The sequence below is a fragment of the Apium graveolens genome, chromosome 2, assembly GCF_009905375.1.
Source record: "Apium graveolens cultivar Ventura chromosome 2, ASM990537v1, whole genome shotgun sequence".
NCBI lineage: Eukaryota > Viridiplantae > Streptophyta > Magnoliopsida > Apiales > Apiaceae > Apium > Apium graveolens.
The window spans coordinates 51946262-52010352 of NC_133648.1; the positions used below are offsets into that span (position 1 = coordinate 51946262).

General features: G+C 35.9%; 4 protein-coding genes and 1 long non-coding RNA gene across 7 annotated transcripts in view; 2 read left to right on the forward strand and 3 right to left on the reverse strand.

The window, feature by feature from the left end:
- Nucleotides 1–776, reverse strand: part of LOC141705936 (uncharacterized) — a 5143-nt gene extending 4367 nt beyond the window's left edge. Inside the window, exons 1-2 of the long non-coding RNA XR_012568537.1 lie at nucleotides 574–776; nucleotides 368–463 (exon numbers count right to left, since the gene is read on the reverse strand). This is a non-coding gene — a long non-coding RNA (uncharacterized LOC141705936). The remainder of the gene's footprint in view (nucleotides 1–367; nucleotides 464–573) is intronic.
- Nucleotides 777–16840: 16064 nt separating this feature from the next.
- LOC141707415 (histone H2B-like) lies at nucleotides 16841–17529 on the forward strand. The gene has a single exon (XM_074510570.1). It carries the CDS (start codon nucleotides 16908–16910, stop codon nucleotides 17337–17339), a length of 432 nt encoding a protein of 143 aa, XP_074366671.1. The 5' UTR covers nucleotides 16841–16907; the 3' UTR covers nucleotides 17340–17529.
- A 2131-nt stretch (nucleotides 17530–19660) lies between these two features.
- LOC141705937 (cyclin-dependent kinase C-2 C-like) lies at nucleotides 19661–22065 on the reverse strand. Of its 3 annotated transcripts, none has more exons than XR_012568538.1 (5): nucleotides 21650–22065; nucleotides 21127–21345; nucleotides 20366–20450; nucleotides 20045–20196; nucleotides 19661–19951 (listed from the first exon to the last, which is right to left on the reverse strand). XR_012568538.1 is itself a non-coding variant. In XM_074508795.1 (5 exons), the coding sequence occupies exons 1-4, from the start codon at nucleotides 21767–21769 to the stop codon at nucleotides 20132–20134; spliced, it is 489 nt and encodes a 162-aa protein (XP_074364896.1). In that variant the 5' UTR covers nucleotides 21770–22065; the 3' UTR covers nucleotides 19661–19951; nucleotides 20083–20131. The 3 variants fall into 3 exon arrangements, 2 of the variants coding, with proteins under 2 accessions (XP_074364896.1, XP_074364897.1); XM_074508795.1 differs by having other exon boundaries at nucleotides 20083–20196; XM_074508796.1 differs by having other exon boundaries at nucleotides 20152–20196; nucleotides 21650–22044.
- A 5838-nt stretch (nucleotides 22066–27903) lies between these two features.
- Nucleotides 27904–29064, reverse strand: LOC141707416 (cyclin-dependent kinases regulatory subunit 1-like). Its single transcript, XM_074510571.1, has 3 exons — nucleotides 28908–29064; nucleotides 28753–28813; nucleotides 27904–28343 (listed from the first exon to the last, which is right to left on the reverse strand). Exons 1-3 carry the CDS (start codon nucleotides 28958–28960, stop codon nucleotides 28191–28193), a joined length of 267 nt encoding a protein of 88 aa, XP_074366672.1. The 5' UTR covers nucleotides 28961–29064; the 3' UTR covers nucleotides 27904–28190.
- A 25835-nt stretch (nucleotides 29065–54899) lies between these two features.
- On the forward strand, nucleotides 54900–56661 carry LOC141689636 (uncharacterized). Its single transcript, XM_074493989.1, has 2 exons — nucleotides 54900–55520; nucleotides 55693–56661. Exons 1-2 carry the CDS (start codon nucleotides 54900–54902, stop codon nucleotides 56659–56661), a joined length of 1590 nt encoding a protein of 529 aa, XP_074350090.1.
- The last annotated feature ends 7430 nt before the right edge of the window (nucleotides 56662–64091 follow it).

Consider the following 64091-nt stretch of genomic DNA (forward strand, 5'->3'; position numbering starts at 1 on the left):
CAACAATGTCCAAAGCTAACAAAGAGCAAGACATGCTAAAACATGAGCATGATAAATATATCAAGTCACCTTCCTTCCTTTTAATCTAGAAATTCTTCTCATCCTACCACCTAAAGAACCTTAAGATTTTTAAAAAGTTGGTAAATGGTAAATTATCATGGTAACCGCACCTTCTGATCCAACAGTCTTGACTCTCAACTTCGATGAGGGGATGTATCAGCATATAAGCATAAAACATGATTAAATGTATGTTATACATATTAAGCGTCTACTCAAAAAGACACAAAAAAAGCCCAAACAGGAATAAAAGCAAAATTAACAAAAATCAACAACCCCAACAAAGAGATAGAACTTGAAAATGCATTACTTAGTAGTAGTGACAATTTGGGCAGAAAATTCCTGTAAAACTAGCTTTAACATCCAAAAGCTGCCCTTTCTTTCCCACATCCTCCTTGAATATAATCTGACTCGCCAAACAATAATTATATCAAGAAAACATATACAACTATTTAATGACATAATTTAAATTCTAAAGATTACTAAAATGTTTCAAAGAATGTTTAAAAATCAAACCTTTCGGGTCTTTTTAGCTTTCTTTTGAGCAACAATTACAAAGAGTGAGCCTTTGTCTGAGAAAGTTGCGATTTTTTAGACAAAAACGAAGAACCCCGCGAAAGAGTAGGTGCTGCGAATGCCATTTTATATTAAATAATAAAATTTTATAAAACCTGTGGAGTTGGGATCACTAAAGCGGTGTTGGACTTGTTTCGTGTGAATGTCTAATTCAAATCCCAACTGAACATTTGTTTTGTTTGATTTGGCGTTCATATACGTTCCGTATCGTGTTTCGTTTAATTTAAAATTAAAAATAATTTAATTTATATTTAAATATTTTATTTTTAGTAAGAGAGTCTTAAGTCAATCAGTGATACAAATTCAAGTACATTCAAGTCTTGTAAAATTCAAATTTGAATTTATTTTGTATCTATTTTTTGTAAAAAACAGATTTAAAATATTATTATAAAATATATGTACTCATATAATTATGATAAATATATTTATTTATTTATTTCATATACTTTCATTTCGTGTCGTGTACCTGAGAATAAATCTAAAACCGACATTAAATTTCAGCATGTATTTTCTTCAATTTTGCGATGATAAACAATGATCTTATAGATATGTATGGAAAATGTAGAAGAATGGATATGGCACGTAAGGTGATTGACAGAATGCTAGATAGGAATGTGGTTTTTTGGACTTGTTTAATGTATGGGTTTTTACAGCAAGGTAATGCCAAAGGATCATTGGATGTTTTTAAAGAAATGGGTTCTTCGGAAGTGAATCCGAATGAGTTCACTTTGTCCACGAATGTAAAAGCGTGTGGGATTTTAGAGGTTGTGGATACGGGGATGCAGATTCATGGGTTGTGTTGTAGAAAAGGGTTTGAATGATATCCTGTTATTGGGAACTCTTTGGTAGATATGTATGCAAGGTGTGATAGAATATATGAAGCAGCTCGGGTGTTCGATAAGATGTTGTATAGAAGTTTAATAAGCTGGAATGTTATGATCGCAGGATATGAAATGGCTATCCGTGAAGGATCCCAAAAACATTCTATAAAAAATTTTGGCCCCTGCGTCCGCCCCTGAGCCCAAGTTTATGTTATTCTAAGTTCTAAACTCATATCCATTCATGATTATTACTAAAGGGTCAAAAGCCCATGAGATTTGATTAGCAAAAAATGGGTCAACGCATTCTGACTGTTACAATACTAATCCAGTTATGTGTTTAGCTTTTATTTGTTGCATGTTTTAAAGCTTGAAATTTATAAAACTTTAAAAATTGTTGAACTTTGTTTAAGAACAAAATTTGGCCCCTTTGTGCTGGCTCCGCCGCTGTGTGTATATGCACGGATGTGTGTGTATATTAACCTCGTGATCATGAAATCCGAAGTTGAATATACTGGGGTGGCTTAGTTCAAGAATTAGTATGGGGTGGGTCCGGTTGGAGGGGTTAACTCTCATTTATAATATTCATTTAATTATTATTTATGTATATTTTAATTTATTAATCATTTTGTATATTTTAATTTATTAATCATTTATATTAATGCATATTTTAATTTATTAATTCATTTAATCATTTTATATTAATCATTTATTCCCACACTCCATTTTGAATAATAAAAGCCGTAACTTGAGGTTACGAGAAATGGGTTTAAAGAAATAAACAAATGGGTTTAAAGAAATAAACATTATGTATAAAGTTGGATTAAACGAAATTAGAAACCAAACGACCCTTATTTTTATCTATCCACCTATTTAGGTCATAATAAAATTATTGATTTTACTATAACATTTCATAAATAATTTCAAATCTTGCTTTAAGAAATAAACAATTTGATATTAAAGAAAAACATTAATCATATATAAAAAATTTAGAAATGTAGAACTTCCAATTTTTTTTAAAAATTTGATTTTTAATTTCATTCTATTATAAGTTATTTTAGATAAATTTGATTGAACTATTATGAGTTCATGATTCCTTTTACAAAATCTAACATAATTTTATTTCATTAATTTTTATTAATTAAACTTGTGATCTTGTATCGTAGATAGACCTGGAAATTCGTTTGTGTCATATACTTTCGTGTACTTTCGTGTCGTATATTTTCGTGTTTCGTATACTTTAAGGCAAATACAAAACCGATATGTTAAGGGTTCGTGTACTTTCGTGTTCGTATACTTTCGTTTCGTGTTGTTTCGTGTCGTTTCGTGTCGTAATTTTCGTAAAATATTGAATAATATTATTGATTAAAATAAATAAATAAAAATATAAGATTTTTAGGTAAAATTATACAAAATATATTAAAAAGTATATTTAGATCACATTTATATACATATTATAAAATTAAGTAATTATTTTAAAAATAAATATGCATACATATATTATAAATATACATATATTAATTAAAATTATTACTATTTATTTATATCGTATACTTCGTGCCGTGTCATGTACTCGAAGAGAAAACATAAAAGAGATACTAAATCTCGGTCGTGTACTTTCGTGTTCGTGTATTTTCGTGTCGTGTACTAAAAAGGCAAACAAACACTAAATTTTTTTGTCGTTTCGTATCGTGCAAGTCGTGTCGTGTACAAAACTGTCGGGTCTAATCGTAGACTGAAGGTCATGTTTCTTGATCGTCACTCGTAATAATTTTTTCATGATAAATTCTTGCCATAGAATTTAACACGAAAAATTGATGTCAGACATGATAAAGTTATTTTATAAGTAAAATTGATGTCACGAAAAAATGCTTATAATTATGTTGGTAATTCTTACTAGTTGCTTAAGAATAGTGCTAAAATTCATTATGAACTTTTTATAAGATAAAAATAAACGTACATAAAGATGTTAAATAAAATGTGGCACTCTGATATAAAAGGATTTGGTAATGTTAAAATCCTCTTGTTAATGGGGAAAGAGTATAGAGTAAGCATTTGTTGCACAATGAAACCCACACGTTATTTTTTATTGTGCTCTTTCATTTAAATGTTGGAGGACGTGAGATATGGAGTTGGCCATTTGTGCGGTTTATGCGGTTCGGGCCGGATCGATCATGAATTGGACATTATAAACATGAACAGTGAACCGGCACGGAGGAGTAACGAGTACGGCTCAGGCCAAATTTGGACCAGGAGATGGTGATTCGTAACCAGCATTGAGACTTGTGAGTCAATGAGCTCATACGAGCTGTGCGGGTTTAACCAAGCTGTTGAAATATAGAAGTATAAAAAGTAAAGTGTACAATAAGGTTATTTCAGTAATTGTACATTGAAAATTAGTTAGAACCTCAGTTGTATATAAACTTGTACTCTTCTCATTGATTAATATGAAAGTTTAGTTGACTTTTTCTCATTTTTATATTTCTACATGGTATCAGAGCAATTTATCTCTATATAACAAACTCATCCTTGTGATTGAGTTTGTTACATTATTTTCCGCCATTAAAGCTTCAAGATCGAAGCTCATACATAGCTAAATTTCATAATTTCTTAATATAGGTCATAGATTTTGTTAGACAAATCTTCAAACAACTACAAGACATTAAACTCTAATCAATCTTTCAACCAAAACCTTCAAAATCTGCAGATAATTATGGTGATTCTTTGATGATACGCCTCATACATAAGAAAATATAGGTCATAACTCACAACAACAACAACAACAATAACATGGAGCTGATATAGAAAGCGAGTATCACTCAGTATCATTTGAAGCCAGTCATCCTATGTACTTACATTCATACAAACATCATGTTTAATTCTTGTTACTGCACCTTTTAATGGTGAAAACTTCAATGAATGGAGACGATCCATGTCACTAACACTATCTGCTAGGAATAAACTAGGATTTGTGAATGGAAAATTTAAGATATCGAATTAAACTTCTGCTTATTTTGATCATTAGAAAAGATGTAATGATATGATCATTACTTGGATACTCAATTCGATTATAGCTGAAATTAGATCAAGTCGTGTGCTTATACCTCTTGTTGTTGATGTGTGGAATGACATTCATGTGCGATATACACAGAGTAATGATCCTAGAATTTTTGAACTGAAGAGAGCCTTAAGTGCATTAAATCAAGAAACTCTATATGTATATGTCTATTACACAAAGTTCAAGATGTTGGATGACTTTGTGAATGCTCAAATGTGCCTAAATGTACCTGTGTATGTATCTGCAAAGCAAAGTCTCAGTTAGAGGAATATGATGAGGTGATGAAAGTCACATAGTTCTTAATGAGATTGAATGAACTTTATACTAATATCAGAGGACAACTGCTCATGATGAATCATGTGCCTAAGTTGACATAAGTTTTAGATCTTCTTTAACAAGAGGAAAGGCAGAGAAACCACATAAATATGGTGCAAAGTGCTATTGAATCTGCAGTGTTAATGACCAAATATGTATAGAACATGAATTTTAAGCCTAATCTTATGAAAGGGGAAAGAAAGCCTAAGTTTAGGAGAGGTGAAACTATAAGAGGTACTATGGAATATTCATACTGCCATGGTACAAATCATACATGGGATAGGTGTTTCCATCTTATTGGTTTCCCTGATAGAACAAGGGTTGTGACAAATACTGATAAAGTAATAGCTAAGTAATAGCTCAACTTACTGCAACAGCTTCATGTTCAAACATTGAATCAAAGATTGCTTCTACTGATAACACTGGAGGAAATCAGAACAGTCAGGACTCTGATGCATCTGCATCCACTGCTACAAATGCTACTCTCTTTCATTCTCGGTATCAATAGTTACTGAATCTACTGAATCAAGGAGTTAATTCTACTCTAAACTCTGAAGTACCTCAGTCAGGTACATCATCTCACTCCTGCTATTACATGTCTTCTGTGTGTTTAGTCAATAGTCACTCTTCTACTGGTTGGATAATAGATACAGGGGCTACATACCATATAACATGTTATTGTCATAATTTGTTAAGCAATATTACTCCATGTAATATTGATATCTATCTTCCAAATGGTTTCCAAACAAAAGTTAAACTGAAAGGTTTTATTCATTTAAATTTTGACCTGATTCTGTATGATGTGCTACTTGTTCCGGCATTTCATTTTATCCTAAATTCTGTCAGCAAACTGAATTTTACACTCAAATATGGTGTCTAATTTTTGTCAAATAAGCATATATAAGTCAGGAGTTTATGTGCATCAAAGAAAAATATGCTTTGAATCTATTGACTAATACTGGAATGTTAACTGCAAGACCAAGTACTATTACAATGGAGGCTCAACATAATCTTAGATCATATATTACAATGACATTATCTATTGGAGAAGCATCATCTTATAGAAGGTTAGTTGGACAACTCATATACTTAACTATTACCAGGCCATATATTATATATCCAATGAAAGTGTTTGTCCTAAATCCAATCATGTATGATGAGTTAGGAAGAACTTTCTTGTATTCCTATTTGATTTCATTTTGAATTAATAAAAGACTTGTTATATTTTTATGGGCTTTATCTATTTAAAGTGTATTAAATAAGATGTTCCATAGTTTAGAGTAAAGCTTCTAGAATTATAATGAGATTATAATAGTGAGATCTAGAAGATGATAACTCTGGACTTAAACAGTTCCTGATCATAGGATAACTAATCGGATGTTAGTGGATCCGCAAAGATTGGTACATACTATGCTTGCTCCCTTCAGGAGGATGTCTGTTCTCATAGGCATTTGTGTGGTGACACTATAGCTGGTATGTAGGTGCTTATTAGGGAATAAGTTCACTGAACATGACTTGATAAGTTGAACAACTAATGGAGATTACTCACGTGTCAATAGTTATTCACTGAGTGATAGTTGTACAAGTGTCCTTAGACTTGAGATCGTTAAAGGTATCTTATATATAATGAACTGTGCTTTGGTTTAGTCCTTAGTCTCAAGGACATCCATTAGGTCTATTATGGGCATAGGGATTTGTGTATAGAGATAGTTAACATCAATAGATGATCTACCCCTTCCAGTATAGGAAGAGAATATCCTATGTTATTCTTAGTATGCGAGTTCTGGAATCTCTGGCCAGAGTGTATGAAATTATAAAGGAGTTTCTAATTTGCATTAATATGAACTTTGCATTATGAATAAGAAATCATATGATTAAATTCGATAGGCTTGACACAAGATCCATGCCTTGTATTTAATCGGGATATTATAAGGGTAGAAGGAATTCATTGTACGGTAACTATTCACTGACAGGTTCTTGGTATTCTAAGCAGTGAATTAATATTATCCGGATAGTCGCGATATATTGAGAAGCATCACTCACGATGTAGAATAAATATAATTAATCAGTTAATTATATTTAGTGAATTTTAATATTCATATAAATAATTAATAAAAAGTTTATTATTATTTATTTCTACTACCGGCATAATATTGAACCTACAGGGTCACACCATAAAAGAATGTTTCCTTTGACGAATAATGAGAGAGAGAATTATTTTTATAAATAGTTAAGAAAAAGAAATAATGATTAAAATAGTTTTAATTATTATTAAAGCATTTTATGAAGATAAAATGTGGGGGTTAAAATATATAAAGATATATTATAAAATCCTAGGAGAGTCCTATAAATAGAATGAGATGGATGGCTCATTTGGACAAGATACACAATTTTGGTTTTGTGAAAACCCTAGCCTCCATCTTCTTCTTCTCTCTCTCTCCCAAAAACTCCATTTTATAAAAGCTTAGTTTTATAAAAAGGTTCATCGAAGCGGATCGTTCTTGGTGGATACCGGTAGAGTGCTTCACACACTGAGGAGCAACTGCTAGCACTCCAATTTTATAAAGCTTCGATTCACGAGGTATGGTTTTGATTCCTCAGTTTTTCCCTTTTATACGTATTTCTATATGTGCGGTATATGGTTTTTACGGAATAATTATTATTTCACGCTTCCGCACATCCGTAAATTCCTTCATTGGCATCAGAGCTAGGTTCTGCATATAGAGATTCATATAAAAAAATTCAGATTTTTTTATGCATGTATGGATTTATTATGATTTTTGCAAGTTTATTTGGATTTAATTATGAATTAATTCGAAATAATTTTTGCATGAGATTTTGACTACTGATCTGGGTTCTACAAGTGTTGTAGATTGTCTAGGTATTTTTTTCATAATTTTGTGATGTGTAGATTATTTGTTATGAATTTTTAAAAATTATTTTAATTAAAATTCATGAAATAATTATGCATGTGAATAATTATGATTAAAATTTTCACAAGGACTCATGGCTGATTTGGTATTTTTCTGCTACTCCCTGATTTGAGAAATCATATTATTTTGATTTTTGTTAATTTATTAATTAAATGTTAATTAATTTATTAATAATAAAATTAAAATAATAAATTAATAAGGAGTTATTAAGGGAGGGAGTAAAAGGAAAGGGGTTACAATTTTTTTTTTGTAACAGCCGGATGGAAGCAGACAATCACGGCAGGGAGTAAAAACAAAAAAAAAAAAATTGAAAACCTGTTATCGCCTGCTGCAGGCGCGTGCAGCGCACGCGGGGCGGGGGGGGGGGGGGTGTGTTGCGCATTCCGTGAATGCGTTACACACTGTTGCGCATTTACGGAATGCGTTACACCCGTAAATGGCTCAACAGTGTTGTAACGCATTACGTACATGCGTTATAGCCCGTATGTCCACATTAAATTTGATTTTTTGGGAGTTTCGTAACTCCGTTTTGGGCGTGCAATATATCGTTGGATTCGTTTTTCCGAGACGGATCTAATGGAGTGGTCAAATATTTTTTATATAAAAGTTTTGAACTGTTTATATTCCCGAAAGTGTTTTAAAGCATGTTTTAATTGTTTTAATTGCTTTTAAATGCTATAATAAATCTATACATCATTATATCAATGTGTGACATGATATTACTAGCATTCTTACTTGTTTATTTATTTTTATATATGAGATATATGCCTATATTTACCATGTGATGATAGATTTAGGTGAATTTAAATCAATATAAGGCGTGCTCTAGAAAATCTAGAATAGGAATCGTTTCTTGCCTTGACAATAATATTATGAATACAATCATGAGATTCTTGTGTTTATGAAACACGCAATTAAATATGAATTTTTAATTTTGAAAGAAAGGATGATTCTGTCAACAACAGATTTCTATCTGTAAGAAAGGATTATTAAGTGACGCCTCTTGACAATGCTCCACCCGATCTGAGAATCATTTGATTATCGATTATTGATTTGAAATATTTAATTTAAAAGGAAGAATCTCTTTATAATATGATTATGATTGTAACGTAATATAATCCCTCTAAAATTAAAAAATATCAAGTAGTTATTGGCCAATGACACAACGGGCTTGTGTCGGTCATAGCCTTCCAACATGATAGAAAGTGGTTCTTATTTTTTAAATCATTGTCGTTTCGTGCTACAGCCGAGGGCTTTGTTTTCGAAATAAGAAATACTTGTCTATTACATAGAGATGTGTACATTGAATTAGAATCTAAAGGTCGTTACGTGCCACAGCCGTGGGCCGTTGGAGACTGATTCAATTGTACGGAATGTTGGGTTAGACTTGACTTAGAATATTGAGTTTGTCGTGCCACAGTCGTGACTCAATTATTCAAGAGGCTAAAATTATATTAGGGAATAACATAAGATGTAATTGACAAGAGTTGTCTGCCTATTGAACATCACATGACGTTTCGTGCTACAGCCGAGGTTGTGTAATGGAATGTAGGATCCCTATTCCCACTAGCATTATGAATGCCTAATTTTCACTTAGGGGGTGTATAAATTAGATAAACTAGTGGGAGTCACTTATGAATAAAGACCCAATTCATATAGTGTTTTTGAAATAAAATTGAATATTTGCTAAGTGTTGTTATGTGTTTATCATTTACAGATTTACTATATTCGTTATGTCTTCTGCACTATCACTCCGGAGTATACTAGATGCTCACAAGTTGACTGGTCCTAATTTCCCTGACTGGCTTCGAAACTTGAGAATTGTTCTCAGGGTGGAGAAGCTGGAATATGTGTTTGACTCACCTAAGCCTACTGAACCTGCTAACGATGCACATAATGATGAACATGTTGTGTATCGTAAGTGGATAGATGATGCAAATGTTGCTCAATGCATCATGCTAGCTTCCATGAACATTGAGCTACAGAAGCAACATGAGCATATGGATGTTCACACTATCCTTATGCATCTACAAGAGTTGTATGATGTGGCAGGGAGGACAGCTCGATATGAGATATCGAAGGAGCTGTTTGGTTGTAGGATGTCTAAGGGATCATCCGTGAATGACCATGTACTTAAGATGATCAATTTGATTGAACGTCTTGGACAACTTGGTTTTGCCATGGATGGGGAGCTGAGCCAAGACTTGGTCTTGCAATCACTTCCGGGTTCGTTTTCGCAGTTTGTTGTGAACTTTCACATGAATAAGTTGGATGTCAGCCTGGATGAACTCCACAACATGTTGAAGACTGCGGGATCGAATTCCCCCCCTAAGAAGGGCTCTGTTCTTCTAATTGGTGAAGGTTCCAATCCTAATAAAAGGAAGAAGAACCCTTCCAAGAAGAAGAAAGTAGGTGAGAAAAAGCCTGTTCCACCAAAAGCTGAAGACCCCAAGAGCAAAGCTGTTTGCTTTCACTGTAACAAGGTGGGGCACTGGAAGAGGAACTGCAAGGTTTACCTTGCAGAATTGAAGAAGAAGAAGGGTAGTGAGACTATCACTTCTGCTTCAGGTATGTTCATGATTGAAGTGAATATGTCATTAAATCAAATTTTTACTTGGGTATTAGATACCGCCTGTGGTTCTCATATTTGCAATTCGTTGCAGGGACTAAAGAGAAGTAGGACTCTTGAGGAAGAGGAGGTGATTCTACGGATGGGAAATGGAGCAAGAGTTGCTGCTGAAGCTGTAGGATCATTTCATTTACATATGCCTACGGGCAAGACCATTGTTTTAAATAATTGTTATTTTGTTCCTTCGATTGTGAGGAATATTATTTCTATTCCCATGTTAGACTTGGATGGATTTTCGTTTGTTATTCAGAATAATAAATGTTCAATTCTTAGAGATAACGTTTTTTATGGAAGTGGTATTTTAAATAATGGTTTGTATGTATGTGACGTAGAGCATGATTTGCTACAAATTGAACATACTAATAAAAGAAAAAGGGATGATGAAAATATCACTTTTTTGTGGCACTGCAGACTTGGTCATATTAGTGAAAATAGACTGCGGACATTGCATAAGGAAGGGTTACTTGACCCCTTTGATTTTGAATCATATCCTACATGCGAGTCTTGTCTATTGGGTAAAATGACCAAATCTCCATTTAGTGGACATGGAGAGAGAGCTGCAGATTTGCTAGGATTGGTACACACAGATGTATGTGGACCAATTTCTACGCAAGCCATGGGTGGATTTTCATACTTCATTACTTTCATAGATGATCGATCTAGATTCGGATATGTGTATTTGATGAAATACAAATCTGAAGCCTTTGAAAAGTTCAAAGAATATAAGTATGAAGTGGAGAAACAAACCAAACATAGTATTATAACTCTTCGATCAGATCGAGGCGGTGAATACTTGAATGGAGAGTTTCTAGATTATCTCAAAGAAAATGGTATAGTCTCCCAGTGGACTCCTCCATATACTCCACAGTTGAATGGGGTATTTGAAAGGAGAAATCGAACTTTGTTAGACATGGTTCGGTCCATGATGAGCTATGCGAATCTTCCAGTATTTCTGTGGGGTTATGCATTGGAAACCTCAGCATATTTACTGAATAAGGTGCCTTCCAAATCTGTCCCTAAAACTCCATATGAGATATGGAAAGAAAGGAAACCGAGTCTTAAACATGTTAAGATTTGGGGATGTCCAGCTTATGTCAAGAAAGTTGACCCAGATAAGCTGGAATCTCGATCCGTAAAATGTAGTTTTGTGGGATATCCTAAAGAGACTTTAGGGTATTACTTTTACACCGATCATAAGGTGTTTGTCTCCAGACATGCTACCTTCTTGGAAAAGCAGTTTATCCTTGAAGAAAACAGTGGGAGCAAAATTGAACTTGATGAAGTTCAAGAAACACAAACTACTACGAATCAAGTGGAAACACCTGTTCAGACTGAACAACCTTCTTTGGAACAACCCATTCGTAGGTCAGGGAGAGTGTCTCGCCAACCTGAGAGGTATTATGGCCTTGTCATTGAGAATGACAATGAGTTGTCAATCATTGATGATGACGACCCTATGACCGATAATGAGGCTATGAGTAGTGTTGACTAAGAGAAATGGCAAAGTGCCATGAAATCCGAAATGGAATCTATGTATACCAACCAAGTATGGACTTTGGTTGAAGCACCTGAGGGTGTGAAGCCTATTGAGTGCAAATGGGTATACAAAAGAAAGATTGGAGCAGATGGCCAGATAGAGACCTATAAGGCCAGGCTCGTGGCAAAAGGATTCAAACAAAGACAAGGGATTGACTTTAATGAAACTTTTTCGCCTGTAGCCCTGTTAAAGTCAATTCGGATTTTGCTTGCGATTGCTGCTTACTACGACTATGAGATCTGGCAAATGGACGTGAAAACGGCCTTCCTCAATGGGAAACTTGAAGAGGAAGTGTATATGACACAGCCAGAGGGTTTTCTTTCTAAGGGAAATGAACACCTAGTGTGTAAGCTGTTGCAAACCATATATGGTTTAAAGCAAGCTTCTCGTAGATGAAACATCTGTTTTGATGAGGCAATCAAAGAGTTTGGTTTTATCAAAAACAGAGATGAACCATGTGTCTACAAGAAGGTTAGTGGGAGCGCGGTAACATTTCTTGTATTATATGTGGATGACATACTTTTTATAGGAAATGATATACCGATGCTGCAATCAGTCAAAGTGTGGCTATCGAAGAACTTCACTATGAAGGACTTGGGAGAAGCATCCTACATTCTCGGTATGAAGATCTATAGAGATAGATCTAGAAGAATGATAGGTCTTACCCAAGGTACATACATCCAGAAAGTGCTTAAAAGGTTTAGCATGGAAAACTCCAAAAGAGGTCTCATACTGATGAGCCATGGAGTGTCCCTTTCCGAAAAGATGTCTCCTAAGACACCTGAGGAAAGAGAGCGTATGAGTAAGATTCCTTATGCTTCAGCAATAGGATCTATCATGTACGCGATGTTATGTACTAGGCCTGATGTTGCTTATTCAATCAGTGTGACGAGCAGATATTAGTCCAATTCAGGTGAAGACCACTGGAAAGCAGTGAAGAACATCCTTAAGTACTTGCGAAGGACTAAGGATATTTTTCTTATTTTTGGTGGCGAATCTGAGTTGAAAATAGAGGGTTATACTGACTCTAGTTTTTAATCAGAAAGTGATGATAGCAAATCCATGTCAGGGTACGTGCTTACTCTGAACGGTGGTGCGATTAGTTGGAAGAGTTCCAAACAGTCTACAACGGCTGACTCCACAGCGGAAGCAGAATATATAGTTGCAAGTGAGGCTGCAAAAGAAGCCGTTTGGATGAGGAAATTTGTTTCTGAGTTGGGAGTTGTTCCTAGCATTGAGGAGCCTATTGTGTTGTATTGTGATAACAACGCAGCAATAGCACAAGCCAAGGAACCTAGGTCTCATAAAAATTCCAAACATGTTTTGCGACGCTTTCATTTGATTAGGGAAATAATTGAAAGAGGAGATGTCAAGATTGAGAGAGTTGACACACATAACAACGTAGCAGACCCACTCACAAAGTCATTGTCTCAGATTCACTTTGATCGTCATAAAGAAAAAATGGGTATTAGATACCAGGGTGATTGGCTTTAGTTCAAGTGGGAGATTGAAAGTGTTTGTCATGTATGATGAGTTAGGAAGAACTTTCTTGTATTCCTATTTGATTTCATTTTGAATTAATAAAAGACTTGTTATATTTTTATGGGCTTTATCTATTTAATGTGTATTAAATAAGACGTTCCATAGTTTAGAGTAAAGCTTCTAGAATTATAATGAGATTATAATAGTGAGATCTAGAAGATGATAACTCTGGACTTAAACAGTTCATGATCATAGGATAACTAATCGGATGTTAGTGGATCCGCAAAGATTGGTACATACTATGCTTGCTCCCTTCAGGAGGATGTCTGTTCTCATAGGCATTTGTGTGGTGACACTATAGCTGGTATGTAGGTGCTTATTAGGGAATAAGTTCACTGAACATGACTTGATAAGTTGAACAACTAATGGAGATTACTCACGTGTCAATAGTTATTCACTGAGTGATAGTTGTACAAGTGTCCTTAGACTTGAGATCGTTAAAGGTATCTTATATATAATGAACTGTGCTTTGGTTTAGTCCTTAGTCTCAAGGACATCCATTAGGTCTATTATGGGCATAGGGATTTGTGTATAGAGATAGTTAACATCAATAGATGATCTACCCCTTCCAGTATAGGAAGAGAATATCCTATGTTATTCTTAGTATGCGAGTTCTGGAATCTCTGGCCAGAGTGTATGAAATTATAAAGGAGTTTCTAATTTGCATTAATATGAACTTTGCATTATGAATAAGAAATCATATGATTAAATTCGATAGGCTTGACACAAGATCCATGCCTTGTATTTAATCGGGATATTATAAGGGTAGAAGGAATTCATTGTACGGTAACTATTCACTGACAGGTTCTTGGTATTCTAAGCAGTGAATTAATATTATCCGGATAGTCGCGATATATTGAGAAGCATCACTCACGATGTAGAATAAATATAATTAATCAGTTAATTATATTTAGTGAATTTTAATATTCATATAAATAATTAATAAAAAGTTTATTATTATTTATTTCTACTACCGGCATAATATTGAACCTACAGGGTCACACCATAAAAGAATGTTTCCTTTGACGAATAATGAGAGAGATAATTATTTTTATAAATAGTTAAGAAAAAGAAATAATGATTAAAATAGTTTTAATTATTATTAAAGCATTTTATGAAGATAAAATGTGGGGGTTAAAATATATAAAGATATATTATAAAATCCTAGGAGGGTCCTATAAATAGAATGAGATGGATGGCTCATTTGGACAAGATACACAATTTTGGTTTTGTGAAAACCCTAGCCTCCATCTTCTTCTTCTCTTTCTCTCTCCCAAAAACTCCATTTTATAAAAGCTTAGTTTTATAAAAAGGTTCATCGAAGCGGATCGTTCTTGGTGGATACCGGTAGAGTGCTTCACACACTGAGGAGCAACTGCTAGCACTCCAATTCTGTTTTCCAAAAAAAACTGTTTTCTCATCCTCACGCCGGAGGTGCCACGAGGACGCCACCTCCCTCCAGTTCTGTTTTGCAGGAGCCCAACCAACAGCTTAACCACTCATACTCTCATTTATGCACAAACGTAAGCCGAATCAGGATAGGAAAAAGAGATGAGCCTAGGGAAGGATCGAGATTATCATTGGCGATAGAAGGAGGGGTTGAACCTCCGTTCAGTGGTGTTGTAAGATCTCAGTCACGTCACTCTGTCCAAGAGACCAGAATCTCGTACCTCAGTAAGAGTATTACTTTGATTTCCGCATATTTACTTTGTTTAACATTCATACTTTAAAGACATCATTAGTAAATCTAGTTTGGCAGCATTTATATTTTGTGAGCATATATTTGGCTATTATTGTGATAACCACAAATTTAGATCTATTGTCATTTGGTGTTGAGTATAATGACTACAAGAAAAAGCAAGGTTACCGTCTCTGGACCAGTTATGGTCGCAACCGTCCCACCAGGGACGGATATGTTGAGGAGACTGAAAACGAGCTCCTCATAACCTGTACTTCATCTCAGGCCCTCCAACCAGGATCAAAGATTGACTATTGAAAAGGCAGCTCACAAATACGTTGAAACCTCTGTAAACCCCTAGGGTAACATGACCTCATAACAAATTCAAGCCGCTATGAGCAGGTGGAAGGAGAAAAATCACCCAGAACTGGAAACCCGTTCTGGAGATCAAGAAGAATGCTCTGGAGAAATCCCTGGCTTGGCCCTGGACCGAATTGCTAAGAACCTGAAAAGGCCAACCGATGACGCCCGAGAAGAGATTCAAATGACAATACTCTAGGACCGAATCCGTAGAAAAGAAGCAAAAACTAAGGCAGCAATTGAGAGAATAATCCTGGAAGAAAAAGCAAAGTTGAAGAGAAAAGCCCACAAAATCCATGTCTCTTCTTCAGATTCTGACCCCGAAAAGGAAACAAAGCAGGAGCAGATGGGCCGGGACCTGCGTGATTTAAAGAGAAAAAGTTGAAGGCGATATGGAAGTAGGGGCGACAGCCACCCCTTTCACTAAAAAGCTAAAATCCACTATCTGGGAATCAGGGCTTAACATTTCAATTTTGACTCTTTTGATGGGTTGGCTTACCCCGATGAACACCTTAACTACTTCGAGCAAATCTCAAACATCTACGATTATAGCGACCTAACAAGGTGCCGGTTCTTTGCATCAACATTGAAAAACTGAGCTAAAAAATGGTTTAGCAGAATTCCATTTGGGGTATAGATTCATGGAAAGACTTCTGGGATATCTTCTTATAGAGATTCCAGGCTAACCGCATGAACGAATTGCATATGTGCCATCTGAAAATAATTCAACAGAAGGGCAAAAAATCGCTCACTGAATTCATCAAGAGTTTCCAAGAAGCTGTCAATCAACTCTCGGACCTAGAAGAAAAATCGGCCGTCAACATTTTCAGTAAATAAATTTATGGATAATGATGTCATGATGATACATCCCATGCAAGACGAGCTGATCTACTTCTCTTACTATGTGTTAGTCCCTTAATCAACTGTAGATGGGGTGAATACAGTTAATATAATCAACTCGACAAAATTTCAACATAATCAACAGTTTTTATGTTAATTTTATAAAAAACTTATTACACAAGTACTCTTTCGAATATTTTCAACTCACCTTTAAAAAAACAACAATTATGAATTTTTAAATCACCGAAGAGTTGACACTGGTTCATGTAAAAAGCCATTTTCATCCGTTGATACATTTACTCATCCAACGGCCACGCCTACTAATCCGCACCATCACAAACCAACCAATCAGAACACTCCTTTTCTTTCTCCCAAAACCCCATCCCAGCCGTCCATCTCCAAATAATCCCCCGGCCCAAATCCATAATCCGCGCCTCTCGAAACCCACCAATCAAATCACACCCCCAACTCATATAAAACCCCCGCACTCCCCTCACTATTTCTCACACAATCAAACTCAATTCAATTCTCACACACAAAAACACACTCAATTTTTACACAGCAATGGCACCAAAAGGAGAGAAGAAGCCTGCAGAGAAGAAGCCCGCCGCCACCGCCGAGAAAGCTCCGGCAGAGAAGAAGCCAAAGGCCGGAAAGAAGCTCCCGAAAGACGCCACAGCGAGCGGAGCCGATAAGAAGAAGAAGAAGAACAAGAAGAGTGTTGAGACCTACAAGATCTACATCTTCAAGGTGTTGAAGCAAGTGCATCCTGATATCGGGATATCGAGCAAGGCGATGGGGATAATGAACAGTTTCATTAATGACATTTTTGAGAAATTGGCTGCGGAGTCTTCGAAATTGGCTAGGTATAATAAGAAGCCTACTATTACTTCCAGGGAAATTCAGACTGCAGTGAGATTGGTTTTGCCTGGTGAGTTGGCTAAGCATGCTGTGTCGGAGGGGACTAAGGCTGTTACCAAGTTTACGAGTTCTTAGATGTATGTTGGGGGTTTGTGAATTAAGACTGTCTGTTGGTTGATGTAAAGCTCTAATTGCTGTGTTTGAGATGTTGGTAGGATCATGTAGTTTAATGGCCTTTATGTAAGGTTGATGAATGAATGAAGTGCTTGGTTTAATCTGCAATGTTTTGTATTAGTATGAAATGGTATTGTGTTGTTTTGTATCATGATTTGTGTTTCTACTTAAAATATGCGTTGCCAAGGGGTAATTGAAGCATTGTAGACATTATTAGTAAACTGAAACATTGTGAATGGGGTTTCGATGTACTGGTTTGCTGATTCTGTGATAAATTAAGAAAATAATTAAAATTATCTAAAAGAAAACATAGTATGGGGTAATAGGAAAATGTGGTACTACGTGAGAATGCAGTTGCAGATTGTCAATTTTGAAGCGGAAATCGTTGTTCACAAGATAACTGAACGTACATACATTTTTTTTTTTTTGGGTAAATGAGGCAAAGCCGCGTAAAATATATTAAAAGAGGGAGAATATACATAGAAACCCTTATAAGTTTAACTCTTAAAACAAACCTTCAAGAGAAAACAATTAAGGCTACAAAAAAGAAAAATAAAACTAAACCACCAACAAAAATAAACAAATACAATCTAAAAATTAATTGTCTCAGAAGAACCAAATCACCAAGGAAATCCTAGTTTACTGGAGTCTGGAACTAGCTCTGAATTTTGATTTTAGAGCTAGAACTCACTTTAAACTTCAAAACAACTACCATTTGAAACAGATTTTTAAATTCTTTTGTCATCCAGTTGAGGTTATTAGCTGATCTACTCTGTTGATTATATTAGCCAACTCAACCCTTACTTCACACTTCTTACCACGATTGTTTATGTTCTTAATTGCATTCCTTCTCATATACTTTCACTGCAGCTGCAGAATCCATTACATCACTTCTTAACCTTCTTTTGCTAACTAAGTCTTCAACTTTGTGGCTTTATTGTTGGAGTAAGTCTTCCCATTTTTTGTGCTTATTTACGCAACCACAAACTTTAAAAAAAACAATAACATAGATGAAAACAATATACTGACTAGTTCTCCTTTATTTGATTAAAGTGAACAATTCAACCCCTGCAGCTGAAGTCTCCCCTGGATCACCTTTTTTGACTCAATTGGCCCTCTTTTTCGCGTGCTTGTCACGTTCACCTCTTCACTGCCAACAATTCCCATTTCTGTACGTGGTCGTGTATACAGGCTGACAACAGCCTTGTACACAGTACTCAAGGGGTTGCTGGCTACAATGTACACTGCTCATTTTCTAAACAAACAACTCCGTACAGAAAGAACCAGAAAAAGAACTCGTATATCAAATTCTAAACTTGATTTTTACTATCCTGATCCTTTCTTCTCTTGATCATTTATTATGTGAAAATCTCATTTACTAATGAGTAAAGCATTGGTTGATAGTGGAATCACTTCACCCTGGAGTCCTGGATTCTTGGTTTGTTGCGCCTTGATAGCAAATAAACGCCTAACTGCTTCCTAACCATAGGATCCTGGCCTATAATTTGCATCTAATGTGATGGAGAAAAACAAATGACTGCCCTATGATGTTTAATGCATAAATTGATGAAACTCTGCAGGAATCAAAACTTAAAGGTACTGGATCTTTGTATCCGGTTCTCACATTCTCATTTGCAAAGCCTGAAATACCCTGCTTATGCTTGTTGTCATTCTAATTTGGCAAACAATCATAGGCTTGATCGTTTAATGCTTTTAATACTATTTGTTGTGCAGATGCATACTTCTTTTAGGCCCAACTAATAATCTGGACATTGTGGATTAGTCAGCTCAAGCCGATATTTTCAGAACACCCTCCATATCTTTACTAAACCTTCTCTAACAGCTCGGTGAGCCAACGGTCCACAATGTGATGCTCATTTGTGATGACATGTTCTACTTGAAAAGGCTTGAATTTTTCGCTTCAAGAATTGTGCTTTATTTTAATTTGGGAGTGGATGTATTATTATTTCATGATTTGTGTTGGTATTTAATTACATTTTTAAAGAATTATCGTACTAATTGAAACATTGTGAACAACTCAAGCACTCAAGCGTAATTGAAGCATCATAAAAACTTGAGTACTGGATGAGGTTTGTTGTACTGGTTCTGCAGACTGTCGATGTTGAAGCAGAAAGTATTGACACTAGCATTTGTTAGTGCTAGTTCTCCTGAGATTGCTTTAGTTGAAACCCATAAAAGATGGTAAAAGATAAAAGGTATATGTAATTTAGAAAAATGATATTTGAGCGTATATTTAAGTCTGTACATAATACATTTAAAGCTTTAGACAATAAGCCTCGGCTTGTGTATATAGATTGACAACAGCCTTGTACACCAGTAATAGTAAAGGTTGCTGGTTACAATGTACACTTCTCCTGTTTTTTTCTAAACAAACAACTTCACACAGATTGGTATATCATTTTACACCTAATTTTGCGTAATCCTTTCTTCGCTAAATCATTGTTCATTGATTGAGAAGCTCAGTTACTAAAGAATAAAAATTGCTCGGTAACGGTCCAGAATGTGATGCTCATTCGTGAAGACATCTGATTTGCTTCCTCAGCTCTCCTCTTCTGCATACAAATACAATTATTACCCACTCAAATACTCGTAGAATATGGATGCCAAAAGAGCATCAAATGTAAAGACCGGATCAATGCACGAACCAGTTACAAATGATATGTTATTAATAAACAGAACTTGCCAGCATTGAGAGGTATAATTATGCATTGAGACGAAGTGCTGGAATGGCTCTATAATTTTTGGCCCTTACCCTTTGACATCATATATGTTACCCTTGCTTCCCCCAGCCGCTTGTCTACAAGTTCCAAGAGAGAGTATTGTACATTATAACTACATAAAACATTTCTATAGACAAGATAAATTAGCTCACACCTAATGACATAACAAGAATTTAATGGATACAACAGCAGTGGAAACATATAATGCTCGAGAAAGATGAATACAGATAATATCACATTATGAACCTTCTTGCTTCATCTCGAACTTGAGCATTAAGCTCTTTGCTTGGATGATACTTTGGCAACTCTTCAGGTTCGCAAGGAAGTGGTTCTGAGTAAACACCAAGACGTACATCAGTAGGTAGTTCAACAAGAAAAAACATTTAGTTCTAATGAAAATATTACGAGGAAGAGTAAAATAACTGGCAGAAAATTGTAGAGCTAAAATCAATGTTCTGGTATCAGTTAAAAGTTTTGTATGAATAATATACTGTCACCGGAAAAAGGTTTATTAATTAGTACTCAAGTTACTGCGTTATTCTCTCATTATTTTTGAAATTGTGAATTACTTCAATAAGAATGAATTTGGCCGCCACATTACCTTACTTCCCAACACATATAAAGATGAAAACTCTTACAATTACATCTCAATGAATCATAATCCCAAATACACCTCCAGTAAGGTACATCGCTATCTTAATTGTGTGTCAACCAGCATGACGACATTTGAGAAAATCTGATTTCACATTAAGAGAAAAATTGTAGTATGACTTTTTTTCCTAAATACCAGTTGCATCTAAAAGTATAAAATACTATCAAGGATCAATCATGAGATATACTATATCTGGATGTGTAACCAAAAACATCAGTGTACACAACTGATTTTAAGCCACCACCTTCAAACTTAATTGTTATGTATGTACTCAATTGCTGAACACAGTTCCACAGTCCTCAGACACACAAGTATTTTGCATGTACAGTTTATGACACAAACTTTGCATAAGTACCTGAGGTTCTGCAAACTTCAGACCAGGGTGGGAAGCGAGGCCTGCAAGATCATGTTCTATGTACTCGCATGACATCCTTGATGTAACTACACCTTCCAATTTGATTATTTTAATATGTTTGGATGGTGTAGCCTGCGTAGAATGTCTTTTTAGAGTAACAAGGTCATTCTGCTCCAGATCAAGAACCCGATAAACATGGCTGTTAGTACTTACAACGATCTGCAAAGGTAAATAAAGTCAATCAGCCAAAATGTTAAATAAGTCACTCAAGAAAATCAAAATAAATCATCCAAATACCAATTTGTGCACAACATGATCATCCCTAATGACAGTAAAGCATTACTAATTATGAGGGACAAGTTAATGATGTACTAAATTACATATATTCACATATAGCTGATTGCTAATTAACAGTTTTACCAGTGAAGGACATCAAGATGACAAGATAAATTGCTAGGGATTACATAAAAATATTACAAGATGACAAAATAACCTAAATAGAAAAAAAGAATAAGGATTATACCTTTTCTAATTTCTGAAAAGACTTCACTCCTTTCAAAGCTTCACGAGCATCTTCAACCATCCATGGAGGCCATCCTGCTGCAATCAGCTCAGCCTCACTACCTTTAAAACGATTTCCCATACGCGCACCTTAAAACAATCAGGATATATGAGTTATAAGCAAGAATTCAGAGTTCTTGAACTCGGGTTGGAAAAGAAAGCAAGGATTCGGGGTGAGTAAAATTATGTAGTGATAAACTCTATCCCACAGATATCAATACTTGTACTAATATTATTTGTGCATGTAGGGCTGTATGCACTTATGAAATTTTGGCTAAATTAGGCTGTGCAAAGGTGTATGCACTTATGAAATTTTGGCTAAATTAGGCTGTGCAAAGGTGTATGCACTTATGAAATTTTGGCTAAATTAGGCTATGCAGAGGTGTTGCATTCACTAAATTTTGGTAGTTGGTGAGTAACAGGTGCATTAAACAGGGAGAAGATAAGTATTTGTTCCTGGGTATGTTCCTCGTGTAATCTCACTTCAGGCACGTGAACTTACATTCCTAATGTTCCTCGTGTAATCTCACTTCAGGCACGTGAACTTACATTCCTAATGTTCCTCGTGTAATCTCACTTCAGGCACGTGAACTTACATTCCTAATTAGATTGATCTCATGAATAAGTGTTCGTGTATGCCACGCGGCGGATGAGGCACTGAGATCTTCATCAGATTTCGGTTACATTTTGTAAACGTTTTCTTACCTAAGACATCTTTTGTTACACTTGCACATTATTTTTCTTTTGAACTCTACTTTCTACATTTGAAGTTAATTAATAAAATTTTGCATTTTCTTTCTTTTGGACTCTGATTTCTATATTTGAAGTTTATTAGTGAAATCACCGAGACTCACTGACAACTTTGAACCACACAATAAAAAAATTGTTTACAGACTTGCTCACCACAAATAATTTTTGGCAAGGATATATTTTTAGTGTTTTGCAGGTTGTTAATATTTAAGCTGAAGAATGAATATAACTTCTTACTTGGGATTGTAGAAGTGTTCGAATTTGAATTAGTATAAAACTGATGATAAAGATGGCAATACATCTGACATTCTTTTACTTGCTTGAAATTTTTTGCAGCTTAAAACTGGAGCATAAGTCGAATTATGTAGCTCTCACAAGAAAGCAGAACATGTTAGTTTACTTAGGTCTCAGAGCAGACCTTAATTTTGATTTAAGAGTTACATCTCTCTTCTAATTTAAAAAAAGTACCATTTGAAACAATTCTTTTTGTGAACATTCCCTTGTCATCCAAGTTGAACTTCAGAAACTGATTTACTCTGTTGATTAAATACACCAACTCATCCCTTACTTCACAAGTATTCTCCCACGACTATCTATATTTTTAACTGCAATCCTTCTCATATAGTTTCACCACAGCTGCAAACTCCAGTGGATCACTTCTTAACCTCTCTCTTTTTTCTGCCAATTAACTTGACCATTATTGTTAATGTAAGCCCCTCGTATTCTCCTCATCGTCATCATGTTCAATAACAGATGACTCTCTCATGTTATTTATTCATCTAAAGTATATTTCATCTTCAGTATATTAATAGTAGGAGTTTTTCGCATGTTTCAAGTTTTGGAGATAACCAATGGAGGGGGGGGGGGGAGTATTTGGGTAGTTCTATGTTTTTATCAAGAGAGTTGAATATAACTTGTTTTCAGAGAAAGCTGTTGAATTTAGGAACATTGAAAATACTGTAATACCAAGGATCTCATGAACTGGAGATTGCCTCCTCTAATGGGAAAGGATAGAAAAACAATTTACAATCAGAACTTCAGTTGCTAAAGCTTCCGTTTGCAACCTAGACTTAGATCATGTACCAATATATATAGTTGTCTACTAGAGATGGTCTCCTCAACTGGGAAAGGATAGCAGACAATTAGAAATTCAGTTGCTAAAAATTTGCAACCAAAAAATTCTCGTATCTATAATGTTCTGAACATAGTAGATCCTTATTGACAGATAGTTCATGTGCAATGTTTGCAACCAATCATTAGAACTAATCTAATGAAGTATCTAATATTAGCAGACAATCAGATCATGTGTCAAAACATATCATTGTTGCCAAAATACAGAACAGTTCAGTTGAATAAAGACTAAGATCCGAAAAATATACATTGAAGCACACCAAATTGTCACAGATATCTCAACTACCTAAGTCAATACTTTCTCAATAGGACCAAGTTAATGACAAATAAATGTAACCAGAAATGCGTTTACCAAGTAGTATAAATGTGAACAAGGTCTTCATTAATTTCATTTTTTTAGACCGTACCCTACATCAGAGTGAGACATAGTGAGTAAGTTTGGTTTAGTTCAAATCTGCAACAAAAAACCATTATTTTTTGGTGCTGATTAATACAACCAAAAACTTGAAGGAACGATAACATAGATGAAAACATACAGAACAACCAAAAACCTACATAAGGCCATTTATAAAATAATTTATTTCATTTTGCAATATTTCCTAGACAATTCCAAGTGAATGAAGATAATGATTCTGTAAATGAAAAGGACTCAGCTAAATTCAACTTGAAATAAAATACCATTTGGGCACTCTTTGTCATGCACAGTGCACATCGAACTATACTAATTAGATCTTCTGATAATGAAAGCTAAATGCAAAGAAAAAGAAAAAAGGAGTCTTTGATTAAAGTGACCAACTCAAACCCTAATTTTTACTTCTTCCTACTATGATTACCTCTATAGCCAATGGCACATAGTTCCGTTGCAGCTGTAGGCTCCCCTGGATCACCTCTTGACCTTTTTAATTGGCGGAAGTCCTTCATATTCTCCTCCATCTCATCGTCTTCTACGGTCTGGTCCCGTGTTGATTTCTTGTTAAATGTTAGTAACTCGACTATCCCTCTTTTGCTTGTGCTTGCCACGTTCACCTCTTCATTACCAACAGTTTCCATTTCTCTACCTGGTTGTTTCCGATTTACAAAATGATCAGGCGGTTCAAACCAAAAATTTAACTCCTTACCAACGGATAGTTCACGTGCAATCTTCCAATTCCCTAAAGCCAATTCATTGATACATCTAACTGATCCACCATTCTCCACTGTGTATAAATTACAGCTGGGATCAACTAGCACATTGATCATGTTAGGTAATACTCCACAATTTGTTGCATTCTCTTTAACTGCTATAACAGAAAAGGAGTTGAGACCAACACATATCGCTCTTTCCCCTAAGCTGCTTACTGGTACCCAAACCTTTCTAGACCAATCAAACTTTCTCACACAGACACGAAAGCTGTCACCATAAGATCCTAAACAAACAACCATCAGCTGTCCATTTAACTCAAAGGCATACCTGAAATCATATCTGACATTACTTCTAATAATACTATGGTTAATGGAAACAGTTTCCTGCTTCCAGACTCCAGCAGCAATATTGTATGATACCACATGTCCATATTGATTGACAAAGTAGAAAATTCCTCGAATGAACACAACAATGCAACCATAACACAAGAAAGGCACTCCCACAAACATTGTAGTACTCCATCTATTTTCTCTACGGCTAAATGTACTAATCGAATGTTCCCGTGACCCGCGAGGTTTCAGAACTATAAACACAAAATCTTGAGAGCTTGGATCGGCAGAAAATGCAGTAATGTAAGAGGAATTCCAACTTCTATTATGGCCTAAACGAGGGAGTGTCACAACTCTTTTTGACAAAAGAGAGAAAAATACAAACGTGGTGCTGCACCAATCAATTCTTGGTATTTGAAACAGTAACCAACCATGTTTGCATGTAATATTAATCTGTCTTACCAGATGAGTGCCAAGAAATTGAGAAAAGTCTATTTTGTGAAACGCGGTTGGCTTAAAATTAGTTAATGGTTCAGTAAGTTGAAATTCAAACCTATGAATCGAAGGCCGCATAAGCTTTAAAATCCATGGCAATGATTTGATTAAGGTTGTTTTATGTAGAGCACCTTGACAATGCCAGTTCTTGCAAACTGCACGAAAACGAACCTCGTCCAAAAAATAAAGTCTGTCAGCAATTGTTCCCAGTAAATCGAAAGGAAGATTAGACCACCGCGAAGATGCAAGTATGTTTTTCTGCTTCATGTGATCATCATCCTTCTTGTTGGAGTTTTTTTCATTCTCAACATCTTCTTCACTTTTAGGTAATAAAAACCTGAACATCTCGCTCTGCTCTTTGGTTAAGTTGCGACTCTTGATATGTACTGTGTGTTTTTATAGGGGGCGGGTAGTTTGCGAAAATTTATTAATAATCTTACTTCCTGTTTTACCCTCGGCTATTACTTTCTGGTATTTGTCCGGGTACTGAACGTCTGAGGTTATTTATGTCCTTTAGTTCTCTTTCACCCCCTCCGTTGTGTCAATCTCGGATTTGTCCTTGTTGTTAACAGGTATTCCCAGTAATACCCTTGGGTTTACCCTTTATTTTAGAGAAAATCAGGGCACAAAAATAGGGATCTAAACGCTTTAATATACACGATATAGAAATATAACTGGTACATTGTACTATTATATAGACTTACATAATTACATTACAGTCCCCGCCCCTCTGTTTTTCTCTTACCAAATTGCCCTTTGTTATTCTGTTAATATCTATCTAATTGCCCTCTGTTAACATTCTTTTACTAATTTGCTCTTGCAGCTAACCTTCAATCCGGTTATACCCTTGCAGTTTATCCTATAAAAAATATGGCAATGTCCAATTGTCCATGTAAAACCGAATAATCACACGCTTGCAAAAAACTTGTCACACAAAAAAGAATAGGCTTTAAAATGGGGTGGGAAAACGTCTCAATAAAACGATGAATGGCGTATATATGAGACATGCTTGGTATATATGTCAATTTCGCGGGGAAAATCCGCCCCGCCCCACGATAATATATATAAGTTCATATATTTGCAAGTACGGATGAAACAGGAATGGGAGAAATTTTATAAGTCTACAACACAACAGATTGCTAATATTATGTGCGAAAAATCAATATTAATTGGGATCAAGACCTCTTCCATACTGCATACATTACAAAATATTCTGTTACTTTATTAACTCCAAAATTCAGTAGAAGTGATAGCTGACATTGTATTTTCTGCACTAAAAGGTTCATGAAATATTACTAGTGAAGATCTTGATTTAAACGATCTCAACACATTATCCATAGAGTTTGTTTCCACTGTGAACGTAGAGTAAATAATGTTAAGACTCTGCAAAGCCCAAAATGAGGGACTGGCAAGATTTATTCTTAAAAGGAGAAAAATATGAAGGTCGTTCTCGTGCCACATCAATGATAAATGGTAGTATCTGGGTATATAGAAAACCAGCAAACCAAATTTGCAGATAATTTAGACACACACATATATATAAATAAGTGCTAAAGAATTTAACATCGAAAATGTGAACTGCAGTTGGCTTAAGTATTAGATAATTGTTCATAGAGTTGGATTCCAAACATATGAAATGAAGGTTACCCACTAGTTTTTTTTAACTTTTGTCTGAGTTCTGCAATCTATGGCAGTGTAGGAAATATGTTTTACAGAATTAATCTGCGAATAAACGAGTTCCTAAGCAACTTATGCTATTGGAAAAATCAAATCAATGCATAGACCACAATTAAGTAAAGGACCAGATCTCTGGGATACATATGCTGCATTTGTTGTGTTTTCTGCAACATACTTCTATGGAGGACCTGACTCTGTGAGGTGCTCAAGGGGTATTTGAAAATACATATTCATTCTAGCTCTTTCTAGTATACACTGAGTGTTTTAGCAAATACGAAACACTATCCATTCTTCTGCATGATTTCAACATATCAACCAGGGAGATCTCAACATATAAATTAACCCTGAACCAAGACCACCCGACAAATCGATAAAGTTATGGAGAGCAGTGACATGTTATCATATGCAGATTCCAGAAGAAGACATGATTGGATAAGATCACAATACCTCTCATATATGTAAAACATATGGACTAAATAATAGAACTTGGATATAATCTATATGAGTTATGGAACTCATTAATCTGACCAAGTTAAGAAGCTTTTAGCATTTGACTAGAACAGGTACTGCACACAGCCTATGAGCCTCAACTTCCTTTCACAGAACCTCAAAGAATCCAACTTCAAATGTGAGATAATGCAACAGGAGCAAGAGACCTAACACCCAGTCCTAACCTAAACATGTTAGGTTTTGCACTGGGTACAGGAGCAATTACAATTACCAAAGTTCAGATTACAAAACAGATATAGAGCAAGCCAAACAAGGCGAACGGGAAAATGTAAATGTAAGGTTTTTTACAGTCACATAATCACATTCAGCAAACAAATGACTAAGGAAATAATAAACATAAATCTTTAACATTTCCAACCATTTCAAACTACCCAAAAGTTCCTCAAAGAACATAATTCATAAACATGAGTTCTCCATATAGCATAATCTTCATTTCTATAAGAAATGAAATGACTAAACTCTAAGCACTGCAGTAAAATTCAAGAATTTCACTTGACCATGGCAGCTTGCTGAGCAGCAGCATCCTGCTGTTGCTGGTAGTTGAGGGGCCTCCTAAAGAGCATAATGTGTGGCTCAGGTCGATGAATTGCATAATGAACCCACCCTCTACTCTGCTGTACCCCAATCGCACGCCACTCATTCTATTCAACACAAAAATCAATAAATTACACATCAATTACACTTCACATCTTCATATCGCAAATCAAATTTATATTTTTCAGTAAACACATACCCATAACAAGGGCGACATATACTTACAAGAATCACACACACACACACACATGTTATTACTGCTTCTATGTAACATGACTGTTTTAAAAGCAAACATGAATTTCAAAATTTGAGCAGGAAAAAAAAACTAACTTTCTTCTGAATTTAAAATCAACAAATTACGAATCACGCTAGACCGTAAGATCAGATTCACTTCTATGTCTAATTACACAATCATGAGCTCTCTCTCTCTCTCTCTCATACAATTAATAAGAGATAACTAATTACAGAAATGAATAAAACCCTAATTAAACAGAAATGAAATTCAGGAACACCAACCTCAGAGAGAAGGCGACTCTTAGGGAGCAATTTAGCAACCTCCGGAGGAAGAACAACATGCCTATAAACACACAGAAATGAATCAAAACAACAAAAATCTTTCAGATCAACAAAGAAATGAACAAAAAACAAAGATAAAAGGAGAAATCAAAGACCTGTACTCATAGGTATCATCAAAGTACTTCTCAGAATACTGGATCTGACCCATTTTTCACTGCGATTGCAACTGCTCGCCTCAAAATTATAAGATTTGTGTGTTATTAAGTTTAGTCGATTGTGTTTGGGGGTTATATATATATAAGGTGCGGCGATTATAATATTAACGGTACTGAGGGGTCAAAACGGAATTAAAATATTTTATAGGGGAGTAAACTGTAAAAATAAATGATTAGATGGAATGTAGAGCGCTTTTAGTGATATTTCGAATTTCAAATTCTTTTGGGTTTAATCCTTTTCGCGCTTGTTTTGGCATAACGATCATATTGTTTGGTTTTTGATTTAATTTATTTTTATTTTCAAGCCTAAATACTTCCAATTAATTTTCATTATGATTTTGTTCTAAGTTAGTTATCAGTTGATGTATTTATTAAACTTTAAAATATTTTATATGAAGTAATATATATTATTATATTTGCAAATAAAATATACTATAGAGTGATTTTAAAGAAGTCATAATTTGAATATACAAATGAACAATTGCAAACATAAAAGTCTATTGCAATTTTGATATAACTATATTCTATTAGTATATAATAGGAGTAGGATTGATGATTTTTAAAGTATCGTCAAAGATCGAGCTTCAAACTCATCAAGCACTTTAAGTTTAATTTAAAATATTAATTATTTTGTATATACAATTATTTTGAAAATAATTATTAACATTCACTTTTAAAAAATATAATAATTTAAAAAATGACCAAATTATCTTATTTTTTAAACCTAAACACGACCTCTAATTTCAAACAGTGTAGTATTGATATATTTCTCGTATTGTATATTTAAAATCTGTACTTATCAATTCTTATATTATAATAGACGAAATATTAAAAGTTTGGTAGTCGGTCGGTCAGTACCTGCTGAAATTACTTAATTAGCCTTACTTAATTGTTCTAATTCTAATTATTGGGTCGATCAATTCCAATTCTAATTGATATTGAAATCAACTTTCTCTCATAATTTACCCATTTCAATTCTATTTTATATCGAACTCAATATCACTATAATTTATGTTAAATTCAACTTTTTCTACCAATTTAAATTTTAATTCATATTGAGTTCTAAATCATTCTGATTTGTTACTTCGGGCTAAATTAAATTTAAACAAACTAAATATAATTCTTAAGATTTGGTTGATATATAATGTGACTCGAGTTAAGATAAAATAATAATACTATCAATACTCGTAAAAAAATTATACTAATGAACTTGAATAAACAAAATAATATATTTTATTTATCCAGGATAAAAAATACATTATATAATTGATTCAGACTAACACAAAATAAAAATAAAATACAATTCGGCCAACAAAAAAACATATATACTAATTATTCAGTCTAAAATAAAATTATCTTATTGAACCGGAATTTAAAAAAAATAAATTTAAACTTGATAAGTTATAAAAATAACCCTAATTGCGGAATTAATGTCGCATTAATTAGACATGATTTGGTCAAAGGGAAAAGTCCAATTAATGAGGCCCAAAACCCTAATTATTTATTATTTTCATAATTAATAAATGGGCTAATTAAACATCCCAATGAATGTGTTCAAATAAGTAACTACTTCTACAAGAAGTAGCCTCCAAGTAATCTAAATTCAGAAGGAAACTAATTCCTGCTTTCTAGGACTCCAAATTCCAATCAAAGAAGGAGACTTGCCCACCAAGTCATCCAATTCTACCCTAATTCCTAGACTCTTAACATCTATATAAATGGTCTTACCCCTTCAACTTCAAAAGAACGTCTTTCTGGACAAGAGCTCCACACGTCACAAAGCCGTGATGGCATCCTACAAGCCACGAGCCCATTACCTGGAACGACGTTTTAGACTTAGTCCTTGGAGGACATGAAAGTCACTGCGTCCTTGGTGAGCTCTCGCTGCCATAGCCCTGAGGGCAAGCATCACCAAGAACTACGTTTTGGCTTGATCCTTGGAATACGCCAAGGTACGTAGGCATCTTGTGAGGGCCGATTCAAGCCACGAAACGCAAGCGCAACCATTAAAGCTCAAAGCTTATCAAACCCTCACATTAAATACACGCAATAAATAAATACATGTTTTTTATCCACAACATTTGGCGCCGTCTGTGGGAAGAAGACGACAACCACGAATACACGAAGAAGTACCGATAAACCACCTGCTAAGATGCGCAACGTCGCATCCAACGTTGAGATTCCACCGCAGTCAAACCTCAATATTTAAGGGACTAATCTCTCAGGGACGAAGATCCCCATTACCCAACCGTTGATTAAAAAAACAACGGTCTCCAACCTCAATGGATCCATAATTAAGAAAAGTGTCTGATGTTCTCACTAATGAACATCCGAATTTCAGATGTTAATAATTGTGCTGCCTTCAAGGGTGAATGATCGCCCACCTAATGGGATGTGAAACTTTAAGTAGGAATGCAACATCGAGTACATGAGGAGTACGAACCTGGCTATTTGTAAAGGCCAAACCTCACTGAAGGGAGAAGTTACGATTTTAATGATCCCTGTATCGAGGATAGTGATTATTCATATGAAGAGAAGATCGCCCCGAGATGGGAGCGGCCGAATAAGGAACCTATTGTCAAAGGGCGTTCTTAGCCCCGATGACGTGAAATGATGAATCCCCAAATAATAAAGAAGAGGATCCGTGCTCACGAAGTACACATCCGGGAACCCCAAAAAATCTTGAATCACAGAGAAATCACGATCTACCAGCCACAACTCAAGTTATCGCTTCCATCATATCGCAACTTTCAATCACAAAATCAAGAAGCCAGTCCCGTAATTATGGGATCCTTGTGACCAGAACGTTGATTCAAGGGACCGATACCCAATCTCAAGGAGTGGAAGACCAAAGGGTGAATCCCAATCATATTTCAGATGTTAACAAATTATGTTTTCATCTAGGAGGAGCGCTAAACTACATGATTAAAGTAAACTTCAGAGTCGACCGCATTAGAATTATGAATTCCGGTATTTGCAAAGCCTGAGCCCCATTCGTAAAAGAGTCTGAGACTTTTTTATCCCAAAACCTCAGAAAGTGATAGTCCATCTGGTAAGGAGACCGAGCTAAGAAGGAGACGACCAAACATAGAGCCCATGGTCAGAATACGTTCACAGTCTCGAGGGCACGAATGGATGATTTCTCAAATCATTGCGAAAAATAATTCGAGCTCATGAGGAGCACATCAACAAGATTTAACAAGTTTGGAGATGCGTTAGAAAAAAACCCGATCTTAACCCGAAAGGACAATTTAAGATCCCCAAATTCAAAAGATAGAATCCTCAAGTTTAAGGGTCGAATCCCCAATTTCAGATGGTTTTTATTATCTTAGCTTTACCAATATTCTTCTCTCCCAAACTTTTGATGATCTGAGATATGAATTCAAAGATTATGACCAAGGAATCGGAATTCAACATCAACCGTGCAAAGGATATACACCACTTTATATTCAAGGATTGAAACCCATCAATGATCAAAGTTGTGATTATTCTAGTCCCTATACAGAGGATGATAAAATCTGAAGTGATAAGAATGCCACTTCAAGAAGGTGACGTCCAGGAAGTAACCGACCGAATGAGGATGTCCCAAGTCTCGAGGGGCTCAAGGACCGCAATCTTAGGATGATGAAGAGCGGATCTTCATCTCATAAAACTCACGATTTAATAGAGAAAAAGAAACCTGAAAAGGGAACAACAAGCTCGACTACTTACAAAATTTGGAAAGCTTGGAGCCCCGAGGGTCTATTCCCCGGTATAGTTGGTTCGAACGCCCTTTCATGGAGAAGGAATACAGAAATTCGAGGGGTTGATCCCAAAGATATGATGCCCCTTAAAGGTCTGAATGATCCAACGTATCTCTATACCAGAGAAACTATGAATACCTATATTTCAAGGAAGCTGAAGGTATCCCAATTTGGTCACATGATGTATTCGGTAATCCGGATAGCCACATAAGAAAGTTTTCAACCTCTCTACTACAACAATAAATGCATGAATGATAAGGAGCATGGCATTTTCTTAAACCCCAGGGGCATGACTCGGTTATGGTGCAAAAGTGCATGAGCCACACTGCATCCCCAAGAACATGAAACGAGGATAAAAAGAATCATTGTATGACCTAGACCAATTCAAAGAAAACCCATGATCAACATATACTTGAGTAATAGGATGTCAGTGATAGTCCAACAAGGAGCCTGGGAAGTTAACTATAAGTTATCGTTGGCCGAAACCAATATGAAAAGCATACATAAATTTTAACAATGGGAAGACAAAAATAAAACAACATGAAGAAGAATTTGACTCTTGATAGGAGGCGATGAAAATAACGATTAGAAACAAAAGAAGGATCAAAAGTGTGATGCTAAGGGTAGGTATCCCTGATGGAGACTCTTCCCCGAGAAAGAACAACAGAGAACCAAAGTTCATCAAGTATGTAAGTTTTAATGCTCCAAGAAGCCGAATCTTGATAAACATGAAAGCAGATGGTCGATGGCTAAAGCTACTACATGTAAATCCTGAAAAGAGGACCACAAATTTGTAGTCAAGATTTCACGAAGAGGACATCGATGATTGCCGTCAGCTAAGGAATAAAATTGAGTTTCTAGTCCAGAGAGAAATACCGAACAGGTTCACCAAGATAGTGAAAAAAGCAATAAAGTGAAAGATTATAAAGAATAAGAGGGGAGAACAAGATACTCCAGAGAAACACGCATCCCTAAGTTCTAGTTACCAAAATGATTTTTAGAAGACTAACGACCGATGTGACTTCAAGTAGCTCAATGAAAGCTTGTGCCCGAAAGGTAGTACACCATAAGAAGCGACAGTGGAAATTTCCATTAACTTTGATGATTCTGATTTAGAAGGGATGAAATTCCTTTATGAAGACTCGATGATCATCAAACTATGATACAAAACTCTGAAAGATTCTTGGCAAATGAGACTCGTTGATTCCCAACTTGCATTTTATGATATGTTGCCACGATTAAAGGCCTGATGAAATCGGGGGCAGGTCCTCCCAATAGAAGACATGGAATTCTGAAAGGCCGACGTTCAAGGAGGAAATCCAACAACGGATCTGGAGAACGAAGAGGAATTATTTACCCTTGGCAGGCGAGAAACCATAAAATAATAAGATGATTATAAGGTCGAAATTACTAAGGTACCACTCCTCACCAACTTTTTAATATTATGTATCTTTTTGCTGCTTTTATTTTGAGAAATCAGAGGCTACCTACCAAAGGTTAGAAAGTAAAAATTTTTGAGCATCTCTATTGAAAGACCATGAGAGTCTATGGTATAATAAAATTAAGAGACTAGACAAGGAAGAATACATAAAACACCTATGAGAGGTATTTGAAATGCCGAGGCACCACAAGATGATGTTAAAACCTACAAGATGTGCCTTTGAGGTACGATCTGGAAATTTTTGGGCCACATCTCCGAGTGGGGAATCAAGGCCAATGTTGATAAGAATCCTGGTTATAGAACCTGCATCTTTCATTAAGAACATGGAGAAACTAAAAAGTGCAATTTAGGAGAGGTTCATCTCTGAATCCAGTGACAAGTGTTTGCCCTTCTTCACGACATGGAAGAAAGTAAAGGATTCTTCATGGCTGATAAAAGCCTCGTAATATTTGAGAAATTGAAGAAGTAGATGACCGAAACACCCGAAGAAGTACTGAATCCATACATGGAAAACTCAATTACGTAATTGAGATTTGTCCATTTGAAAAAAAGACATAAGGATTCAGCAACCCACCTACTAAGAAAGTGAAGTACAACCATGGTGCGAGGAAATTAAAACATATTTCCAGGTGTGTAATATGAAAAAATAGCCACCGAGAGGGTACGGTGCCCAACCCTGAGACTAGTGGAAGGTTGTTTAAGTGGACAATTGAGTCTGACAAAATTAGTATAAACACATACCATGTTAAAGGTTCGATATTTGAATGACTTCATGGTTGGATGCCCTATTGACAACAAGAAGTTGGGGGGCAGGAAGACATACCCCATGAGGGGGAAAGAGTTGATACTCAAGTGGGGGAAAAAGATGATACTCAAGTGATATTCAGTTCTCTATTTTGATGGATCGTCAAAGTGGGGGAAATAGATGATACTAAAGTGATATTCGGTTCTCTATTTTGATGGATCGTCAAAAATTTAAAAAGGCATTTGTCTTGATATTGGATTTCTCAAATGAAGGATAACAATAAAATATGAGAAACTTGTGAAGCCATGACTTAATTTATTAAGTGCTACATCCCGAGGGAGGAAAGCATGAAGGTCGTTGCCTAGGAAATAGAAAGTTACACAAGAAGATTTTACTTCTAAGTCACGAAGACCCAATAACTAATACAAAACTGATAGCACCGACAAGTGTGAGGAATTATCGCCTAGGGGACTCAACTCGAAACTAGTCGGTACCCTGACAATACCATGATAGCATGAAAAATGCTGGAAAAGCTTTAAGGATTTAATCTGATTGCAAGACTTTATGGAAAAAGTAGTTCATAATTCCTTACTTGAAATGCTGAAACCCTAAAAGGCGGAGTTGGCCTTGAATAAAATACATAAGAAGAACCGTAAGCTATGATCGGGGGCAAGGATGTCACTCAAAATATATCATATTTAGAATACATCGGCCGAAGATGATGGTTGATGACAAAGATAATGAGAATAAAATATGATGGATGCCCGGAACACGCGCATAGCCAACTCCCAACGGCAGTTCCTGATAATAATCATAAGTTACATCATAAGGTAGATTGAGGCTAAGCATTTATCTATGATAACTACTTCTCGTATCATGGGTGAATCGTGCCACTTACAAGGTAAATACAAGAGGTATGTCATTCTTGTTAACCTACAAAGATAAGGTTGGGATGCCTTTTGGAATCACTCCATCCCAAGGGTCGGGGCCTTTGAGTCCGAGAAGAACGAAAAATACATGACACATGCTCTAAATTTGTTTAATCCAACATCGGGATTGTTGAGGATCAAAAATGAGTTTCTTGTAACATAAGAAGTAAAATAATGATTTTGTTGACAATGGGAATTACTACTTAGAGAGATTAATGCACCCGAAGTTGGGAAGAAAGGAAAGATGAATCCCATATTTCGAAGGGCCGCATCTAGTCAAGAACAGAATTCGGATGAGGCTCCTACAAGCTTGAAAACGTTTAAAGAAAAAGAGGTTATTTAGACTTGACACACTTCAAACCTGAGGATTTAATTAAATCGAGCATCCAAATAGGATAACGCACTTAGGCATACGAACTAAGGGAAAAGAAGTGGGGGGTTCGTAGAGGCCACGTTCCATCCGGTTGAAGGCAAGGAGAAGGCACGTATCGTCCAAGCAAACGCTTGTAAAGCCATGATTTTATCTGATTAAAGGATCAAGGATTGCAAGTAGCTAGAGGAGAATGATATTATAAGTTAGAGCCCGTAAGAAGCTTCGATTTGATATATTATAAGCTCAAATCGGAAAAATTAGCAAAAAGTTATGGCTGTTGAAAGGCTTGCAGCTCGTAAATGGAGATTCCTGATCCAAGGGGTCAGAATCTGTTAGGAGTTGTCCCACATCGTTTGTGGGAGGGGCAGTTTGCTAGAATATAAGCATCCAGACAACTCCAATTAGTATGAGGCCTTTTGGGAGGTGCCCAAAACCAAAACCGTGAGGGCTCCGCCCAGAGCAGACAATATCATACTAATGTGGAGTTAGGCCTGCTCAGCAAGCCCAACAAGTGGTATCAGAGCTATGGTTATAACGGTCTATAACAATCTCAGATGAGCTCCAGAAGTGACCTAGGAAGAGGCAGATGGGCTTTCCCCAGAATGGGCTCAAGAAAAAGGCAGACGAGCCTTCCAGTATGGGCCTAGGGGGAGCAGATAGCCAGATGGACTTTCAGTATGGGACAGGGGGAGCCTGGTCACACTGAAGGAAGCAGAATCGACAGGTGTCGGGCCCGATGTGTGAAGGGGGAGATTGTTAGGAGTTGTCCCACATCGTTTGTGGGAGGGGAAGTTTGCTAGAATATAAGCAGCCAGACAACTCCAATTAGTATGAGGCCTTTTGGGAGGTGCCCAAAACCAAAACCGTGAGTGCTCTGCCCAGAGCGGACAATATCATACTAATGTGGAGTTAGGCCTGCTCAGCAAGCCCAACAAGTGGTATCAAAGCTATAGTTATAACGGTCTATAACAATCTCGGATGGGCTCCAAAAGTGACCTAGGAAGAGGCAGATGGGCTTGCCCCAGAATGGGCTCAAGGAAAAGGCAGACGGGCCTTCCAGTATGGGCCTAGGGGGAGCAGATAGCCAGATGGACTTTCAGTATGGGTCGAGGGGGAGCCTGGTCACACTGAAGGAGGCATAATCGACAGGTGTCGGGTCTGATGTGTGAGGGGGGAGATTATTAGGAGTTGTCCCACATAATTTCTGGGAGGGGCAGTTTGCTAGAATATAAGCAGCCAGACAACTCCAATTAGTATGAGGCCTTTTGGGAGGTGCCCAAAACCAAAACCGTGAGGGCACCGCCCAGAGCGGACAATATCAGACTAATTTGGATTCCTGATCCAAATTGAGAATCGTTCGACCAGGGGTAAGAATCCTCGTCCAAAAGGTCAGGATTCCTGATCTAAATTGTGAATTGTCCGCCTAGGGGTCAAAATCCTGGTCCAAGGGGTCAGGAGTCCTGATCTAAAGACACGAAATTCGGGTTCTAGGGGGTCAGAATCCTGGTCCAAGGGGTTAGGATTCCTTACCTAATTTGTTAAGTGTTCGACCAGGATCCCAACCGAATGGTCCTGGTCGAAAATCCCACGACCAGGACAAAAGAGTCCATAATTCGGTCAGAATCCCGGTCAAAGGGGGATTTCTAAAAAAATATTATTAAAAGAAATATTATTCAGAAAATTTAATTTGAGTTAAATTTATTCGAGATTTTTTAACCCGGTTTGGGCTATTATTCAGAAATTTAATCTAAGTTAAATTTTATTCGAGTTTTTAACCCGGTTTGGGAAATTATTCGGAAATTTAATCTAAGTTAAATTTATTCGAGATTTTTTAACCCGATTTGGGCTATTATTCAGAAATTTAATCTAAGTTAAATTTTATTCGAGTTTTTTTAACCCGGTTTGGGCTGTTATTCAGAAAATTTTATCCGAGTTAGATTTTTTAAACCCGGTTTGGGGCTATTATTCAAAAAATTTAATCTAAGTTAGATTTTTTAAACCCAGTTTGGGCTATCATTCTGAAAATTTAATCTGAGTTAAATTTATTCGAGATTTTTTAACCCGGTTTGGGCTATTATTCGGAAATTTAATCTAAGTTAAATTTTATTCGAGTTTTTTTAACCCGGTTTGGGCAATTATTCGGAAATTTAATCTGAGTTAAATTTTATTCAAATTTTTTAAACTCGGTTTGGGCTTTTATTCGGAAATTTAATCTAAGTTAAATTTTATTCGAGTTTTTTTAACCCGATTTGGGCTGTAATTCGGAAAATTTAATCCGAATTAGATTTTTTAAACCCGGTTTGGGGCTATTATTCAAAAAATTTAATCTGAGTTAGATTTTTTAAACTCGGTTTGGGCTATCATTCAGAAAATTTAACCTGAGTTAAATTTATTCGAGATTTTTTAACCCGATTTGGGCTATTATTCGGAGATTTAATCTAAGTTAAATTTTATTCGAGTTTTTTTAACCTGGTTTGGGCAATTATTCGGAAATTTAATCTGAGTTAAATTTTATTCGAGGTTTTTTAACCCGATTTGGGCTATAATTCGGAAAATTTAATATGAGTTAAATTTTATTCGAGATTTTTTAACCCGGTTTGGGCTATTATTCGGAAAATTTAATCCGAGTTAAATTTTATTCGAGTTTTTAACCCGGTTTGGGCTATTATTCGGAAAATTTACTGTGAGTTAGATTTTTTAAACCCCAAGTTGCACTTGCTTTACAAAGTGACCTCTGACATTTTTAAATGTATGATTTTAATCCTCACGTTTAAAAATTTATAAATTTGATCCTAAAATCTCGAAAAACTACGAAAAATACAGGGAGATACCGAAAAATTCCTAAAATATTAGGAAACATTATGGAAAATACCCGAAATTATAGAAAAAAAATCCTAAAATATTAGGAAAAATCATGAAAAATACCCGGATGTATAGAAAAAATCCAAAAATATTAGGAAAAATTAAGAAAAATTCCCGAAAAATTAAGGAAAATTCCTGTAAATTAAGGAAAATTCTCAGAAAATGAAGGAAAATTTCCGGAAAATTAAGGAAAATTCCCGGAAAATTAAGAAAAATTCTTAAAATATTAGGAAAAATTACGGAAAATACCCGGAGGTACGGAATAATTCCTAAAATATTAGGAAAATTAGGAAAAATACATGAAGGTAAGAAAAAATTCTTAAAAATTCAGAAAAAATACTTGTGAGTACGAGATAATCCCCGAAAATTAAGGGAAAAATACCAGAAAATTCCTAAATAGAGGAACAAGGTAAGAAAATGAGTATGGAAAATTATGAAAATTCCATAAAATATCCTGAAGCCTCGGATAAGGCAAATCATTGTAAATGTGTAGGTCGATTCACACTTTACGCTAAAAACGATACCCTGATAGAATAAGAGATAACTTAACTTCTACGAAATATCGAGTGTGTTTCCCAGAAGTTGGGGGGCAAATGATAGGTTATAAAAATAACCCTAATTGCGGAATTAATGTCGCATTAATTAGACATGATTTGGTCAAGGGGAAAAGCCCAATTAATGAGGCCCAAAATCCTAATTATTTATTTATTTTCGTAATTAATAAAGGGGCTAATTAAACATTCCAATGAATGTGTTCAAATAAGTAACTACTTCTACAAGATGTAGCCTCCAAGCAATCTAAATTCAGAATGAAACTAATTCCTGCTTTCTAGGACTCCAAAGTCCAATCAAAGAATGAGACTTTCCCACCAAGTTATCCAATTCTACCCTAATTCCTAGACTCTCAACATCTATATAAAGGGTCTTACCCCTTCAACTTCAAAAGAACGTCTTTCTGGACAAGAGCTCCACACGTCACAAAGCCGCGAGGGCATCCTATAAGCCACGAGGCCATTACTTGGAACGACGTTTGAAACTTAGTCCTTGGAGGACATGAAAGTCACTACGTCCTTGGTGAGCTCTCGCTGCCATAGCCCCGAGGGAAAGCATCACCAAGACCTACATTTTGGCTTGATCCTTTGCATACGCCAAGGTACGTAGGCATCTTGTGAGGGCAAATTCAAGCCACGAAACGCAAACGCAGCCATTAAAGCTCAAAGCTTATCAAACCCTCACATTAAATACATGCAATAAATAACTACATGTTTTTTATCCACAACAGAACTAAAAATAATTAGTTTGATTTGGTCGGTGTATTGAACATCAGGCTAAAATAAAATAATGTAAATCACTGATTCGAGATAAATCAAATTAATATTAGACTAAGTATAATTCGTATCCAATTCATCTGAAATAAAAAATCAAATTTATTTAAAACATATTTATTTTTAAATACATTTAGAATTATCAATAAAACTATATCGTACAATCAGTAATATTGACTTTTTCAAATATCTTTTATAGAGTTATAGTTAATCGATTAAATAATCACGATGCTAAAATATTAGTTTTTTAAGGTAGCAACATAATGGAGATATTATATTTTTACCCTCAATAAAATAATAATTTCATTATAATAATATTTCCCCTTACTAATGTTAGCACTTTAAATAAGTTTAAATATTCTAAAAAGTTATGAACATATACGTTTACTTATATAATTATCATGAATTCATATCATTTAAAGTTTTAAATTAACAAACTTAAAAAATTGAATTCAAGTATTTTTTTTCAAATTATGTAATATTAAAAAAAATCTGTGCCGTCCGTGCATCGCACGGGTTTTAAGTTAGTATAAATATAAAAGTTAAATTTCATATTTTGTGTTATTTGTTTCTTGTATAAAAATCTCCGTGCAGCAGCAACATGACCTAATTTTATACTTCTTGCACTAATCCTGGATATGTGATCCTGATAGGTTTATTACTGGTTCCATTCATTTCTATACATTCCAATATTTACCAAAAATAGTAAAATTTTATAATATAAAAATTATCTACACCCATTTACAATCACTATTTTCTTTTACTACACTAATTTTATACATTAATTCGTCTCATCACTTTACCTATTTTTCTTATCTTTTTTCATTATATTTCACTTTTTCTTAATTTTCGTGCCGAAGTCAGAAGATGTATACATTCTAGTGGAACGGAGAAAGTATATGTTTATCCCAAAAACCAGGGTTCATACTTTTTTCTTTTGTCAATTGGTGTTTTGTGATCCAATATTAGGTGTCAAGAGGGTGCCAATACCATGTAAAATCATAACTTGACACCCTTGTTTTCATTGAAGTTGTTGGTCGTACAGTTTAGGGGTGTTCATGCATGGGTCGGGTTGGCCGGGTTGGCCGGGTTGGAGGTGTTTTTACGACCCAACCCAATTAAATCGGTTTGAAATTTTTTGACCCAACTCGTAAAATATAAAATCGTAACGCAACCCTACCCATCGTACATCAGTTGGGGTCGGGTTGGTTTGAACGGATTGAATGATTATATATAAATAAAGTTTCAATATTATTTATAATTGCTAATTTCGAATAGTAGAACTTACGATTGCAGTATTATTCTTTAAATCTGATTAAATTGAAATTTTAGTAATGTATATCATATCGTAAATCATATACCCATACACGAAATTTAACTATAAATGAAAATATTTATATTGTATAATGTACAACTGCATATAATATATAGATTTTAGTTAAATTATCGAGCGAGACTTAAGTTAATTCAGGTTGGGTTGGGCGAAAAAATCTTGAACCTGTATCCAACCCATTCAATGTGGTTTGAATTTTTTTTAACCCAACCATTGATCAGATTTTTTTATAACGGTTTAATCGGCCTAAAGGAGGGTTTGGTTAAATCGATTTGATCGAGTTGACGAATCCATGAACACCCCTAGTACAGTCCATGCATAATTGGCACCGCTCCCAAAATCATTCATTTTATGTGTATAATACCCTTTATTGAAGTTGCTAGTCGTATAGTGCATGCATTATTGAAGTTGTGTGTACTTTATTTTATAACTTCTCATTCATTTTTCTCTCTCTTAAAATCCATACACACACATTCATAGTAAATATTATATAATATTCTACAAGTTATAATCTTGTCTTGCTTAGAGTTTCCATACTTAATGTAGTTTGCACAGGGAGTTGGGTTTATTTTTAGTTTAGATAAAAAAATAAGTCATGCTTGTTTTTAGGAGATGACCTAGTCTTTCTCTGTTAGTTGCAGTTAGAGTTAGTGTAGTTGTTTGCCCGTTTTTCATTCCTTGTTTTTATGGTTTCTGCATGTTGTAAGGCTTCTATATAAGCCAAAGCTTCCTTGATTGAATTATTGTAGATTATTCTCTGATTACATTTGTGCAAAACATTAGTTTGTTTTCTAACCTATGATATTAGAGCGAAATACAGTGTGAGAGAATTTGAGAAAAGTGAGTGTTTGAGAGGAAAAACACCAAAAGGAAAATGGCGGAACCAAGAAATTTCACTGTACCAGCAGTTCCAAAATTTGATGGAGACTACGGCCACTGAAGCTTAGTCATGGAGAATCTTCTGCGTTCAAATGAGTATTAGAGTGTCATTGATCCAGGATTTGATGACCTGAAAAGAATTGAGACTCCGAATGCAACATAAAAGCTACACTTGAAGAAGCAAAACTCAAGGATCTAAAGGCAAAGAATTATATGTTTCAATCAATCGACAAGACCACCCTGAAGACTATCACCCAGAAAGAAACTGCCAAATAATTGTGGGATTCTATGAAGGTCAAGTACAAATGCAGTGCTAGGGTGAAACGTGCATAACTGAAACGGTTACGAAGGACGTTCGAAGACTTGAAGATGAAAGTTGGAGAAGGAGTGACGAGATATTTTGCAAGAGTCATGGAAACGATCAATGACATGATGAACTGTGGAGAAATAATGGATGTCGCCAAAATTGTTGAAAAAATTCTTCGAAGTCTCACGGAGAATTTTATACGTGGTTTGCTCTATCGAAGAATCAAAGATATCGATAGTCTTACAGTGGATGAATTGCAGGCGTCATTACTTGTTCATGAACGCAAGGTAACTGAGAAAAAAACTGAAGAATATGTTCTACAAGTTGAAAACAAGCCAAGGAATGTTCGAGGAAGAGGAAAGTGGACATCTCAACGAGGAGGAAGCATTTTTAGAGGACATGGGAGAGGCAGATAATATGTCAACAAATCAGCCATCAATTGTTTTCGATGTGGAAAGGTAGGGCATTACCATTTTGAATGTACAAGCCTGGAGAAAGGGGCCAATTATGTTGAGTTTAATAAAGTGGAAGAATTACTTTTAATGGCGCACACAAACATGGGTGGTGTTGACAACAACGGGGTACTCGAATCATATGACATGAGAAAAGTCATGATTTAATAAGCTGGATGAAAGCTTCAGAACCACTGTTAGATTGGGAAATGGTTCAAAGATGGCTATCCAAGGAAAGGGGAAGATCATAATTGAAGTAGAAAGAATAACACAAGTGGTGACTGATGTTTATTATATCCCAAATCTGACTAGCAATTTGCTGAATGTGGGACAACTACAGGAGAAAAAACTGACAGTTATCATAAAAAATGATGTATGCAATATATATCATCAACAAAGAGGAGTGATTATAGAGACATGAATGACAGTTAATCGCATGTTTTTGATTAATGCAAGGAAGAAGTCGATGTCTGTGAGCTGTCTCAAGGTAGAGGAAGAAGATCTGGGAAATTTTTGGCATATGAGGTTTGGAAACTTAAATAAAAACTCTATTCAGCTTATTCATAGGAAATGAATAGTAGAAGGGTTACCAAATATTAAAGACAAAATCAAGGTGTGTACAATATGCAACACAGGAAAACAACAGCGAGGAAAATTTCCAAAGGAAAGTAAATGGAGGGCAACAGGGAAACTAGAACTAATTTATGCTGATTTGTGCGGACCCATCACGCCGGTTTCTAATATTGGTAAGCGATACTTACTGGTTTTTGTTGATGATTTCTCGCGAAAAACTTGGATATTTTTCCTTGTAGATAAAGCTGGAACTTTTGAAGCTTTCAAAGTCTTCAAAAACTATGTTGAAAAGGAAGCCAAAATTGTCATTCGAGGACTATGAACGGATAGGGGCGGTGAATTCAATTAAAAAAAATTCAACAAGTTCTGCAGAGATCAAAGAATAAAATGAAAACTAACATACACTCCTCAACAAAACGGAGTGGCGGAGAGGAGAAACCGAACAATCATAAATATGGTTCGTTGTCTACTCTCAAAAAAGGAAATGCCAAGATATTTATGGCCAGAAGCAGCAAGGTGCACAATCCATATTTTAAATTGAAGTTTCACAAAGGCAGTAAAAGACATGGTACCTGAAGAGAGATGTACATGAATCAAGCCGGGAGTTGCTTACTTTAGAGTTTTTGGATCAATCGGTCATGTTCATATTCCTGAGCAGAAATGGATAAAGCTCGAAGATCATAGTCACAGATGTATTTTTCTTGGAGTTAGTGACGAAACAAGTGAACAAATTCCTATTGACTCCTTGATCCAATCACAAAAAAATTATCATTAGCAAGGATGTCATATTTGATGAAAGCTCTAAGTGGGAGTGGAATCTACACAACTCATCAGAGCAGAACACTCTTGCTTGGGGAGATGATGGAGTTTATGAAGAAGAAACTAATGAAGAAAATTGTGCTTCAGAATCAGAAGAAGGAAATGATGAAGAAAATGGTGAAAATGTCGAAGATGAAACAGAAGCTTCATGGACAGAAACTCGAAGGATAAGGAGAGAACCGGTATGTATGCGTGATTTTGTAATCGGAGAAGAATTAGACAAAGAAGAATTCACAATTTTGCTCTGAACGTCTGCTATGCTGATCCAGTAAACTATAATGAGGCTGCAAAAGAAGAAAAGTGGAGAAATACAATGAAGTTAAAAATTCAGTCAATAGAAAAGAACAACACCTGGGAGCTTGTAAACCTGCCATCTCATGCAAATAAAATTGGGGTTAAAATGGTATACAAAACAAAGCTGAATGGAGAAGGAAAGATTGAAAAGTGCAAGGCTCGGTTAGTCGCGAAAGGGTATACATAAACTGTAGGAGTGGATTACACTGAAGTTTTTGCACCAGTTGCTCGTTGGGATACGATCAAAAGTCTCTTAGCAATAGCAGCTCAGAAAGGATGGTGTGTTCATCAACTAGACGTCAAGAGTGCTTTCCTGTATGGTGAACTAAAGGAGGAAGTCTATATAGATCAGCCTGAAGGGTTTATCAAAGTAGGGGATGAAGACAAAGTTTATCAACTAAGGAAGGCTCTCTACGGTCTAAAATAGACACCGAGAGCATGGTTCGAAAGAATTGAGAGTTATTTCATGAAGGAAGGATGCCATAAAAGCAATTATGATCATACTTTATTTTTGTAGAAAGCAGGAAATGGAATCTTAATGGTAAGTCTTTATGTCGATGATTTAATATTTACCGGAAATGATGAGTTCATGAGTGCAGAATTCAAGGCTTCAATGAAAATGGAGTTTGAGATGACAGATATGGGGAAAATGAGTTTCTTTCTTGGAGTAGAGGTTCGTCAAACAAACGATGGTATACACATCTGTCATAAGAAATATGCCAAAGAATTTCTTGAATAATTTAATATATGGAGTTGCAATGCTATCAAGAATCCAATTGTTTCGGGGACAGTTATTTCAAAGGAAGGGAGCAATCGAGTTGATGCAACACTTTATAAGCAGCTAGTTGGGTGTCCCATGTATCTGATGGTAACACAAACTGATCTAATGTTTGTCGTATGCTTAGTATCTCATTTTATGGCTGATCCTAGGGAAGAGCATATGTTGTTGTTAAAAGAATACTGAGGTACTTGAAGGGAACGTTGGATTTTGGAATTTTCTATGGAAGGTCATTAAACTCGAATCTTCTAGGTTACACAAATAGTGATTATGCCCGTGACTTAGATGACAGAAAGAGTACTTCTGGGTATGTGTTTCTGCTAAATGGGGCAGCAATTTGTTGGAGTTCACGAAAATAAGACATAGTTACTTTGTCTTCTACCGAAGTTGAATATGTTGTTGCAATATCAGCAACGTGTCATTGCATTTGGCTTAAAGGATTGTTGTAGGAACTAGTGATGTAGGTGCAGTGTGCATTGATATTCTATGTGATAATAATTCAACAATTAAGTTGTCAAGGAATCCAGTTATGCATCAAAGGACAAAACACATTAATTTAAGGTTTCACTACTTGCGTCAGGGGTAGGAGCTATGCAATTGGTTTTCTGTGGAACAAATGATCAAATTGCAGACATAATGACCAAACCAATAAAACTAAAACAGTATGTAAAGCTCAGGATCCTGCTCGGAGTTCATAAGCTGGAAGTCTTAAACTGATGCTGATTAGAATTTTAGTTTATGGGGAGGATTTGTTAAGTTTATTTTTAGTTTGGATAAATAAATAAGTCATGCTTGTTTTTAGGAGATGACCCAGTCTTTCTATGTTAGTTGCAGTTAGAGTTAGTGTAGTTGTGTGTCCATTTTTCATTCCTTGTTTTTCTGGTTTATGGTTTCTGCACGTTGTAAGGCTTCTATATAAGCCTAAGCTTCCTTGATTGAATTATTTTATATTGTTCTCTAAATACATTTGTGTAGAGCATTAGTTTGTTTTCTAACACATGGCGTATGATGAGGCTTGAGACTGTTGTGAGAGGAAAATGTTACAACACTTTTTGGAGGAAATCGCTGAAATAACATGAAGTATGTCTGGATTTAGACCTGATTGTAGGCCTATTCATAATAGTTGTATACACCCAACTCATCGAAATATGGTGGCAAGCAAGGCTGTGTTTGAACTGAATTTGCAAGGTTTCCGAGATATGGTGACTGAATAATTCCTACTCAGTCGTAAGCATACTCGAATGATCTCACATAGTGCTTCTACTCGATGATTAGTAGAGAAAATATGTGTGTAACCCCGCAAATGGCCTACATATCCTATATTTATAGGAATCAAGTAAACTGTAACAACCCGTACTTCTGGACTATTAAATCTAAATCGAAAACTAATACAAAATACAATTTACTAATCCAAAATTCTATTACAAAGGTCACTATTACAAAAGCGCAGCTAACGGAAGTCCAAAAGTCAATCTACTCCAATTTTGAGATCCTCGAACTCCAATGCTAACCAACTCGAAATCGACGACAAAACCTGAAATTGTAAGTAATGAGCTATACAGCCCAGCAAGAAACTAATCGATCCAACTAGTAGGCCAAGTAACACATACACATATAACAAAATACAATAATCTATATGATACGATATACGAAACAAACACTTTTGATACACTTTCTTGTTCTTATTCTTATTCGATACACACAATACACATAGCACATTGACAACAATAATTCAAAATCAATAACTCATGCCAAGACCACTACAACCCGGTGATAACGGTCCTAAATTTTTTGAAAACTGTCACTACAATCCGGTGACTGCGGTCCTAAGTTCTTATTCGATATTTTCACAAACCATGGCACAAATGAAAGATATCAAATTATCGTCTAGACATCACATATATACATCGATATATATTCTATATCACATAATAATATCAAATATATGATCACTTAGCCCAAGTTTTGAAAATCAAATATAAACGCACAATACATAATTTTGAAAACACTAGCAATATCGATCAAAAACTTACTTCCAACTCTGACCAGATCTGAATTTAGACTTTTTGACCCTCTAAACGACGTTATCTTAAAAACATAAATCACGAAAGTTGTAGAGAACGAACAGAGCTTTCCGAAAAGTCCAGGATCACTGAATTCTGACTTACGATGAATTTTATACGAATTTTACAAGATTGCTGATTTATGCTGAGAAGAGCCCTACGAATTTTATGAATAAAAATGAGGAAGACGAATATGATCTATTTATAACGATACAAACCCCCATATCTTAACCTACAAGTTATCCATATTAGAATCTCATCCAAATTTTAGGCCCGTTAGTCTAATTCAAATTTTAAATACTAGTCATTATCCAATTTTAATACTTTTTATTCTATTATTCTATTATTAATCTAATTCTAAAAATTACGAGATATTACACCGGAGTAATCAGAGAGAAATCCAGTCTCCGTCCAAGCTTAAAGCTCCTAATCAAGCTCTCCCTCCTCTTCGTTTGAAAGGTAAAAACCCTTCATCTCCCTATCTTGGATTCTCATATAGACACACATGCATATGTATATACACATATTCAACAAATCTTCATAACCCAGATTGGCGCTAGATCCGTAGGTCTTTATACCCCCAAATCATGGTCTAATTAGGGGTATACCTTTCTTGGGATTAAGCCTAGGTCATCAATACCCCCTATTTCCTGTGTATTCATACAATTTTTTAGATCCATAGAATCCAGTTGTCTATATCCCACATGCATGCCTGTTTCTTGGATCATTCCAAGCTTGATACCCATATATCCTTCTTTTTCTAATCGTATAGAAGCCCCCTCTTTGCATCGCGTAAGAAATCTTAGAGTAGGTAACTTACTCTACTTTTTATTTCACAGATGTCTACCTTTAGGGCTTCTAGCAATTATAAGGATTCCATTCTGGGTGGTACCTTCCCTTTATCTGAAAACACCACTAGTGACGCCCTTGTTCCGGTCAATCTATCCCAGACTTTCCTATCTCCGACCTCAACTGTTGGTGGTCGAACCCGCTCGAAAGTGAAAGTACTAGACCCTCTAAAAGCCCAGATATCCCTAAGAGCAACCTCTTCCTTTAAAGACATTAGCCCTGTTGATTTAGCTTCCTCTAATGACGAGGTGGATTCCCATAACCTGAATACCCCCATAGGCAGGGCAAAACTCTTCACTGAGGAGCAAAATCCTTGGTCCTTGATGAATCCCTTGACAATAGAACTGCTTTAAACGCTGATTATCTTCACGAGGCTAATGCTAATTCCAGTATAGCCCCAAAACCATACGACTGCTTAAAGCTTTCCATGACCTTGTTGACCCTTGACAACCTTTTAGACAAAATAGTCCCAGGGTGTACGTTAATGGTGCCTCAATGCCACGAAAGGTTCCAGAACTTCGATAACCTTCAATCATACCAGTTTGTTCCTAAAACGGTGCTATCAGCCCAGTTCTTCAAACAGAGGTTCTCTCTCCCCCTACACCCATTTTTCCTTAAGGTCCTAGATTTCTACGGGTTAGCCCCTCATCAATTAATGCCTAACTCATATCGCACAGCTGCGAGTCTGTATATCCTTTATCATCAGGAGTATTCTGAAGCGTTGTCGGCCTATGAATTGCGTTATTTTTACCAATTAAAACCGGCGGGTAGGTCTAGTGGGTTTTTCTATCTTACCCTATGGAATGTCCACCATGGTAAGTGTATGACTGGTTGTAAACAGACTATGGCATGTTGGGCCAATCAGTTTTTATAGTGTTATGATTGTCCTTCGTACCGCACAACCTTTAATGATACCTCATATATGCCCGTTCAATCTCCCCTGAAAGGAGAAGAGTTAGTTAGGGCTCAAGGTATTCTATAAAAATACAAGGGTCTAAAGGACGATTCTGGTCTTTTTACCCCCGAAAATCTGTTTGAATTAAAAATTGGTTTACTCATGGAGCAACGACCCCTACCTCAGGTATTACTCCTATTGTAGAGACTCTCCTTCCAAGGGGCTCTACCCTTTCCCCATATAGTCCCTTCTTTGTTTAATTTCCGATGTCTATTGAAAGATATGAGTTTTCATATTTAATCCATGGATATGCCTAATTTTTTTTATATGCCACTTATCTCCTTAACTATTATGGCTAACGCATACATATTATACTGCATATATGTCTTTTGTGAAGAACCCAACAAGCTATGATGACCTTTTTGGAAAGGACGGAAGGCTGTGGCTGCTTTAAGGGCTACCCCGTATCACAAGCTCCCCCTCTCCAAATCTCAAAAGACCACTCAACAGGGCTTCCTAGAAAGAAGGGCATTCGCCCTCCTCCGGACCCCCTACAAGCTCTAGATCCCGGTCTATGAAAAGACTAAAACCTTCACTAGATGATGCCCCATCCAATAATTCCCCAAAGAAGCAGAATTTTTTTGACATGGTGGGAAATCGGATCTCGGAGACGGCCGTAGCGAAATGGGACAAGCTGAGATTGGTGGAGGCTACTCGTGATCGATCTCTTGCTAGTGTGGAGGCCCTGTTTCTGGATATGAAGTTTGGAGAGTAAATCGCAGAGGTGGCTAGTAGTGATAAGAAGCTGAGGGAGGAAATAAAACAGCTTAAAACCAGCCTTTTGGGAAAAGAGACCGAGGTTAGTGGCCTCGAAGAGATTGTCACCAAATTGAAGTTATCTGAAGCTAACCTAAAGAAGGAAAAGAGCTCCTTAGCCAAATCTCTTCAGGCTTGTCAGAATGAGAAGAAGAGTCTATCCAAGCAAGTTGAAAGCCTGAATCTATAGGTTGAGCCTATCCGGTGAAACTCGAGTGGCTAGAGAGAAGTTGGTTTTTAATACCGGCCGTGAGGCTGGTATCAAGGACTGTGTGAAGACATCGTATGAGAAATTCCCGAAGATCCCGTGGGTCGAGCTTGGGCCAGAAGCTGTAGAAGTTCTTGAAGAGGTGAAGGCTGAGAAGGCCAGGGAGGGGTGTATCTCGAAGATCGACCATGTTGAGGGTGTGATCAAAGAGGTTAATGAAGAAGCCTCAGACACCCATATTATGGAGCAAATCCCTATCACAAAGCCTTTTGTCATTGACCCCCCAGCGGATAAATCTCCAGAGAAAAGTATCGAGGAAAATGAGTTTTCCCCAACTGTTGACGCGTCTGAAGCTACCCCTACCCATGAGGGTTAGTATGCTTTCATCATTTTCCCTGGCTATGCTATAAACTTTAATACCCTAGTATTGGGTGGACCTGTTTATTTTCTTAATTTACATTATCCTAGGCCTTTGTGCCAAGACTTGATTTTATTTGGATGCGGGTGCGTGTACCTCCGAATGCCTCGCGAGTTGTAACTTTAACAACTTAGTCTGTTTTAGCTTGCTACCTACCTATTTATATCGTACGCTATCTTTCTTTCAGTAATCTCATGTGTATCTCGGGTATAACCTATAGGTTAATATCAATTTGTGATAAAGACTTTTATGGTAAGCTTAATGTAACCAGTCTATTGGGACTTTATAAATTCCCTAGCTACTTATTTGTGGGCTAATAACCCATATCCATTCCTACATATCCCACATGATATAATGCCTTAAAGTTATTCCTTCCATGTATCTTAACAAACCTAGGTCAACCTTAAGTATGCAGACCATAATAAGGATTTAGTGATAGGCCTTATACTTAATTCCTTCAAGTATTATTACTCATATATATTATATCACGTCACTCTTATTAGGCTATAATTTTCTGTATTATGTTTTTCCGTGAATATTTCCTTACCATTCCGTGGGTAAATTCCTTACCTTTATGTGGATAAATTCCTTACCCTCCTGTGGATAATCCTCCACAAATAAGCTCGACTTTTGGGGGTATTATCGTGCAATCATCTTTCCACCTTGCATACCCCCGAGCCTTAAACATGTATATAACCCGTTTCCTTAGATTTTACACGCCATGTGTTATCCACATATTTCCATATCCATCCCTAGTGTATTCCACACTTATCCATTTCCTTGGTTAACAACATGCCTAGTTTTTATTGGATTTCAAGGTAATTATATATCCTTCAGACTTTTCAACTAGCCCTTGGGTTTTCCTGATTAACAAATATTGAAGTTATCCTACTTCATTTTGGAGACAAGTTTGAAGTATCCCCACTTCTTTTTGAGTCTTGCGCATTCCTGGCTTTCCCAAGCCATACGCAGCCCTCAGCCATTGTCCGTAATCCGTATAGCCCTGGTATCCCAAGGTCTTTCCAAATCCATCCCGACATAATCCATATTAAATACATTTTTATCCGTTCATAAGATTCCATCCTTATAAAAATTCCGGATTTTAATTTTCCTTATAACCGTCCCGTTTTAAGGTTATTCAAGATAGGTGTATACACTTATACACTTCTATTCCAAATTATTAATTTTGCTTAAAATTATCCCATTTCAAGTCCAAATAGGATAAACATATATACCTATATATATACTACTACCCACGAGTTCTTTAACATTAATAATTTTTATGGTGAAGAACTGACAGGTCCATATTATTGCATATTATTAATACCTATTTTATGTCCATTTTCATAATTTTATTAATAAATAAATTGTTTTACTTTGTTTTATAGGAAAATAAATAAAATCAGAATTTGAGTTGGAAAATGAGCAAATAAGGAAGGAGGTGGACTATTCTAGAAGTCAAGGGAATTGGAAGATAAATAGAATCCTTACTGGAGAAGAAGAAAAATTTACTTTAAGAATCCTACTTGTATTCCAAGAACCCAACCCACATATTTTCCCTATATATATGGGTCTCCCCTCTTGTATTTTACACATCCAACACCCAATACACCCAAGACACCCAATTAGTTATTTGTTTTGTTCATCTTTTTATCATGTGTAGCTAAATTTGTTTCCTAGGATGAAGATGAAATTAATTTAATTGCTTTGATATCTTCTCGTTCCTATTATTTAATTCTCATAATTTTTCTTGGTGCTTAATTGTTTAATTGATAAAGTGATTTTGATATATTATTGTTACCAGATTTATTTTTCATAGCCTATGCTTGCTCCATGAAGTTTTGATGGGTTATTGTTAGATTACAAGTTTCATAGTATATGCTTGTCTCGTTAATTAAAATTTATTTGTGAAGAAAGGAGAATTGATTTTAGGGCGAGTTGATTTTAATTGTGATTGATTAACGGATTCGGATTCCTAGGTTTTCCATATTATTTGATCTATTTGCTAATTAGGTTAATTCAAACTCCTCTCAAATCTTATTGTCTAGTTCGCCTGATTTAAATTGTTAGGGTTTTGAAAATTCATAGTCTCTGTGGATCGACCTGTATTTGCTACAATTAACCGTTGTGCACTTGCAGTTATTTTACACATCAAGTTTTTGGCGCCGCTGCCGGGGACTATTGTTAATTTTCACACCTTGATATTTAATTCTTCGGACTAGTTTTTTATTTTCTCTTTATTTTTTTAGGGAATCTTGAAGCGGAGGAAATTTTGGACAAGAAGATCGCTAGGAGGCCTCGCCGTCTTTTTTGGAATTTTTGAAAGCACTTTTCGGTATTCTGTATCACCTCTCTATTTTTTTTCTTCTAACTTTTATTATTGAAAACTCCAAAAAAAATTGAAAAATTCAAAAATATTAGTTAATTAATTGTTAAAAACCAATTTGTTGCATCATTCATTCTCTCACGTAGGATCACATTATCTAGATTTTCTTTTTATATTTATTACTTTCCATCTTATACAATTGCGGTGATTGTTGGAGGAAAGAGATACGTACAATTTAGAATAATACACGTAGTGTAGTGCATCCATAAGTGTTTATTTTCTTGTTCTTTGTGTGCTGCATCATCTAATCAATCTTAAGGGCGCCACCCCATTGCAAGATAAGGTGAGGTATTTCATCACCCTTTCCTTGGCCCACAAATATCTAATTCCTTCATCTTGCATTCACCCACCTTAATAAAATTAAGTAGACGTTGGCCCCTAGGATTTCGAGCTCAATTAGGAAGGTACCTAAAAGAGGAAGTAAATTTGGAATTATTAGAACTTTTGGTGACAAGGCAAGTGTATCACTTACCTGACCAATTTGGATCGGTGACTAGGCTAGCGGTTCTGTAATTCAACGCCTTCTTTATAAGGAAGTGCCCCCGCTTATCTGGCCAATCAGTTTGAATAAATCTAGGTTTATAGACTTTTTGGTGGTCCAAAAGTTAGGAGTTGTCTAGATTATTTTTAGGATTACCCATAGATCTAAGATTTTCTTTTTGATTTTCCAATTTTTTTGGGTGTTTACTTATAGCTTTTGTGTGCTACGTGATTACTTGTCTTATATACAAAGTAATTGGGTTCGAGACCATTCATCTAGATTAATAAGACACTCTAACCTTTTATCTCCTAAAGTAGTAAGGCAACTTGACTTTTCTTCACCCACTAACTTCTCTTTACCCACCAAAATTGAGTCAAAAGAAGTAGTAGAAATTCCACCTGTAGTCATGGTTGTCTCACTCAAAGACCGTTGTTATCCCGCTCGTTCCGCTGAACCCTCATGCATAGTCCTACTTGAAGTAACCGCAAATAATTTTGAAATTAAACATCACCACATTAGCATGTCACTTAGTTTTTCTAGGTAGAGGGAGAGGATCCATATCTTTTCATTCGAGAATTTGAGGAAGTATGTGCTTTACAAAAACTCCAACAACTTAGCTCAGACTCCATTAGGCTCAGACTTATTAACTTTGCTTTAAAAGAAGAGGCTAAACAATGGTTGTATAGTCTACCCGTTAATTCTATTTCCACGTGGGATGGATTTGTATCTATCTTTCTTAAAAAATATTTTCCAAACCATAAGGTAAACAGACTTAAGAATGAAAATAACCAATTTCAACAAAATCGAAATGAGTCTTTTTGGAAGTATTTTGATAGATTTAAAAAGCTTTTGTTCAAGTGTCCTCAACATGGTATAGAAAAATGGAGACTTTGTAAAATTCTTTATGAAGCCTTAGATAGTCAAACCACTGCTTTGTTAGAGTCTATGTGCTAAGTTAAATTTATGGATAAAACTGAGGAAGAAGCTTGGCAATATTTTGAAGAGTTAGCTGAAAAAACACTGTTGTGGGAGTCAACTAGGGAACCTAATCCAGAACCTGAAAGATTTAAGGGCTTACACGTAGTGGGTAATGCTATTGCATCTACACTCACTAAACGTCTAGTGGCGTTAGAAACTAACAATGTGTCTTCTCAATTTTCTATCTGTACAAACTGTAGTTCTCCTAATCATGTGACAGACAATTGCCGTGAAATTAAACAAGTCAATGCCATGTTTCAACCTAGAGTTAGGAATGATCCATATGCACCCACATACAATCATGGTTGGAAGAATCACCCAAATTTCTCATGGAACCAAGGTCAATACAATCAGTTTAATCAAAATTCTCAACCTACTTTTCAAAAGCCCAATCCTGGTCCATACCCAACTCAAAATCTTGGCCATTATCCTAATTCAGTCCCCTTAAACCCTCCCGGTTTTAGTGAATCTGATAAGAAATTGAATTCCATTGAGAAAAGTATGGAGGCTTTACTTAAATCTCAACAATCTTTCATGCAAGCTATGACCCAAGATAGGCAGTTGTTAAATTCAAATACACAAGCCATATCTAAGCTAGAGGTCCAAGTTAGTCAATTGGCAAACACAATCAGTGAGAGAGAAAAATCGTTTCCCTAGTCAACCCAAGGCTAATCCTAAATTTCATCAAAACCAAAAGTCTCATGAAACTGTAAACTCTATCATCTCTCTAAGGTCTGGAAATCAATTCAACAATCATGCTGGTATTAATACTCATCAGGAAGATAAACTAACATCTGAACCAAATCCTCTACTCTTGAATCCTAGTCTTCAACAATCTCCCAATCCAAATCCTGAAACTTCTGAATCTAATGAGTCATCACCATCCAAAGAACCACCTTTAAAACCCCACTCTGATACGTCTAGTGAAAATGTCTTTAAGCCAAAAGCTTTGTTTCCTCAAAGACTTATCTCAAACAAACAATTTGCTGAGTTAGATAAGATTTTAGAAGTCTTTAAGCAAGTCAAGATCAACATTCCTCTTTTAGATGCAATTCAACAAGTTCCCTCTTATGCCAAGTGTCTAAAAGATTTGTGTACTCATAAAAGAACCACTCATGTTCCTAAGAAAGCTTTCCTAACCTCTCATATTAGTTCTATCTTGTCAAATCAAATCCCTGGGAAGTATAAGGATCCTGGTTGTCCTACCATCTCTTGTGTCATAGGAAATACCTTCATTGATAAAGCTTTACTCGATTTAGGAGCTAGTGTGAATCTTCTTCCATTATCTGTCTATCAAGCCTTGGGCTTAGGTGAACTTAAAAAGACCAGTATTACTCTTCAATTAGCTGATCGTTCTGTTAAAACTCCTAAGGGTATAGTTGAAGATGTGTTGATTAAGATCGATGATTTTATCTTCCCCGTTGATTTTGTTGTTCTAGAAACTGAACCAGTCAAAAATCTCAAAAATCAAATCCCCATCATTTTAGGAAGGCCTTTTCTTGCCACCTCTAATGCTTTGATTAATTGTAGAAATGGTTCGATGAAACTCATATTTAGAAACATGTCGATAGATCTGAATATCTTTAATGTAGGAAATCAACCTAATGAGCTTTTTGAACAACCTTTAGGAGTTAATTTGATAAATAAGGTCGTGTCTTGGTCGAATCTTGAGGATAGTGCAATTAAGTTTCTTCTTGAGGAAGTTGTTTCACGTGAGTATGAAAGTAATAAAGAACTTCATGAGTAATATAAGAATTTCACTTGTGATGAGATGTTTGAGGAATTAAATGCCATTTGTTCTAATCATGAAACCCAACTTGAGGCTAGTTATTTTGATCCTAAGGCCGTTGTTAAGACTTCTGTTGGTGAGTCACCCATACTCGATCCTATTCATTCATTTTCCACTCTTGAAAAATCCTTGGTAGTTAATAATAAAACTCATCATGTTGTTAATTCTGGTAGAAAAGTTCATAACCAAGAATTTCAAGTCATTAATTTGCTTAAATAACATAAAGAAGCGTCTAATTGGTCCATGAATAATGTTAGTGCTATGAGTTTTATTTTGATGCATGATCTTATCTCTCTAGTGGATAATATTGTTCTTATGAGTGAGTTTCACATGTGTGTTGATTGTGTTACAAAAGTAGTTTCCCCACGCTCTGGTATTGGTTAACAACGGCTTTTTGTGTGTGTCTCCCATAATAAAGTGTAGGTATGGGGGAGTAATTATGTATGTGTTAGTGAATGTGTGTGAATGTGTGTGTGTGTGTTATAGGTAATTGTGATTCTTCGTCATGCCCTTATCAGGTATACTCGTCCTTTTACTTTGTCATTTTTCTCTCATTTGCATTCATTGAGGACAATGCATGATTTATGTATGGGGGAGGGGTTTAGTAGTACATATATATAAGGGTTTAGTAGTACTTATATATATATATAAATTCCAAAAAAAATTAAAAAATCCAAAAAATCCAAAAAAATCAGAGATATTTTAGCTAAGTTGTCCAGTCCGCTCTTGTACTTTAATACTTGTTGGTGTTAGCAGTTTTTCAAAACTTATATATATAATGCCTTGAGATGATTTGAACGTAGTTAAGTGAGATTGTCTTCATGAAACTTGTGTCGAACAAATTTTTGCTTAAGAGTCCAAGACGGCACATTTGCACAGGGTCTTTGTAGGAAAGATTGTTTAGGGAAGTTTTCGATATCTGAGACAGAGCCCACATGTTGAAATAATGTCGAATCAAATTTTTGCGGGAAAAAAAAGCAACAGCAAAAAAAAAGAGATGCTTGAATAAACTACTCCAATACCCAATATTCCTCATAAATAAAAAAAAAAGAAAAAAATTGAGAGGATGGGCACAAGAAGTATAATTGACTAGTCTTGTTTTGTGGCCTTTGTTACTCGAGTAATTAAGTCCGTAGGGGTATTTCAAAACCTAGTGCCCTAAGACCATCTGGTTTGGGAGTCATTGGCCCAAATCTCGCTACATGGGTAACATAGAAAGCCTAAGAAAACGGACATTGCACAGTCAGTTAAAAAAAAGAAAAAAAAATAACTGTGAATTTTGGCTAGATACTTGTTTTGATAGAGATTGGGTCCGTTCAATATTGGTTGAAAAAGAGGAAATATACTTACTCAATTGATTCTTCATAGACCCATTTTCACGACACACATTGGGATTTTTTGTAAACATTCAGAGTCGATATAAGTGGATTGTTGATACCTACATTTGGGCTATTTTTAGAAGAGTCTTAAAGGCATGTATTTTCCTAAGAATTTTTATGTTGACACCGATGCATGTTATTGTTGATAGATTTTGGACACTTACTAAAGAATTTCACAGATTTTATGTGCATATCTTCTATAAACCCTTAGGAGACAACACTCCTCTTATAGAGATCGTCTATGAGTTTAACGGGTCGGTAAACCTAAAATTTCCCGTCATGCCTACGAAAAGGAGCATAGGACTTTTCTTAGTTAGCATTTTTCTTTTTGATTTTTCTCGAGGACGAGCAAAAGATAGGTATGGGGGCATTTGATAGGTCAATATTATTGCATATTATTAATACCTATTTTATGTCCATTTCGTAATTTTATTAATAAATAAATTGTTTTACTTTGTTTTGTAGAAAAATAAATAAAATCAGAATTTGAGTTGGAAAAGGAGCAAATAAAGAAGGAGGTAGACTATTTTAGAAGTCAAGGGAATTGGAAGATAAATAGAATCCTTATTGGAGAAGAAGAAGAATTTACTTTAAGAATTCTACTTATATTCCAAGAACCCAACCCTCATATTTTCCCTATATATATGGGTCTCCCCTCTTGTATTTTACACATCCAACACCCAAGACACCCAATTAGTTATTTGTTTTGTTCATCTTTTTATCATGTGTAGCTAAATTTGTTCCCTAGGATGAAGATGAGGTTAATTTAATTGCTTTGATATCTTCTCATTCCTATTATTTGATTCTCATGATTTTTCTTGGTGCTTAATTGTTTAATTGACAAAGTAATTTTGATATATTATTGTTACCGGATTTATTTTTCATAGCCTATGCTTCCTCCATGAAGTTTTGATGGGTTATTGTTAGATTACAAGTTTCATAGTATATGCTTGTCTCATTAATTAAAATTTATTTGTGAAGAAAAGAGAATTTATTTTAGGGCGAGTTGATTTTAATTGTGATTGATTAACGGATTCGGTTTTCCATATTATTTGATCTATTTGTTAATTAGGTTAATTCAAACTCCTCTCAAATCTTATTGTCTAGTTCGCCTGATTTAAATTGTTAGGATTTTAAAAATTCATAGTCTTTGTGGATCGACCTGTATTTGCTACAATTAACCGCTATGCACTTGCAGTTATTTTACACATAAAAAAACCTAAGGCAGGAATTATCATATCAGAAAACATTCATGTTTATTAGAGCAATTGTATTCCAAATAATCATGTTATAATTATTTCGAACACATAGCCTTAACCATGACAATCATATAAACATAAAAAGCAATAGTCGATATGCAAGAAGCAGATAAAATGAGAAATAAACATGATTTATTAAGGCAAATTTCCATAACGTGTTTCTCCGGAAGGTGTACATGCACTACCTCCTAGTCATCAACCGAAACAGGTTAAATTAACTAAGTGAATAATCCCTAAAACATAATAGCCCCAACTAATAGGCTATCTGTATTATTCCTATAGCCTGAAAGAGGCCTACAAGAGCATTACCTTGATCGGTTTACTGATAGTACTTCTTTAATAGTTCAGCATTCCACGCCCGCGGAAGTAACTTCCCATCCAAATCTTCCAGATGATACGTGCCTTCCCATAAGATAGTTTTTATCTTATACGGGCCTTCCCAATTTGCCCCGAAGGCTCCATGTCCTGGAACCCTCATGTTGGGAAATACGTTTCTTAGAACGAGATCCCCCACTTGTAATGGTCGGGCTTTAACCTTCTTGTCAAAATAGTTGTGGGTTCTTTGCTGATAGGAAGCTAGCTTCAGTTGGGAGGTTTCCCGTACCTCTTCCACAAGATCCAAATATAGCCGATGATTAACCTCATTATCCATGGGGTTATAATTATCATGTCTGAATGACCCAGAACTTATCTCCACCGGAACCATAGCTTCACATCCGTAAGTCAAAGTGAATGGGGATTCTCCGGTGGTCGTCATGGGCGTAGTGTTATAAGACCATAACACCATGGGTAGTTCTTCAGGCCAATATCCCTTCTTTTCTTCAAGCTTCGCCTTGAGGGTATGATTGATTATGTTATTCACTGCTTCAGTTTGCCCACTACTCTAGGGGTGGCAAATTGCAGAAAAACCCTTTCGGATTTTCAAGTCATCACAAAGCTTTCACAATTCCTTGTTGAATTGCTTCCCATTATCCGAGATCAATTATAAGGGACCCCGAACCTACACACAATAGCCCGAAAAATGAACTCCTTCAATTTAGCTGCAGTAATGGTAGCCAAGGGTTCAGCTTCCGCCCACTTGGTGAAATAATCGACAGCTACTACAACGTATTTAACCCCTTTGCCTTTAAGTAATTCCCCAATTAAGTCTATCCCCAAAACACCAAAGGGCCAGGGGCTAGTCAAGGGCTTCAAAGGTACAATCGGGTTGTTATTTAGGTTAGAAAACCTTTGGCATCGGTCACATGCACGAGTGAATTCATGGCCGTCTTTCTGCAGGGTTGGCCAGTAATACCCTTGCCTCAATATCTTGTGAGCAAGAGAAGTTCCCCCAACATGGTTTCCACAAATACCCCCATGTACTTCTCGCATAATGTAGTCACATTCATTCCCAGTTACACACCTCAAAAGAGGCCTATTAAAACCCCTTTTGTACAGATTCTCATTGTAGATAACATACCTCGCTGCCTTATACTTAATCCTTCTAGCCTCATCTTTGTCCGCAGGGAGTGTTCCTTTTATGATATAGTCCAAAATGGGAGTGACCCATGACTCTTCCTTCTGGATATCTACCCCCATTGTTAGGTCCAAATGTACATACAGGGGGGGGGGGGTGAATGTATGTTATTCGTTTTCTAAAATTAATTACAGCAGAAAATAAACCTCGAAAATGAAATAAACAAACACTAAGAGATTCACGGAATAATTCTTATTATTAAGAAATTAAACCGTAATGGTTTGCTTACAACTCCGAAGATAAATAATTCGAAGCAACAAATATAAAGAGAACCAAAATAATAGCTATCAATCTAGGGTTCTATCTATCACTCTAAGAATTCAAAGCTTCTATCAAAAGATATTAAATATAATCAAGAGAGCTTTAAATAATGAGTGTTACAAGTTTGTAAGGCTTTAATTTGTGTGAAATAAATTGGGCAGCACTTCTTTCCTTAATTTCAATAAATGAAATCAACTAACTCTACAAGAAAAAATTCTACAGAGCTTCGATAAATTTTTGCTGAGAAGTGTTTTTAATCTGCTGCAATTCTTTTGTTTAGTAGAAGGTAAAATGTAGGAGAGATAAAGACTGGATACGTGGCTTATTTTTATCCATGTGTTTGAATTGGTACAGCTTGCATAAATAAGTTGTATGGCGACGACCAAGAATTCTGTGGCGACTACTATGTAAATAAAGTGACTTTGTTTCTTTTGTTGAACTTGTATGGTGACCTCTCTTTACAGCATGCACTCGACTTCCCGTGGGGAATAATGGAGAGTGTCTGTGGCGACCACTGTAATTCAGTGCGCCATTTTTTTTTGCCTTGGAAAATTCTTTCTATGGCGACCTCTTCTTTGATGTACAAGTGATTCTCTTTCGGACAAATGCAAAGCAGGCAGGAAGGAATTGTGTGTACATCACGCGCCAAGGAGAAGAGATATCAAGCCCCGCGTGCGCGTCACACGCGTGGGAGTGTTGCATAGAAAATAAAACAGACACTACCAATTTACTTGAACTTGGACCTGTACTGCTTTTGTCCAATTTTTTTCTTTGCATTTGTTTTTCCTTGCGGGTCCCACTGTTGTAGTCAGCAGTCAAACCAAAACAAATAGCCTGGCCGTTTACTTTTGCTTGAACAGAGAATTGAGTTCTCGAATCAAAAAATATTTCCTTTATAAATTGCTTAAATTCGAATGCTTTTTGGATAAAAAATAAATAAAATATTTGGATAATAGAATAAATAAATGAGTAAAGTTTCATTTATTTGTTTAATTAAACATAAATAATAATTTATTTTCCAAAATTAAATATTGATATTAGATTAAATAAATGACTTATATTTCATTTATTTATTTAATAAAAAATCAATTATTAATTTATTTATTTTAAAACCAATTGTGATATAAAATTAAATAAATAAATGAATGAATTTTCATTTATTCATTTAATAAAAAATCAGTCCTTTATTTAAAATAAATCCAGTAAATCCTCGGGTTGTACTCCTCTGTATCTACAGGCCTTCTAATCTCCGGGGTTTTGTACCTTAATATATTTCCAGACTCCTCGAGTATAAAAACCACTTAACAGTGTTCCTAAAAATAATACTCCATTTTCTTTCACGGATCACTGACGTCTCGTGCACGGATCTGGTTCACAGACGACTAGTTCCGCTCTCAGGCCTTCATATTATACCCGTATAAACCACTGTTAAGATTTCTACCAAATATAACCAACTACACTAGGAATCCTTGAGGTATTCACACTGATTCTGTCAACTGCTTCGAATGACTCCAACCTTATTCCTCCGATGCCTGGACATATTAATGAACTTCATACGGATCACTGTTGACATCTTCTTCACTACAGCTAACAAAACCTTTTGTGCATATACCCAATAACCAATATGTACTGATCCTAGTGGAATATAGGTTATTTCAAAGTCCTTGTTCTATATTGAGTTATCCAAACTAGTATTGTTGAGATATACATACGACTTCAATCTTGCTCAACACCCATGACCTCAATCTGAAAGATACTAGGCTGCTTTTGGATTTCCAGGGGTATTACCCCTAGCAGTGTAACCTCCCTTTGAGATCCTAGTTTAGACAAGGCATCTGCATCCGCATTTTCCGCACGGGGAATCTGCTCCAAGTTAACTTCCTTGAACTTACCTATTAGCTCCTATGCATGCCTTATGTATAGGTCAGTACAGGGGTCTCTAGCTTGAAAGCCTCCTTCAATATGCCCAACCACTAGCATCGAATCACTAAAGACATTTAGATTTTCAACCTTCATCTCAAGGGCCAGCTTCAATCCTGCTATTAGGCCTCGTATTCGGCGTCATTATTGGTTGCCTTGAAGCCAAAGTGAATAGAACTTTGGAGTTTATGTCCTTCGGGGCTAACCAACACTATACCCAAGCCTGCCCCATTTTCATTCACAGCCCCATCAACATACAAGGTCCACCAGGGCGAACAGTTTCCCATGGAGATCCCTGTAGGTGTCGGCTCAGTGACACATTCATTCCCACTTACTTCAAAAGAAGGGGGAATTCCAAAAAGAAATCAGCCAAGGCTTGCCCCTTAATAGTCGTCCTAGACTTATACTCCACATCGAATTGCCCTAGCTTGACATCCCACTTCATCATCCCACCCGAAGCTTCAGGTTTGTGCATAACCCGCCTCAGGGGTATTGAAGTTCTGACTTCCACCCAGTGTGCTTGAAAATATGGCCTTAACTTCCTTGAGGCTAGAATTAAGGCACAAGCTAATTTTTCCATATTGGTATACGGGGTCTCAGTGTCTAACAACCTCTTGCTTACATAATAGACAGGGTATTACACTTGTTCTTCTTCTCAGACCAATACTGTACTGATGGAATAGTCAGAGAGAACTAAGTAAAGTAGTAGGGTTTCCCCCTCCACGGGCTTAAAAAACAATGGAGGATTCCCTAGCTGTTCCTTGATTTTGGTGAAGGCCTCTTCATATTTGGCCGTCCACTTAAAGTTATTACCCTTTTTGATTACTGAGAAGAACTCCTTGTATTTGTCCGATGATTTAGAGACAAATCAGTTTAAGGCTGATATCCTCTCTGTAAGGCTTTGCACCTCTCGAACATTCCGAGGGGATCTTATTTCTAATAGCGCTTTGATCTTAGAGGGGTTTGCCTCAATACCCCTGTGGTTCACTATGAATCCCAAGAATTTCCCCGACTCTACCCCAAATACGCATTTTTGGGGGTTTAGCTTCATCC

Coding starts and splice junctions, on each gene's coding strand:
- LOC141707415 (XM_074510570.1), top strand. CDS start 16,908: ATGGCACCAAAAGGAGAGAAGAAGCCTGCAGAGAAGAAGCCCGCCGCC.
- LOC141705937 (XM_074508795.1), bottom strand. CDS start 21,769: ATGGGAAATCGTTTTAAAGGTAGTGAGGCTGAGCTGATTGCAGCAGGA. Junction 21,346..21,649: donor CTTTTCAGAAATTAGAAAAG/GTATAATCCTTA, acceptor TTACCTTTGCAG/ATCGTTGTAAGTACTAACAG. Junction 20,197..20,365: donor GTTCGAGATGAAGCAAGAAG/GTTCATAATGTG, acceptor TGGAACTTGTAG/ACAAGCGGCTGGGGGAAGCA.
- LOC141707416 (XM_074510571.1), bottom strand. CDS start 28,960: ATGGGTCAGATCCAGTATTCTGAGAAGTACTTTGATGATACCTATGAG. Junction 28,814..28,907: donor GATGATACCTATGAGTACAG/GTCTTTGATTTC, acceptor GTGTGTTTATAG/GCATGTTGTTCTTCCTCCGG. Junction 28,344..28,752: donor AGAGTCGCCTTCTCTCTGAG/GTTGGTGTTCCT, acceptor TGTGTTGAATAG/AATGAGTGGCGTGCGATTGG.
- LOC141689636 (XM_074493989.1), top strand. CDS start 54,900: ATGGATAAAACTGAGGAAGAAGCTTGGCAATATTTTGAAGAGTTAGCT. Junction 55,521..55,692: donor TATCTAAGCTAGAGGTCCAA/GTTAGTCAATTG, acceptor AATACTCATCAG/GAAGATAAACTAACATCTGA.